Here is a 72089-nt window from a genome sequence, read left to right as displayed (position 1 = left end):
GAACCAAGCGAAACAGTCTATGTTAGCTATAAGAAATTGAATAAGCTTTCTCCTGAGCTCGGGATCTAACCCTGTGCCCAGGTATACCTTTCGTTCGGGCAGATATTCGATTAGTATGACTTGCTCCAGTTCTTCGATTGTTGATTGGGTGGCGTCGAAATCATCGGGAACCATGAAAGATCGAGGGATCTTATGTTCATCATCTTCATCAGTCTTCTGATTCTCTAATTGGGTAGAAGCTGACGTTTGTAATTGCTATTTGGTATTCCGTTCCTCCTTCGAATCCGATCATTTTGCTGATAATAATGATGATATTGGAATCACTTCATCGACAGCAAACATTTCTTTTATGGTCGGTTGCTCCCCGTAGACCATTTCGATTCCCTCCGATGTTGGGAACTTCAAAACCTGGTGGAGGGTCGAGGGTACAGCCCTCATATTGTGGATCCACGGCCTTCCAAACAAGGCGTTGTATCTCATATCGCTTTCGATCACATGGAACTTCGTTTCTTGGATGGTTCCGGCCATGTTAACTGGAAAGATTATTTTGCCCTTAGTAGTTTCACATACCATATTGAATCCATTTAGTACCAAGGTTGCGGGCACGACCTGGTCTTGTAGACCGAGTTGCTCTACGACCCTCGATCGAATGATGTTGGACGAACTACCTGGATCAATTAACACATGTTTAACTTGAGTTTTATTCATAAGTACATATATTACCAGTGCATCGTTATGTGGTTGCATGATTCCTTCCACGTCTTCGTTATTAAAGGACAAGGTTCCTTCAGGGGTATAATCCTGAGTCCGGGATCGCTTTTCTCTTACAACTGACATCTTAGTGCATTTAAGCACCGACCCCTGGGGGGAATCGATCCCACCAATGATCATGTGGATGATGTGTTATGGCTCTTCTTGTTCATTTTGTCTATTGAAATTCCTATTTTTGAAATGGTTTTTGGCCTTGTCACTTAAAAATTCTCGAATGTGCCCTTTGTTGAATAACCGAGCTACCTCCTCTCTTAGATGCCTACAATCTTCCATTCTGTGGCCATGAGTGCCATGATATCCACACATTTGAGTAGGATTCCTCTGGACAGGATCGGTCTGCACAAGTCGAGGCCATTTAGTATCTTTGATGCGTTTGATAGCCGATACGATAGCGGATGCATCGATGCTGAAGTTATACTCCGATAACCGAGGTGCTTCCTTAGGTCCGGTATGCCTGTCGAAACCATTCCTGTTTATCAACCCCCGAGACCCTTGGCCTCAATCATTTCTCTTTTTGCCTCGTACGGGGTTACGTGAAGGTTCGCTACCTCTACGATCTCCATTATACGGCCGGTATCGATCCTTGTTTGACCTTGGTTCTCGGTCGATATCCCTTTTAATATCGGACCCAGAACCTAACTGGTCGTCTTCGACTCTTATTTTGGATTGATACCGATTGTGCACATCGGCCCAAGTAATAGCTGGGTACTCGATCAGGTTATGCTTCAGCCGCATTGAAGCCATCGAGCTTCGTTCGTTTAGATCTTGAGTGAAAGCTTGAACAACCCAATCATCTGTGACTGGTGGTAGATCCATTCGTTCCATTTGGAAACGAGATACGAAATCTCTTAGCATCTTGTTATCCTTTTGTCTTACCTTGAATATGTCCGACTTCCTGGTCTCGACCTTTATGGCCCCAGCATATGCTTTTACGAAAGAATCTGCAAGCATAGAAAAAAGAATCAATATCATTGCTCCCTTTGACAGGGTTTCACCGAATTTTATGATACCATATCATTGCTCCATTTGACAGGGTTTTACCGAATTTTTTCAATAATACAGATTCGATCTCATCGTCCCCTAGATCGTTCTCTTTGATGGCATATGTGTAAGAGGTGACATGTTCGTTGGGGTCGATCGTTCCATTATATTTAGGAATCTCGGGCATGAGAAACGTCTTTGGGATCGGTTTAGGAGCCGCGCTCGGGGGGAAAGGCTTTTGTATGAATTTTTTGGAATTTAAGCCCTTCAATATTGGTGGTGCCCCCGGGATCTGATCAACCCTGGAGTTATATGTTTCTATTTTTTTGTCGTTTGCCTCAATCCTCCTTTCTCTTGACTCTATTCGTTTTGTCAATTCTTCAAGCATGTTAACAATTTCGGGATTAGTCCCCGATTCTTGCTCATTTGACCTTACTATTGCTGGCCCCATTTTGTGGGTGACTTCTTAGGGTGGACTGGGCTCGAGTCTGGTCGGTGCCTGGGTTTGGCTCTGCAACTGGGCTATTGCTACTTGTTGATCTTACAGCATCTCGAAGATCATACGCAAACTGATTCCGTTTTCCTCAGCGTTTTGGGTATTTTGAGCTGCAGACCGAGTTCCACAATGAATGCTATTTTCAGGGTTGGAACGTTGGTTCGCCTCCATGGCCACATGTGAATTGACGTCTATTGTCTCTTTGACCCAAGATCCAACGGGATCGACGAGTGGCCTTCCACCCCCGGGGGTTAAGTTGTTGTTCTCATCTTGAAGGCCACCTTCGCTATCAATAGGTAGGGCCATTAATTGAGAATTCGTCGTTTTCAACCTGAAATTAAATATACTTCCAAGAGCAAGTGTAAAATGGTGTGTTTTGTAGAGCTTCGTATCAAACAACCACTGTTATCCTTAGCCCCACAGTGGGCACCAACCTGTTTACCCGAAAAACGGATAGAGTTAAATTTATACATAGTTCTAAGGGTACGTAGTATAACTTAGCACAAATTGGAAAATAAGTAAAAATATGTTGAGTATTGACTGTATAAAGAATGAAATACAAACCAAACTGAGTGAAAAATATTTTATGAACAAGCAAGATGAATCAATGTACTAAGCCCAAAAAAGGATAATCTCCATCTCAATATCAGTATGTTTTCTCTGTGAATAATATGAGAGTGTAAGAACGCCTTCAATGTTTGATGCCTACAGAAAATAGTAGTTATCCCCTCTTATAGTGGAGAAATCCTACTTTAGATATAATTAAAAATACATAGTGGGGATCCCATGATAGATTAGATTTTCCCTAATTTCCGCCGAGATTCTCTCCCTTAGTGCAGCTGTAACGACTCTTGTCTCTTGGCTCGATCTTGATCGGATTTGGTATTGGTTGATTTCCAGATTTAGAGCTCGATATTAACTCGAGCTCGATATTGACTCGGGCTCGATATCGAATCGGGCTTGATATTGGTCAGTCTCTGGCTCTTGAGCTCGATGACACCATTTCACCTCATAGTTCGATTTGGACTCGAGCTCGGTAATGACTTCGAGCTCGGTACTTGATCGGTCCCAGAACTTCGAGCTTGGTAACCTGGATTCAGATCCTATCTCGGTATTATGAAGATGACCTTCGGTCCATTATGTTCCACTCTTGACTAATTATAAGAAGGTCGAAACCGATTTTGACCGTATACAATTATAATTAAGTTTAATTAGCGATAAAAATACATGTTAATTAACATGTGTATATGGTCATACGAAAAGTGCAAAACATCAACAACTTGGCAAGCCCTATGATCAAGAGGTTAGATATGAATGGTGACCTCAGTACTGTCTAGTATGCTGCCAACTTGGACATATCTGTCAGGCCGAGCAAGTAAAGAACCAACCTAAGCAAGCCAAGATTGAGACAAGGAAGACTAAGCAAGTTCGGAAAAGCAAGAATGTACCAATACCACCAATACCTGAGGTGCCATCAGAGGAGGTGGAGGGTGTTCCTGAAAATGGAAAAGATGGATGGACAAAAGTAAAAGGGAAAGCAGCTGCAAGGCCTCAGGTAGTCGATGAAAGTAGTCAATACCTGGTGGATGTTGAGAATGGTTTCACCCCTATGAGAGGAACCTCATTTCAGCAGGTGTTGCAAGTAGCTTTAGGAAAGGCGGACACAAGATGCAGCTCTAGCCAAAGAGGAAAGCCTCCTAACCCCCACAACAATCATCAATGATTATTGCTACTTGGAATGTTAGGGGTTTCAATAAGCTTTTTAAGCACAAGGAGATGAAGAAGATAGTAAATAAAGAGAAAATAGTAGTTTTAGCCATTACAGAGCATAGAGTCATTAAACAAAATGCCTCAAAGATTATAAAGAACGTCTTTCCTAACTGGAGTTGGCATGACAACTATGAGACTAATGGGCGATGAAGGATCTGACTAGTATGGGATCACAGGCAGGTTGATGTTACAGTGCTTTGTACAAGCTCTCAGTACATTCACTATGCTATCAGAAGTGCAGATTGTACTATTGAGTTTAAATTCACTAGAATATATGGCCTTCATACAATTATTGATAGGAAGCACCTATCGCAGGATCTGACAAGAATGGAGCCCAATATTCAGAGCTCGTGGCTCATTATGGGAGATTTCAACGCAGTACTCTAACCTGATGACATAATGGGAGGAAGTGCAATACAAGATATAGAGGTGAAAGATTTTGAGGAATTCTTGGGGTCAACTGGCCTAACGTGATGAAAATGGTAGGAACATTTTATACCGGGACTAATTCACACATTCACAACAGAATTGATAGAGCTCTAGTCAATCCTTCTTGATGTCTCTATGGCCCCAGCTTGCAGTTGAAGCTAAAGACCCTTATTTTCTGATCATTCCATGCTTTGCATTACATTCAGTAGGTACCCAACAAAGGTAGCAAGACCTTTTAGGTTCCTGAATCACTTGGCTGCTCATACAGAATTTCTTAATATTGTCTCTACTGTGTGGAATTGTATTGTGCAAGGGGAGTATATGGAACAAGTCTGGCATAAACTCAAACTAATGAAGGTAGGGATGAAAACTTTAAACAAACATGGGTTCTGTAAAGTCGAGCATACGATACAAATATCAGGCAAGATCTATATGATATTCAAGAGAAGTTATGAACCTTCTACAATGATCCAAATTTATATGATACAGAGAAAGAGCTTAAACGCAACTTAGAGAAATGGATCCTAGTATAGGAAAGTATCCTAAGGCAACAATCTAGAGTTCAATGGTTGAGGCTAGGAGACACCAACTCAGCTTTTTTCCATACTTGTCTCAAGAATAGGATTGCCCAGAATCACATTAATAGGCTGACCACTACTAGTGGAGATGTGGTACACACTGACAGGGCAATTGAAGAAGAGGTCATTTGATTTTACAAGGGACTACTAGGCACTTGTGCTACATAACTACCTGCACTTACACCTAGTGTGCTAGCTGTTGGCCCCATCCTGAATAGAGAACAACAATTGTCGCTTATAGCTCCAGTCACAAGAGAAGAAGTCTACTTAGCTTTGAAAGATATATCTGATCTAAAGTCCCCAGGATGTGATGGTTTTAATGCTTGCTTCTTCAAGAAAGCATGTCCTATTATTGGTGAAGATGTTTCAGATGTTGTGATCCAGTTCTTTCAAACCACATGGATGTATAAGGCTATCAACTTGTAACGACTCGATCGGTCATTTTGAGTATTACATCCCCATTCCCCCATTTACTGCTCAATTTATGCTTTATAGTTATTTTATGACTTACCGGGTTAGTTAGTTCGGGTCCGGAAAGAATTTGGAGTGAAATGAGACACTTAGTCTCATAATTAAAAATTTAAGTTAAAAAAGTTAACCGGATGTGGACTTATATGTAAACGACCTCGGATTTTAATTTTGATGATTCCAATAGCTTCGTATGGTGATTTTAGACTTAGGAGCATGTCCGGAAAATTATTTGGAGGTTTGTAGTGGAATTAGGCTTGAAATGGCGAAAGATGAATTTTTGGGAAGTTTGACTGGGGGTGACTTTTTGATATCGTGGTCGAATTCCGATTCTGAAATTTGGAATACCACTGTTATGTCATTTATAACTTATGTGCAAAATTTGAGGTCAATCAGACGTGATTTGATAGGTTTCGGCGTCAATTGTAGAATTTGGAAATTTCAAAGTTCATTAGGCTTGAATCTATGAGTGATTCATTTTTTTAGCGTTGTTTGATGTGATTAGAAGGCTCGACTAAGTTCGTATCTGGTTATAGGACTTATTGGTATGTTTGGTTGAGGTCCCAAGGGCCTCGGGGTGATTTCGGGTAGTTAACGGCTTGATTGGAGTTGAGAAATGCAGCTGAAGTGCTGCTGCTACTGGTGTAACCGCACCTGCAGAGTGGGCACCGCAGGTGCGAGCCTGCAGAAGTAAGGAAAAGGTCACAGATGCGACTAAGGAAGAGATGGGTAGAGGGCGCATGTGCGATGGCATTCCCGCACCTGCGATGGTCACGGAAGCGGACTTCAAGGCGCAGGTGCGAGTATGGACCGCAGGTGCGATGTGACTTTCCGCACCTGCGATGAGCGCAGATGCGGTCTCTTGATCGCAGAAGCGAAGGCAGTGCTTAAGTGATTTACTACAAAAGCGGAGCTTGGTCCGCAGATGCGAAAATTAAGCCGCAAGTGCGAAAATCCTGGACAGAATGTTAAAAATAAAGGAGTCCGAGATTTTGTCATTTTTGACATTTCCAAAAGCGGGTGAGGCAATTTTTGAGTGAGAAATCACGGAAAATCTTGAGTTAAGTCCCTTGTGATAATTTCTACTCCATTGAATTATTATCGAATAATCCGACTGGATTACATGTTTTTGATGTGTAAACCGAGAATTGGAACTTAGGGATTTGAAAATAAGATTTGAATATTTGGAGGTCGAGTTGAGGTTGGATTTTGGTAAAATTGGTATGGTTAGAATCGTGGTTGAATGGGCATTCGGATTTTATAACTTTTGTTAGGTTACGAGAAATGGGCTCCACGGGCGCCTTTTGAGCTAAATTTCGGATTTTTATGGAAAATTAGTATTTTCTTATGAAATTAATTCCAATAAATATCATTAACTAAATCGAATTATTTATGGCTAGATCTGAGGCATTTGGAGGCCAATTCATGAGGCAAAAACCTAGCAGAATAAATAATTACACGGTTTGAGGTAAGTAATAGTTATAAATCTAGTCCTGAGGGTATGAAACCCCGAATTTTTGTGTCATGTGATTATTTTGGAGGTGACACACATGCTAGGTGATGGGCGTGTAGGCGTGCACCGAGGGAATTCTGACTTGGTCCGTCCCGTAAAACTGTAAAGTTGAATAACTTGTTGTTAGCTATATGCTTTTTATGTGTTGAAGAAATTTAACTGTAAATCATATTAGATACCATGTTTAGGCTATGTGTTGGTACTGTTGGGTCCCACAGAGGTCGCGTTACATGTTGAATTGCCTGCTAAATGCTATTTGTACTCAGTCTCAGTTTTTACTAGTAAATTTTATCTCAGTCTCTGTTATTATTATTGACACATCATATCATTGTTGTTTGGGCTGATTTCATGATCACTGAGAGCCCGAGGGCCTGGAGAGATTTATGACTGAGTGAGACCGAGGGCCTGATTGTGAGATGTTGATATTATAGCACATGAGTTATCCGTGCATATCCAGATATTGATACTATAGCACGTGAGTTGTCCGTACGGATCCAGATGTTTATATTATAGCATGCGAGTTGTCCGTGCAGCACGTGAGTTGTCCGTGTAGATTATAGCGCTTGGGATGTAGGAGCCCCTCCGGAGTCTGTACACCCCCAGTGAGCGTAGGTACCTATTGAGTGTGAGTACTGAGGGCTGAGAGCTGAGTGATTGAGTTGTTGTGATGAGTTGAGTGACTGTTGCCCTGAGAGGATGTACTTGCTTTTCATTTGTTGTTGCACTTAGTTGCTATCTGTGATTGTTGTGAAATTTCTAAAAGATTTTATATCTGAATTACCTGAACTTAAACAGTATAAAACTGATTTGACTTAAAGTGCCGGATTTGAAAGCATGTCTATTCTTTGGTGGAATTACTAAAAATGATCTATAACTGTGTAGCTCGTCACTATATTCAGTTCTTTATTTATTATTGTTACTTGCTGAGTTGGTTGTACTCATACTACACCTTGCACTTCGTGTGCAGATCCAGGTATTCTCGGTCATAGCGGGTGTTGATTCTTTCGCACAGTTGATTTTTCGGAGATTCAGAGGTAGCTTCCGTGTTTCGCAGACCTTGCCTCTCCTTCCCTATCTCCTTATTTACTGTATTTGGTCTCAAACTATTATAGACCGTATTTTTCAGACTCGTATTCATATTAGATGCTCATATACTCAATGACATCGGGTTTTGGGAGTATTTATATTTGTACTTGTGAGATTTCTTCCGCTAAATTTAATCATTATATTTTCAAATTTTAAAGGTATGTGGTTTATTGTGATTGTCGGCTTGCCTAGTATTGAGATAGACGTCGTCACGTGGGTGAGATTTTGGGTCGTGACAAGTTGGTATCAGAGCTCTAGGTAACATAGGTCTCTCGAGTCATGAGCAGGTTTAGTAAAGTCTTGCGGATCGGTACGGAGACGTCTGTACTTATCTTCAAGAGGATGTCGAGCCTTTAGGAAAATTTCACTTTCTTATATTATATCGTGCAGAATTGATTTAGCTTGAAACATAACTCTTTGAATTCCTTCCACGCATTCGTGTGTGCATGTGAGCGCATTGTGCATCAACGGCTTGTGATTTCATGAACGAGATTCGTGATATGTATTTTGTATTTTGGCGATGGGCCAGTCTGGAGGACTTGAGGCTAGGGTTAGACCGCAGCTTAAGCTCGGTAGCTTCAGTTGTGTGAACTTGTATATACGGACTCATATGTCCGGTAGTGTCCCTATGAGTGGAATTTATGGCTCGATGAGCGATTGAATAGCTATATGATAAGTATGATGTGATTGTGGGATGTGTTCAGATGTGTTGAATGTGACGAATAAAGTTTACTTGTGACTCAAGAGTTTGCTATTGGGTACTTAATTTCTGTCTTGATTTGATGTATAGTCTTGAGTTGTGAGTGTATTGAAGGATCTTTCATGCTGTTAAATTGTGGGACAAATTAAATTCTCATGTCTTGTTAATGAGTTTGGACTTAGAAAGAGTAAGTGATTATGTAGTAATTGTGGTTGCGAAAGGGTATAACAAGATGCCAATTTGAGGCTAAGCAGATGGGTTATCTCCTGCAAAGTAATCTATATAGATGTGTCCCTTATAATGTTGAGTAGAGAGTTTATTTTTCTACCAGCTGGGCGTATGTGTTGAGATTTGAATTTGAATCAGATTGATAAAGTTGACTTAACTGTCACGAGAATGAATGCGAATTTAGCAGATGATTGAGGTATTTTATGGTGGGTGTTGCATAAGCTTGAGAAGAATTTTCGTTGAATTTACTGCAGTATTATGGCAGTAATAAAGTATGGGTATTGTGAGTTATTGAGTGTTTTGTTGTATGGCTTTGAGCCAAGTGGGGGAGCCTACTATTGACAATTCGATTTTATAGTTATATGTTAAATTTTAGTTTTGGTCTGAGGCGTACTTGTGGATTTGTTATGACTTGCAGAGGTTGAGATCGAGGATAACTCGAGTAAGGAAATTCCTGAATACAGGTTATACTGCGCTTTATGAGTATATGAAAATCACGGAATGATTAAGTTGTTATTTGAAGGATGTAGTGCGCACGAAGTATGAATTTGATTGGTAGTGTTAAGGCAGGGTTATTTCTTTGGGTGTTATTGTGCTAATGGGGCACACGTCTTTTGGCCCGTTTAGGCGGTGCATTTTGAATTTGAGCAAAGTGGGTGACTCTCGAGAGGGTTCTGATTGATTCGAAATGTATATGTGGCAATTGAAATTTTTCGAATTCGTATATCGCTAGAATCTGTTATTTCCATTGGATGGTGTCAGGACTTGCGGTAGTTATGTTTGACTATGGATTCTACATTTCAGTATAAAAAGGAAAGAGGAAAAGTTTTAAATTCGCATAAGGTATTTTCAGAGAGAGTGTTACGGTTGTGGTATTTATGGAGGTGCTTAATAATAATATAGTGGCTTATGGGCCTTAGGATGGTGTGGTTTTATGTTAGGATGTCTTGTAGTGAGTTTTGGGTTAGGATAGTAGTGTTCAGACAAGGAGAAATGTCAACTTGAGGGTAATTCAGAGGAAACTCAGAGAAAATAGGACAAATGGGTAATATGCTGGATAAATATGGTAATGGTATGCTCGGTTCTTTTGGTTCTTATGATGAAGTGGGGCTTTACGGGTGTTTTGTGGCAATACTCTCGGATTTGGCAACTTGTATGGCTTGGTCGAGTTAGAGGAATTCAGTTCTGATAGCTTGGTTATCTGCAAATGTTCAAAGTGTTCTTGATGGTTTCTACCATGGTTGAACCGGATATTTTCTACCGGTGTGGGGAACGTGTTGTGCATTGTGATTTCCTCCTGGAAAGAAGCAAGAGAATGGTTTCTAACTAACCGGGTATGTAATTTGCTGGTGACTCAAAGTTGATAATGAGATTCTTGTGCTTGTCACATTATGGCATAATAGATGTGATGTGTTGTGCGGGATTATGATTTACATGTACAAAGTGACAGTTCAGTCTTGAAGAGAAGGTCACGAATTTTGGACAGCATGGTCAGTTTCAGATATTTCGATGAATATTATAACTGCTCGGTAATTCCTGAGAAGGGTGCGCATTTAAAAAAGCGCATTGTGTTTTGACTTACGGATGATCATTGGTATTGCAGTGCCCACCTGGTTGATACACTGTTGATATTCAAATTATTGCTATGTGGCACGGAAGAATTTTGGAAGTATTCCTAGTAGTAGGATCGTGCATGAAAGATGTGTTAGTCATCGAGTGCTGGAGTTGGGATCAGTTACGATGATTCATATGTCTTATGAATTTGGAGACTGGAGTTCTCAAAAGCATATTGTTTCAGGGTTGCGACCTGTTTGAGGTGAGTATTTTATTTAAACTCAGTGGAGGCACTAGTTGCGTTAATTATTTGTGATAGCTACACGCTATGAGTGCACATATATGTGAGGTTTGAGCCCATGTGCGGGTATCTAGGCAAGTATTCCTACTCGAAAAAATGCTTAGGCTTTGATATGCCTAGAGTTGACTGATAAGATTAAAGTTATAATGTTTCTCGTATTCGTACCTTTGTTTAGAACTATTTGGACTATACTTGAGGTTACAAAGAGGCTAATTCCCTAAATAAATGTGATAGTTACTAATTATGCATTAAAATTGCCGATTTGAAGTGTGATAGCAGACTTTGCACATGCTTACAGTATGGCGTATTATTTATACCAGTCTAGGAGCATGAGAATCTTATTTCATTATCATATACAAGTGTACTTGTTTAATTACTCTTGTATGATATGCTGGGATTGGAGGGTTGTGACCATGCCAGGCGATTCATATTATTGGCACATAAGTTGTGTGTGCTGTGTGTGGGAATTCTATTTCTATGATAATTTATCTGATTCATTAATTTCCTACCTCTACAATTGTGCACATGTGCCTACGGTTATCCTCTTCACGAAATTTGGGAGTTGGTTGTAACATTGCAATTTGTGGTGGTGCTTGTTGAACTTGCAATACGGTTCTCTTCCTTGAGAAATCTCCCATATTTGGGTACACAGATTGCATAGTTGTGGCTTGAGTTATATTAATGTGGCGTGTCTGTGGGATAGTTATGTTTAATAATATAAGGTCATTGGACCTAGAATGGGTACTATCAGGCTTGATTATGGTATATTCGGGAGGATTATATTGGAAGTCGGCTTAGAAAGTGATTATGGTTCTGGTTGGGGCGAGAGAGCTCCATGACTTGTTGATCTGATAAGGGGTCATGAGATTTCTGTGTGTTTCTTTCATTATCAGCAGTGTACGAAGGTTTTGGGATGAGGTTTTGTTCGATATGCGGTTTAATACTAGTACTTGGTTGGTTTTGGAGTAGTTATTATGATCAGGAATGGTGCTACGAGCATGTGAATTGTGTAATATATTAGGTGATTATATCTGTGGTTATAGTTATGGCTCGATGCAGCTCGTTCAAACTTATACAGTGTGTAAATGTAAGATTCGTGTCTTGAAAAATAATTCTGAAGGTTAGAAATTGAATTCCAAGGTTTATGGGCTAAGGTTAAATTAATGATTTTCAGTTGTATTGTGTTGTCAAGACTATATAGAATAGGGTGACGTGGAATCACCCCTGGGTACGTGCGTGGTAAGATGGAATAGTGATTTGATGGCTTGAAAAATACTCTTGGCATGTTCGAGGACGAACGTATGTTTAAGTGGGGGAGAATGTAACGATCCGGCCAGTTGTTTTGAGTATTACAGCCACATTCCCCCATTTACTGCTCAATTTATGCTTTACAGTTATTTTATGACTTACCGGGTTAGTTGGTTCGGGTCCGGAAGGAATTTGGAGTGAAACGAGACACTTAGTCTCATAATTAAAATTTTAAGTTAGAAAAGTTGATTGAATGTGGACTTTTGTGTAAACGACCTCGGATTTGAATTTTGATGATTCCAATAGCTCCGTATGCTATTTTGGACTTAGGAGCGTGTCCGAAAAATTATTTGGAGGTCTGTAGTGGAATTAGTCTTGAAATGGCGAAAGATGGATTTTTGAGAAGTTTGACCGGGGGATTGACTTTTTGATATCGGGGTCAGAATTCGATTCAGAAAATTGGAATACCTCTATTATGTCATTTATGACATGTGTGCAAAATTTGAGGTCAATCGGACGTGATTTGATAGGTTTCGGCATCAGCTATAGAATTTGGAAATTTCATAGTTCATTAGGCTTGAATCTATGTGTGATTCATGTTTTTAGCGTTGTTTGATGTGATTTGAAGACAAGACTAAGTTTGTATCGGGCTATAGGACTTGTTGGTATGTTTAGTTGAGGTCCCGAGGGCCTAGGGGTGATTTCGGGTGGTTAACGGCTTGATTGGAGTTGAGGAATGCAGCTGAAGAGCTGTTGCTACTGGTGTAACCGCACCTGCGAAGTGGGCACCGCAGGTGCGAGCCCGCAAAAGGGAGGAAAAGGTTGCAGATGCGACCAAGGAAGAGTTGTGCAGAGGGCACAGGTGCGATGGCATTCTCGCACCTGCGATGATCGCAGAAGAGGACTTCAGGGCGCAGGTGCGAGTATGGACCGCAGGTGCATTGTGACTTTCCGCACCTGCGATGAGCGCAGATGCGATCTCTTGATCGCAAAAGCCGAGGCAGTGCTTAAGTGATTTTCGTCAAAAGCGAAGCTTGGTCCGCAGATGAGGCTCCGCATGTGCGAAAATACTAGACACAATGTTAAAAACAGAGGAGTCCGAGATTTTGTCATTTTTGTCATTTTTGTCATTTCCAAAAGCGGTTGAGGCGATTTTTGAGAGAGAAATCACGGGAAATCTTGAGGTAAGTCCCTTGTGATCATTTCTACTCCATAATATTGAAGTATCATCGAATAATCTGACTAGATTACATGTTTTTGAGGTGTAAATCGGGGATTTGAACTTAGGGATTTGAAAATAAGATTTGAAGATTTGGAGGTCAAGTTGAGATCGAATTTTGGTAAAATCGGTATGGTTAGAATCGTGGTTGAATGGGCCTTTGGATTTTATAACTTTTGTTGGGTTACGAGACATGGGCTCCACGGGCGATTTTTGAGCTAAATTTCGGGTTTTGATGAAAAATTAGTATTTTCTTATGAAATTAATTCCAATAAATGTCATTGACTGAATCAAATTATTTATGGCTAGATTCGAGGCGTTTGGAGGCCAAATCATGAGGCAAAGACCTAGCGGAATAAATAATTACACGGTTTGAGGTAAGTAATAGTTATAAATCTAGTCCTCAGGGTATGAACCCCCAGATTTTTGTGTCATGTGATTATTTTGGAGGTAACGCACATGCTAGGTGATGGGCGTGTAGGCGTGCATCGAGGGGATTGTGACTTGGTCCGTCCCGTGAAACTGTAAAGTTGAATAACTTGTTGTTAGCTATATGCTCTCTATGTGTTGAAGAAATTTGACTATAAATCATGTTAGAAACCATGTTTCGGCTATGTGTTGGTACTGTTGGGTCCCACAGAGGTCGTGTTACATGTTGAATTGCCTGCTAAATGCTATTTGTACTCAGTCTCAGTTTTTACTAGAAAATTTTATCTCAGTCTCTGTTATTATTATTGATACATCATATCATTGTTGTTTGGGCTGATTTCATGATCACTGAGAGCCTGGAGAGATTTATGACTGGGTGAGACTGAGGGCCTGATTGTGAAATGTTGATATTGTAGCACGTGAGTTGTCCGTGCAGCACGTGAGTTATCCGTGCATATCCAGATATTGATACTATAGCACGTGAGTTATCCGTGCAGCACGTGAGTTGTCCGTGCGGATCCAGATATTTACATTATAGCACCTGAGTTATCCGTGCAACACGTGAGTTGTCTGTGCAGATCCAGATGTTTACATTATAGCATGTGAGTTATCCGTGCAGCACATGAGTTGTCTGTGCAGATTATAGCACTTGCGTTGTAGGAGCCCCTCCGGAGTCTGTACACCCCCAGTGAGCGTAGGTACCTATTGAGTGTGAGTACTAAGGGATAAGAGCCGAGTGATTGAGCTGTTGTGATGAGTTGAGTGATTGTTGCCCTAAGAGGCTATACTTGCTTTTCATTTGTTGTTCCACTTAATTGCTATCTATCATTGTTGTGAAATTTTTGAAAGATTTTACATCCAGATTACCTGAACTTGAACTGTATAAAACTGATTTGACTTAAACTGGTGGGTTTGAAAGCATGTCTATTCTTTGCTGGAATTACTGAAAATGAACTATAACTGTGTAGGTCGTCACTATCTTCAGTTCCTTATTTATTATTGTTTCTTGCTGAGTTGGTTGTACTCATACTACACCTTTCACTTTGTGTGCAGATCCGGGTATTCCCGGTCATAGCGGGTGTTGATTTTTTCGCACAGTTGATTTTTTAGAGATTCAGAGGTAGTTGCCATGTTTCGCAGACCTTGCCTCTCCTTCCCTATCTCCTTGTTTACTGTATTTGGTCTCAGACTATTATAGACAGTATTTTTCAGACTTGTATTCATATTAGATGCTCATGTACTCAGTGACACCGGGTTTTGGGAGTATTTATATTTGTACTTGTGAGATTTCTTCCGCTGAATTTAATCATTATGTTTTCAAATTTAAAAGGTATGTGGTTTATTGAGATTGTCGGCTTGCCTAGTATTGAGATAGGCGCCATCACGACGAGTGAGATTTTGGGTCGTGACACAACTGCACCACTGTTATATTGATTCCTAAGGCACAATCCCCCTCTACTATTAAGGAGTTTAGGCCCATATCTTGTTTTTACTATATTGTACAAACTGATTTCCAAGGTTATTACAAAGAGAATACAGAATGTCATAGATTACCTAGTTGATAGTAGCCAGGCTACTTTTGTTCTTGGGAGGGTTATAACTAATAACATCTTATTGAGCCATGAACTGGTAAGGGGCTATGGGAGGAAGGGTATTCCTCCGAGATGTATGCTTAAGATTGACATGCAAAAAGCATATGATTATGTGGAGTGGACATTTATTGAGCAAGTGCTAATTGGTCTGAAATTCCCTTGTGTATTTGTGGGCTAGATAATGACATGCCTTAATACAATATCTTTCTCAATCATTATAAATGGGAATACTTCTAAACCCTTTGATGCCAAAAAAGGGTCTGAGGCAAGAAGACCATATATCCCCCTTCCTATTTGTGTTAGTGATGGAGTACTTGAGCAGAGTATTAAAACAATTGGGGAAAATCCTAATTTCAACTTCCACCCCAAGTGTGCCAAGCTGAGTATCATCCAATTGGGGTTTGCAGATGATTTACTTCTTTTCTGTAGAGGTGATGTTGCATCAGTAAGATACTTAATTGAGCACTTTTTGCACTTCTCAACTATTTCTGGAGTCATAGCTAACCCTGCCAAAAGCTCAGTCCACTTTGGAGGCATGAACACTTATGTACAACAAGAAATTTTGCAAATTCTCGGGTTCACAAAAGGAGAACTTCCCTTCAAATATCTTGGGGTTCCCCTTAGCTCTAAAAGAGTCTCATGTGTATAATGTAAACCTATGCTCGATAGGTTCTATAGAGAATTAAATCTTGGACTACCAAGTTTATGTCATATGCTGGTAGAGCACAGCTCATCAAATATGTCTTATTCTCTGTACAAGTCTTTTGGGATCAAATCTTTGTGCTCCTAAGAAAGTTGTGAAAATCATAGAAACTACAATTAGAAGTTTCTTGTGAACTGGTGGTGCTTAACTCCCAAAGAAAGCATTATTGGCCTGGGACAGAGTATGTCAACCAACAACTGTTGGGAGCCTAAACATCTTAGACATCACAGCTTGGAACAAAACGGCTATTAGCAAATTGCTTTGGAACTTATGCCAAAAGAAAGACAAACTATGGGTTAAATGGATACACTGTTATTATGGGGTGATAGGAACTTCCTGGAAGACATTCCAAAACAGACTTCATGGATTACCCAGAAGATTATGAAGGCATCAAAGTACTATATAGAAGCAGGGTATGAACTAACTGACATACACAACATGGATCAGTTCTCTTGAAAGAAATTTTACCAGAGGTTAAGAGGTGAGTTTCCAAAGGTGGCCTAGAGGAAAATGGTATGTAACAACCTTGGACTACCCAAAAGGATCTTTGTATTACGGCTAGCAGCTCATGGAAAGCTATATACAAGGGATAGACTAAGTAAATAGGGGATGATTAGCAATACAACATGCCCTTTGTGTGGCCAGGAAACTGAAATTCACTCCCACTTGTTCTTCATATGTGAAGTGGCTGCTCAAGTCTGGCAGAAACTTCTCAAATGGCAAGGTATTAACAGGAGGCCTAAGAACTGGGATGAGGAACTACAATGGGCAATCAGGTTTGCTAGTGGAAGGTGTGCTAGAGCAAAGGTGTAGAAAATGTGTTTTGCAGTTGTAGTACGAAAGTATAAGGGGGAGGGGGGGGTGAATTGTGGTCGATTAAAAATTAGTTGACTAGATATAGCTTTAGTCGACTAGATTCTGCACAGGGAATGATATGAAGGGAAATAAATGAAGCAAACTGAAATTTAGCAAGACACAGTAGTTTTTATACTGGTTCGGTACCGGTGAGGTACTTACGTCTAGTTTTCTTTAGGTCACAATGGTTCTCTTAGATCTTTGATAAAAGGATTACAATGGTGATGGTTTTAGTTCGTTTACCATCAAACGATATTCAGCGACAATAGCTTTTGACATAAATCTCTTTGTGTTCAATCTCTTCTTGTCTTTTATGACACTTGTAGACTCAGAAATACAGTATTTGTACTAAGAACTAGAAAGGTTTAGATGACAGATTGTGTAGTTGCGTACGTTCCAATGACCTTCTGCTTCTTCCTTTATAGCTTTGTGATTTTTCTGCTTCCATGACTTCTAGGATTGAGAGAGCAATTTAAGGAATCCTTTCCTTTGTGAGGCATGTACTTCTAAGAGAAATACCCAAGGGTGGCTAGATTCATTTCTTGTTCCTTATGGATTGCTTCCTTGATTAGAGATACTCCTGGCTGATCTTGGTTGAATGCTTTAATCAAGGAGAATTGTTGTTGTCTTTCTTGGCTTGAGCTTCTACTGAATCTTGAAGGTTGTTTGTTGTCCGAGATTTGCTCCAATATTTATTAGTGTTGATTGATTTCCTTCTTTTTAGGCCGACTGATTTATTTACCATGTAAGGCAATGGTTCAAGATGCATAGCCGTTGAGTGGATCTTCATTCCTTTTAGCGAATGTTGTTGCTCACCGAAATCTGCATATATCAATATAACATTAGTCAAGATTTCTTTAGGATTATTGATCATTATTAAAACTCTAAGCCTAAAAATCTCCTCCTTTTTGATAACGATAATAATCTAAAAAGAGTTTGACTAATTTATGGAAACTTTCCTTTTCTTTTCAAGTGTTGCTTCCCCTGACTAATGCTGCTCCCCCTGTCTAGTGTGCTCCCCCTGTCTTTAAGCAGGTTATTGTTGATTTAAAATAATACAATTGTAGCACTGATCCTGCACACTGCACTCTTTTTCTTTCTTCTCCCCCTTTGACATTAATCAAAAAGAGCAAAAGAAACTATTTGCAGAAATAGTACTAACTAAGTAGTTATAGTGAGCATAGTCGACTAATGCTCACCCAGACACATCCAAAAGAGATAGTTTTAAACTACCACACAAAACAAAAAGCAAAAACACTGTCTTAAGCATCTCCAAACATTCAATTCCTTCCAAGGAAATATTTCAGGGTGTTGATAACTTTAGTGCAGAAGCTTTCATAAGAGGCATCAATGTCCTTGGTGACTTTGGTCAGCTTCGGTGACATCTTGCATGGCCCTGATTCCTTGCCTCCTTGTGTCTTGAAGAGTGATCCTAAGCCTAGCCACGTCTGCTCCAGTTTCTTTGGTTACTTCTCTAATCTTGTCCACTTGCTCCTGCATAGAGGTTAGTAATTCCTTGATCCATGCAATGTTGTGCTGCATCAGCATCAACTAGTCTAGAGAAGAGGATTTGTTGGGTTTAGATTTGAGTCCCACATTACTCAGAGAAGGGATGACCTCTGGTGCTTTGTCCTTTTTAAGCCAAGTCCCCTCAATCAAGGTATACCCCATCATGGCAAAAGCAGTTTTGTCATAAGTTCTGGAGATAGTCTTTGGAGCATAGAGAGATAGATCCACTTTCATGACTTTCAGAATGTGAGAGATTAGTAAACCATATGGCAAGCTGCTCGCAGAGGAGGAAACATCCCTGATGCTTTCAAGCATGTATTGACGCACCCAGGCAAACCAGTTTATAGCTTTACCATTAACCAGACAATACAAAACAAAAACATCTCTGAGGGACAAAGTACTCAGAGAACCAGTACGGGGTAGCAGAATGGTTGCAATAATATGGGCTAGAACACGATGCTCAAATTTCAAGTTCTTAGGACCTATATCAGGGGGTTTCCAGACAAAACACTTTTGGTCTCATCAAAAGATACTTCAAAATTATCTGGCCAGGAATGTTACACAAAAACATTGTAATCAACAAACTTTGTAGCAAAGATTTTTTCAAACTGATAAGAGTCAAGGATAATACGAGTTCCTAAGACCATGTTTTCCATATCGTCTTTCTCATTCACAAAAAGGTTTGCATAAATCATGCGCACAGGTTCTTCATAGACAGTATCACCAACAGTTTCAAACAGAGAGACAAGTTTCTGAGTTTCAAAAATAGACAGAACATCATAGTGAAAGTTTTGCATAGACTTTAAACTTACAGTGCGACCAAAAGCAATTGATTTTCCTTTGAAAGCCACAAACCTAGCCTTCTTCTCAGGACCGTAGAAAATCATCGTGTCTTCAGGGCCAAACTCCACATTTTCAGTTTTTCCTTTTTTCTGAGAGAATTATTTGGGAATAGACTCCATTGGTCATTTTCCCGTCCTCTTTTGAGATATGAGGATGTCTTCTTGAGAGCGACTTGAATCTTCTTCAGTGAGTAAATGATTTGTGCTTTCAGAAGATTCGATATCAACAGGATCATCTTTGGTTTTCTTGAATCGGTGGCTTCTTCTGTGAATAGAGGATGAGGGAGAGGGTTTTGCTTTAGCCATGAGTGAAGGAAAACATATAGAAATAGGTTGGTTTATGATAGAATGGGAGATATAACCGAGGGAGAAGGGTTAAAAAACACTTTAGAAAGGACGCCTCGATTTCCGGAGAGACGTATGAAAGGCAACTGAAAAGTTACCTTCTGCAAAACCAAGCCATCAGTTCATAATTAATGAGCGAAGAGTTTAATCGAGTACTAAAATTTGTTTTTGGCAAAATGATCAACATATATGGAAATAAATAAAAGTAATTATAGAAAGCAATAAATACGATTATAAGGGAATTGTATAAATACCAATTTTGTTTCGAAGGAAACAAAATCTTTCCTCAAGCAAAGGTTTTGTAAAAATATCCGCTAACTGATTTTCAGTATTAACAAATTCTAATACAATATCTCCTTTAGCAACATGATCACATATGAAATGATGTTTGATATCCATATGCTTAGCCCTAGAATGATGCATAGAGTTTTTTGATAAACAAATTGCACTAGTATTGTCACACTTAATAGGAACAAAATTAAGACATAAATCATAGTCTAACAATTGATGCATGATCCATAGAACTTGTGTGCAGCAGTTGCCTACTACTAAATACTCTGCCTCTGTGGTGGATAGGACCACACAACTTTGTTTCTTGCTATTCCAGGATATAAGGGAATTTCCATGTAACTGGCACGTTCCACTTGTGCTTTTTCTATCAAGTTTATCTCCTGCAAAATCTGCATCTGAAAAAATTTTGAGATCAAAATTTTCCAAACTTTCATACCATAAACCATAGTCGACTGTCCCTATCAAATATCCGATGATGCGTTTAACAGCAGTCAAATGAGACTCTTTAGGAGCTGACTGATATCTAGCACATTTGTAAATGATGAACATAATATCTGGTCGACTAGCTGGAAGATAGAGTAATGACCCGATCATACCTCGATACATTGTTTCATCAATAATCTTACCATTTTTGTCTTCATCCAAAGTAGTTGATGGACTCATAGGAGTTCCTATGGCCTTTGCATTGGACATACCAAACTTTTTTATGAGTTCCTTCGTGTACTTTGTTTGACTGATGAAGATTCCTTTCTGAACTTGCTTGATTTGAATTCCAAGGAAGAAAGTTAATTCTCCCATCATACTCATTTCAAGTTCTCCTTTCACGATATTAGAGAAATCCTTGCACAAACAATGTTAGTACTGCCAAAAATAATGTCATCTACATAAATTTTCATAATTAAGTTACCTAGTGAAGATCGTTTGATGAAAAGAGTAGTATCAATATTACCTATATCGAACCTGTGTTCAACAAAAAATGAGCTTAGCCTTTCATATCAGGCTCTAGGAGCTTGTTTTAGGCCATACAATGCTTTGGACAGTTTGTAGACATGATTAGGAAATGATTCATTTACAAATCCTGGAGGTTGCTTAACAAAAACTTCCTCAGAGATGAATCCATTCAAGAAGGCACTTTTAACATCCATCTGAAACAGTCTGAAACACTTATGAGCAGCATAAGCTAATAGAATGCGAATAGATTCTAACTTGGCAACAGGGACGAAGGTTTCCTCATAATCAATTCCTTCTTGTTGTGAATAACCTTGTGCAACTAGTCTGGTTTTATTTCACACAACTTGTCCAAATTCGGTTAACTTATTTCTAAACACACGTTTTGTTTCAACAATGGATGCATTTGGTGGCTTAGGAATGAGTTCCCATACCTTGTTTTTCTCAAACTGATCAAGTTCCTCCTTCATTGCAGCTATCCAGCTTTTGTCTCCAAGTGCTTTGTCTACCTTTTTTAGTTCAAATTGGGATATGAGAGCAATATTTGATGTTTGCTTTAGAGATCTTCTAGTTTTCATTCTTTCTTGAGGATTTCCAATGATATACTTATGAGGATATCCACGTTCACTCTTCCATTCATTTGGAATATTTAACACTGGCTCCTTTTTAGCAGAGTTTGTTAGAGTAATTGAATTGGACTCCTATTTTTCTGAAAGATGCATAGTTGACTGATCTTGCTGATCAGTTATTTTTTCAGAAGTAATTTCACCTGTATCAATAGATTTTGGAACTATAGAAATTTCTTTATCTTCAAGAAGATGATCATTATTCAAATGAGGGTTAGTGTCCACAAAAACAACATGTATGGATTCTTCAATGGATAAAGTACGTTAATTAGAAACTCTATATGCTCTGCTGGAGGGAGAGTATCCAAGAAAAATACCTTTATCACTTTTTGGATCAAACTTACCAAGATTGTCCTTTCCATTATTGTGAATAAAGCACTTACAGACGAAAGGATGGAAGTAGCTAATGTTGGGTCTTTTTCCTCTCCATAGTTCGTAAGGAGTCTTCTTGAGTATTGGTCGAATAAGGAATCTGTTGATGATATGACATGTTGTACTTACGGCTACTGCCCAGAAGTGGTGTGGAAGAGAATTTCCCACAATCATGGTTCTTGCCATGTCTTGAAGAGTTCTGTTTTTACCCTTTGATGAAGAGAAATTGTGTGAAATCCCTTGATCATCGCAGAAGTTCTCAAATGTTTTACTTTCAAATTCTCCTCCATGATCACTTCTTATGGAAGAAATATAGTAGCCTTTTTCACGCTGCACTTTCTTGCAAAAGACTTCAAAGTTTCTTAATGCTTCATCCTTGTAACATAGAAAAATAACCCAGTTGAAACTAGAAAAATTATCTACTATAACAAAAGCATATTTTCTACCACCTATTCTAGAAGTTCTAGTAGGCCCAAAATGATCCATATGCAAAATTTGAAGAGGTTTTGAAGTAGAAACAATGTTTTTGACTTTAAAAGAAGATCTTGTTTGTTTTCCTAGTTGACATGCATCACAAATTTGATCTTTTGAAAAATCTAGTTTTGAAAGACCAATGACAAGATCATTTTTAGAAAGTTTATGAATAGTATGCATACTAGCATGACCAAGTTTTCTATGCTATACCCAGGGATCATCCATAATGGAAGCTAGGCATATTTGATTACCAACACTATCTAAGTTACTGATAGTATAAACATTTCTGTCCCTACTTCCAGAGAGAATAATTTTACCTGATTCATCTTCAATAAACCAACCATGTTTTTTGAAATGCACCTCGTATTCATTGTCACATAGTTGACTAATGCTGAGAAGATTGTAACCAAGTTCATCAACCAGATACACTTCATCTACATCACATATTGAGCTGAGAGGAACCTTTCTAACTCCAATTACATTTCCTTTTGATTTATCTCCAAAGGTAATTGTTCCTCCATCTAATTTGGTGACAATTTTGAATAATTGTTTGTCACCAGTCATATGTCTGGAACACGTGCTGTCAAGATACCATTTTCCTTTTTGATTCTTCTTGCGGTGTTCCTACAAAACAAAATTACTTGTTTTTAGGTACCCAAGCCTGCTTGGGTCCTGAATAGTTAGTTTTCTGAGTGTTAGCTTGACTAGAGGATTTAGGTTGCCAGACTCATCTCCTATTGTCCTTGAACCTGCAAAGGTTAGAACTGGGACCACGTTTTCCATAATAAAAACACGATGGATTATTTTGATTTTCAAAGCTCCTTTCTGCTCTGATTCTGTTCCTGCATTGGTTAGTGTTGTGACCATTTTTACCATAATAAGAACATGCATGAGAGTTTCTAGTTCTAATCGAAGGATTATGAGGAACAGTCTGATTTAATTTGACATAACTATGACTTGTGGATTTTCATAATCCATTCAGTTGAAGTTAAAGTTCATTAACTTCATCTTGAAGCATGTCACGCTCAATTTCACAAACTTCCAGCTTCAAGGCCCAATCTTTCTTTTCTCTTTGGATTTTTCTGAGTTCATTTAGAACTCTTTCAATATCTACAAGAGCAATATCAACAAATTCTTAAAGTTCATAACAGTTGGGACATGTAGGAAGACGTACCCCACTGGTTCCCTCATCTGCCATAAGACCAAGTTCACTTGAATCTTCTTCCTCATCTATTCCTTCGTCTGCCATGAGCCCAAGATTTCCTGGGTCCTCATTGCTATCTTATTTTATGGACATGAAACACATATTTGCAGTTTTTTCATGGTCATATTCTTCTTCATCACTCCAAGCTCCAAAGGACTTCTTCTTTTGAAGGTTCCTACTAAGCTTCTTCTTCAGTTCGGGACAATCAGCTTGAATGTGTCCATATTTTCCACATGCGTAGCATCTTCCATAATTTTTATCATTTGGGAGAGCATGGCTATGTTTTAATCTTGTTCTCCTCCTTCCTCTTCTTTTTCATTTTTTGGTTTAGCTACAGTTGCTTTAAAGGCTACTATGTTCTTCTTTTCTTGTTGAATTTGTCTGTCCAAGTGAGTTTTCTCAAAGGCAATTAAATCACCTCTAAGTTCATTATAAGACATTTTGTCAAGATCCTGACATTCCAGAGCAATAACCTTGGGCTGCCAAATTGTGGGAAGACTTTTAAGAATCTTTCTAACTTGCTCTCCGCTCCATATTGGTCTACCAAAAGATTTTAGATCTCCAAGGATTTTGCTGAACCTGGAGAACATTTCCTCCACTGATTCTCCATCCTTCATTTGAAATAGCTCATAGCCACGAACAAGAAGATTAATTCTTGTTTCCTTCACCTTGTTGGTTCCTTCAAACGTGACCTCCAATTTATCCCACATTTCTTTAGCAGTTTCACATCTTGAGATCTTTTCATACTCTTCTCTACTGATAGCATTGTACAGTAGGTTTTTTGCTTTAGCATTCACAGTTATGACATCAGCTTGTTCATCAGTATAATCATCTAAGTCAAGTGGAACAGTTAATACAATGACTTAACCATTCTCATCTTTCTTTGGCGGAATTGGAGGATTCCCTTTTTTGATCACACGCCAAACTTTGATGTCATATGACATAGTGTATGTTTCCATACGAACTTTCCAGTGAGAAAATTGTGATGACCCAAAATGTTATTTTTAAATTTAATAATTATTTTGGTGATCTAAAACCTTGAATAGCACTATTCATTGCACCTCGACTTGCGTGTGCAGTCCATAAATTTTTTCGGAGCATTTTTATGTGAAAAATTGATTAAATGTGAAATGGAGCTTTAAAACTCAATTGGCTTGATTTTGGTCAACATTTTGGGCAAACAAACCTGGATCAGTGTTTTGACAGTTCCGGCAGGTCCATATCATAATTTGGCACTTGGGCGTATGCCCAGAATCGAATTCGGAGGTCCCTAGCTCGAGTTATCACATGTTGTCAAAATTTTGAAGTTTAAAGGCTTAATGAATTTAAAGAATTGACCAAAGTTCGACTTTGTTGATACCAGGTCCGTATTTTGGTTCTGGAACTCAGTATAAGTCTGTTACTATATTTATGACTTGTATGTCAAATTTGGGGAGAAACGAAGTTGGTTTGACGTGATTCGGACGTCCGGTTGTAAAAATAGAAATTCTAAAGTTTTATTGAAAATTTCATTTGATTTGGAGTCTGATTTGTAGTTCTAGGCGTTATTTTGGTGTTTTGGTCGCGTGAGCAAGTTCGTATGATATTTTTGGACTTGTGTGCATATTTGGTATGGAGCCCCGAGGGCTCGGGTGAATTTCGGATAGGCTACGAGTGGTTTGGAACTTAGAAAATCTAGTTTTTACTTAGCTTCAATTGTCATCTGGTTTTCTCCTATGCGATTGCGTGACTGTATCCGCGATCGCAAAGGCTTAATGGTCACGGATGAAATTTGTACTATGTGATCGCATAGTATTGTCCGCGATCGCACAGTTGGGGAAGCTAAGGCATCATGAACGCGTGGGAAAAGTTGTGTTCGCATAGAAGGAATGAAGGCAGAAGATGGGCACACCATTTGTGCTATGCGATCGCACAAGGTTGTACGTGATCGCGTAAAGCTGAGAAAATGTTCTCCGCGATCGCATGACCATTTACGCGATCGCGTAGATTTAAAAATCTGGGCAACCAAAAATATGATTCACGATCGCAAAGAATTATCCGCAATCACGAAGAGTGAAATGGAACTCTGCAAAGACATGATACGCGATCGCGGAGGAATTTCCGCGATCACATAAGGTAAAATCTGGGTAAACAGAACTTAGGTTCTAGAAATGGGATTTCGTCCCCTTTTCTACCATTTTCGATTTTAAGCTCGAGTAAGACGATATTTAGGCGATTTTCACGGGAAAACATTGGGGCAAGTGTTCCTTATCCTATATTGATTATATTTCATGATTGCATACTCATTTACATCATAAATCCGTGAATTTATGGGAGAAAAAAATCAGATTTTTGTTAAATCTTCCAAAAATATAAAACTTAGATTTGAAGGTCAATCCGATGTCGGAATTCGAAAAATTTTATATGGTTGAACTCGTATCGGAACAGGTGTTCAATTTTCGTGAGTTTTTTTGAGATTCAAAACGTGGGTCCCATTGTTGACTTTTAAAATGAATTTCGAATTTTAATCCGAAAAATTTGTAAATTCATATGGAATTAATTCCTACGATTTGTATTGAGTAAAGTGAATTATTTATGACTAGATTTGAGGATTCAGACACGAATTCGTGAGGCAAAAGTTTATTGGAATCTTGAATTTGGTTGCAAAGCGACGTAAGTGTCATGGTTAACCTTGACTTGAGGGAGTAGGTTTTAATTGTCTATTTGCTACGTGATTTAATGTGCGGGTACAACGTATATGTGAGGTGACGAGTACTTATGCATTGTGGTTGAGTCAAAGCCTGTTGGAGGATTTTATTTAATTTTGAATAATTTCCTATTTAATTAAGATATTCCTGTTTAAATTTATTATTGATTATCTAATGATTATTCATGAAATTTTTATTGATTTAATTATTGTTGAACATGGTGAGAAAGAGTGTAAAAGCATGAAGAGTGATGTCATGCCATTTTTATTATTTATTCTATCATTATCATGGTGAGAAAAGAGTGTAAAAGCACGAAGGGTGATGCCGTGCCAAAAGAGAGTAAAAGCACGAAGGGTAATGCCGTGCCAATTATTATTATTTATTTATCAGTTTATGGGAGGAATGAGAGTAAAAGCACGAAGGGTGATGTCCTGCCATTTTCATATTATCATTTGCTCATTTCATTGTTGATTCCCCTTAATTGGCTGCTAAGTGATACTTCTCCTGCTGAAATTATTATATCATTCCCTTTCGCATGTTCCCTCCCAATTTATAAATTGTTATTTATTGTATCATTGTTACTTCGTATTTGTTTATACTTGTACATATTATTTACGTACGTGTTTTGTCATAGCCTCGTCACTACTTCGTCGAGGTTAGGATCGACACTTACGGAGTATATGGGGACGGTTGTACTCATACTACACTCTGCACTTCTTGTGCAGATTTTGGAGTTGGTCCCAGCGACGTACCATAGACGTGCTCGGATTCAGCTACTCAGAGGAGACTTGAGGTATAACTGCACAGCATTCGCAGTTCTGAAGTCCCCTTCGATCTTATCTTAGTTGTGTATTAACTTTCAAACAGCTTGAATTTTATTCAGACCTTTATTTGTATTATTCTAGTAGCTCGTGAACTTGTGACACCAGTTCTAGGATGGTATTTAGACATCGCTATTATTATAGATTATTTACTCTATTTCAAAATTTAATTCCGCAATTGTTTCTTTGTTAATTAGTTTAAAATTATTTTAAATGGCTAGTATTATTCTAACGTTGGCTTGTCTAGCAAGTGGAAATGTTGGGCGCCATCACGGTCCTGAAGGTGGGAATTTGGGGTCGTGACAAGTTAGTATCAATTGCATATTAGACCGCGTTCTCACCATCTATGAGAGAATAAGAGAAAGATATTTAGTACTACATCAATTGCACGATGGAAGATGAAGAAAGGTAGTTTCCTAATATCCTATAGCCTCTCGAAGATAAGTACAGACGTCTCCGTACTGATCCGCAAGATTCTATTAGGCCTGCTCATAACTTGTGAGACCTACGTGAACCTAGTGCTCTAATACCATGTTGTCACGGCCCAATTTTACCTAAAGGTCATGATGGCGCCCAACGTTACAGCTAGGCCAGCCAACTAGTGAATTAAACATACCTTAATCATTTTAATAATTTTCCAAGTAATTTTACTCTTTTTACTAGCAATATTGAAGAAAATAGAAAAGATTCTGATTAGTTTTAAACCAAGAAAAATAATCCAAACCCCCAATTCTACCAGTGTGTGTGCCAAGACCTGGTGTCACAAGTATATGAGCATCTAGTAGATTATACAAAATCTAAATATCGTCTAAAATAAATTAGACAGAATACAAATACAAGAAGAGGCACTAGTTGCTGCAGAACGGCTCAGAAAGGCAGCTCACCACTAAGCCTCTGGATAACGTGGATGCGCGCCGATAGGTCCTCTGATAGCACTTGTCTCAAGTCATGCACAAAAAAGTGCAGCAAGCATAGCATGAGTATGTAAACAACGTGTATCCAGTAAGTATCAAGTCTAATCTCGAAGAAGTAGTGACGAGAGGTCGACTTTGACACTCACTAAGGGTCGATAATATTACAATAGAAATATTTCAATAAACATGATTTATATGAACAAAAATAAATTTCTGAACAAGCAAAAATAATTATTTCCTTAAATTTCATAATTTTAATTTATCGATTAACTTTGCATGCTGCAATAAAATATCAAGGTATCGTGTAATTATTATTATTATTATTAGGCACGATTTCCGTTGAGGTCATAAGGTCTGATCCAGAGTGTTGTGTACACTGTCGAGGGACGTGCAGCACGATCCATAGATGCATCTATAATGCCGAGGTGTTCTGCCCGCTCCACAAGAAAGGAAGACATTTTCTTATGTACCTCCAGAATGAGAATATATATATATATATATATATATATATATATATATATATATATATATATATATATATATATATATGTATTAATATTTACACGCCAGGATGTATAGTTTATAGTAACAATTAAATATTTGAAGCAAAATTCAAGTATGTGTAATTTCGGTCTCTTACTATTTCATCTAACAATTTACAACATAATTTTAATATTTCAATTATCATAAGTGATTCATAATTTGAGTCCATAACTACCTGGACTTAGCAATATTAGTAGCTACGCACGGACTCTCGCCACCTCATGCGTACGTAGCCCCCACAATTAGCAAAAATTATTAATTTAAATCACCTTTGAGGTAAATTCTCTCTTACAAGGTTAGACAAGAGACTTACCTTGTCTCAAAGTCCACTTTCCGATCAAAATGTCGCGTAAAACCTCAATTCGATGCTGAAAAATCTGAAACTATCCAAAAGTTATATAAAATAATTAATACATGTTCAATAATCCGAAATTAGACTATTAAATAAATTACCCTATCCAAAATGGTAAAATTCTTAACATTCGTCTAGCGCCCACGTGCCCAGATTCCGAAATTTTTGGAGAAGATCGTTACCCAAAATCTCAAGAACTCAAATATACAATTTTCATCAACTTCCATAACCATTTTCATGGTTAAAATCACATTTTTATAAAAATCTAGGTTTCTTCTCTAATCCTTATTTCCAAGATTTACAGGTTATAATCTACCCATAATCTATGTATTTAACTCAAAGTGTGTAGAATTAACTTACCTTCAAGTTGCTAGTTGAAATCCTCTCTCAAAAAGCTCCAAAATCGCCCATAAAATGGAGGAAATATGGGCAAATATGGTTGAGCCTCGTACCTTTTTAAGGTTCTGCCCAGACAGTATTTTCGCACCAGCGGAGGTGTGACCGCACCTGCGGTTCTGCTTCTGCGGTGATGCCCTTCGCATATGCGCCCTTTCCGCTTTTGCGGTCACTATCTTCGCACCTGCGGGCTCGTGGGTGCACTTCCTGGATCGCTTTTGCGGTTCGTGCCAGCCTCCACTTTTCTGGTATCTGCGGCTTGGGGCTCACTTCTGCGAGCTCGCACCTGCGTCTGCCCAAGCATAGGTGCGGTTGCAGCAGAAGCTGGAAGCTTCAGCTGCGCTTTCGAAATTGATCCGAGCCTCGTCCGGTTAACCCCCGAAGCCCACGGGGCCCCGCCCGAACATACCAACAAGTTTGAAATCATAATACGGACTCACTCAAACCCTCGGAATGTGTAAAACAACATCAAAACTAAGAATCATACCTCGAACCAAATTGATTCAACTTAGAAATTTCAAATTCTTCAAACTTACTCCATACGCGCTGAAACATACTTAAACTACTCGGAATGACACCAAATTTTGTGTGCAAGTCTTAAATCACCATACAGAACTATTCTCATGCTCTTAATTCCAAACGTACCTCGATTACTTCAAAACCTACTCCAAACCAAATTTAAATAATCTTAAAACTTTCACATAGCTAGTTTTTCACTATTAATCACCAAAATGCTCCCGGGTTGTCCAAAACCCGATTCGAACATACGCCCAAGTCCAAAATCATCATACAAACCTATTGGAAGCGTCAAATCCCGATTTCGGAGTCGTTTTCTAAAAATGTTGACCGAGGTCAAACTTGACCTTTTAAAGTCAATTTAAAGAACTAAGTGTTCCGTTTTCAACCCGAACACTTCCAAATCCCGAACCAACCATCCCCGCAAGTCATAAATTAGTAAAAGCACATTCGGGGAGTCTTATTTAGGGAAACATGATTCTAAAAGTCAAAATGACCAGTTGGGACATTACATTCTCCACCTCTTAAACAAACGTTCCTCCTCGAACGGGTTTAGAATTATACCTGGAGTGCTGAATAAGTGGGGATATTTGCTCTGCATGTCCTCCTCGGGGTCGCATGCATTGACTTGGGAGAAGTTATCACGGCTATTTCTAGAGAAGTTCCTCCTTATCACATTGAGAGAGGATTACCACAGGCAATTTGAGTGTCTACAGCATGGCAGTATGACTGTTACTCAGTACGAGAATCGTTTTGTGGATCTAGCCTGTCATGCTCTCCTTTTACTACCTACTGAGGGAGAGAGAGTGAGGAGGTTTATTGAGGGTCTCACTCACCCTATCAGGCTACAGATGGACAAGGAGACCGGAAGTAAGATTTTCTTTCAGGCGGCTGCTAATGTTGCGAGGAGGATCGAGATGGTTCTTGCACAGGAGAGAGGGCATAGGTCTGATAAGATGTCTCATCAGTTCGGTGGTTTCAGTGGTGCCTCTTCTGGAGGCAGGGGTAATTTTGGTAGAGGCCATCCTCCCAGGCCATTTCATTCAGCGCTCCAGGCATCCCATAGTGCTTCAGGTGGTCCTGAGGCCCTCATGTGTCTCATTCCGACCAACTAGCTTACAGTGCGCCACCAACTCCTATTAGTGCACCTCCGATCCGGAGTCATCAAAGTGGTTATCCAGGTCGACATGGCTAGTTCCAAGGTCAGTAGTCACAACAGCCGAAGACCTGTTATACTTGTGGTGATCCGAGACACATTGCTAGATTTTGACCCTCGGGCATCGGGCATCGGGCAGTTCACAGCAGCAGGGTTCCCTTGCTATGATTCCAGGACCAGCTGTTCCTCCACCTGCCTAGCCAGCTAGGGGTAGGGCTAGAGGTGGAGGTCAAGCCGTTAGAGGTGAAGGCCAGCCAGTTAGATGCCGTCCTCGGGATGCAGTTTAGAGTGGTGGGGCCCAGCCCCGATTTTATGATTTTCCAACTAGGCCTGAGATTGAGTCATCGGATGTAGTGATCACAGGTATTATTCCAGTTTGCCATAAAGATGCTTCAGTTCTATTTGATATATGATCTACTTATTCTTATGTGTCCTCCTATTTTGCTTCATATTTAGTTGTGCCTCGTGATTCTCTGAGTGCTTCTATGTGTGTGTCCACACCAGTGAGAGATTCTGTTATGGTAGATCATGTCTATCATTCGTGTGTGATTACTATTGGGAGTCTTGAGACTAGCCTGGATCTTCTACTTCTTGATATGGTAGATTTTGATGTCATCTTGGGTATGGATTAGTTGTCACCTTATCATGCTATATTGGATCGTCACACCAAAACGGTGATCTTAGCCATGTCGGGGTTGCCTCACTTAGAGTGGGAAGGGACTCCTGGCCATTCTACCAGCAGGGTTATCTCTTATGTGAAAGCTCGGTGTATGGTTGAGAAGGGGTGTCTAGCTTATTTGGCTTATATTCGCGATCCCATCATAGAAGTTCCTTCTATGGATTCAGTTCCAGTTGTCCGTGAATTTCCAGATGTATTTCCTGTAGATCTGCCGGGAATGCCACCTGACAGAGTTATTGACTTCTGTATTGATTTAGCTCCGGGCACTCAGCCCATTTCTATCTCGCCATACCGTATGGCCCCGCCGGAGCTGAAAGAATTGAAGGAGCAGTTACAAGACTTGCTTGATCAGGGATTCATTAGACCTAGTGTCTCGTCCTAGGGTGCACCAGTACTATTTGTAAAGAAGAAAGATGACTCTATGCGGATGTGTATAGATTATCGGCAGTTGTACAAGGCCACTATCAAAAACAAATATTCGTTGTCAAGAATTGATGACTTATTTGATCATCTTCAGGGTGCCAAGGTATTTTCGAAGATCGATTTGAGGTCTGGTTATCATCAGTTGAATATTAGGGCATCCGATGTCCCTAAGACTGCATTTCGGACTCGGTATGGGCATTACAAATTTCTAATAATGTCCTTTGGGCTGACAAATGCCCCAGCAGTATTTATGGATTTGATGAACAAGTATTCAAACCCTATCTGTATTCTTTTGTGGTTGTGCAACATCTTCAGATTGTGCTTCAGACTTTGAAAAATAATCAATTATATGCAAAAAATTTAAAATGTGAATTTTGTTTAGACTCAGTTGCCTTTTTGGGGCATGTTGTACCAGCAGAAGGCATAAAAGTGGATCCTAAGAAGATTGAGGTTGTTCAGAATTGGCATAGACCTACTTCAACTACAGAGATCCAGAGTTTTCTGGGTTTGGCAGGCTATTATCGTCGGTTTGTGGAGGGATTTTCATCTATAGCATCTCCATTGACAAAATTGACCCAGAAGGGTGCCCTATTCAGATGGTCAGATGAGTGTGAGTTGAGCTTTCATAAACTCAAGACCTCTTTGACTACGGCACCAGTGTTGGTATTACCCACAGGTTCTGGATCTTATACAGTGTATTGTGATGCATCTCGCATTGGACTTGGTGCAGTATTGATGTAAGATGGCGGGGTGATTGCATATGCGTCACGGCAGTTTAAAGTTCACAAGAAGAATTATCATGTTCATGACTTAGAATTGGCATCCATTGTTCATGCGCTGAAGATTTGGAGGCATTACTTTTACGGAGTCTCGTGTGAGGTATTTACTGATCATCATAGCTTACAATATCTGTTCAAACAAAAGGATCTCAATTTGAGGCAGAGAAGATGGTTGGAGTTATTGAAGGACTATGATATCACTATTTTGTATCACCCCAGAAAGGCCAATGTGGTGGCCGATGCTTTGAGTAGAAAGGTTGTGAGTATGGGCAGTCTTGCGTATATTCCGGTTGGTGAGAGGCCATTAGCTGTAGATGTTCAGACTTTGGCTAATCAGTTCGTAAGGTTAGATGTTTTTGAGCCATTCGGGTTCTAGCTTGCACAGTCGCTCGATCTTCTTTATATGAGCGCATCAAAGAGCGGCAGTATGATGATCCTCATTTACTTGTCCTTAAGGGCATGGTGCGGCACGGTGATGCAAAACAAGTTGTTGTAGGGGAATATGGAGTTCTACGGATGCAGGGTAGTATTTGTGTGCCTAATGTGGATGGGCTTTGTGAATTAATTCTTGAAGGGTCACACAGTTCCAGGTATTCTATTTATCCAGGTGCCGCCAAAATGTATCAAGATTTACGGCAACTTTATTGGTGGAGAAGAATAAAAAAGGATATTGTTGCATATGTAGCTCGGTGTCTAAATTGTCAACAAGTCAAGTACGAGCATTAGAGACCTGGTGGTTTGCTTCAGAAGTTAGAAATTCCTTAGTGGAAGGGGGAGCGTATCACTATGGATTTTGTTGATGGACTCCCACTGACTCAGAGAAAATTTGACACAGTTTGGGCCATTATGGACAGGTTGACCAAGTCAGCACATTTCATTCTAGTGGCAGTTACCTATTCTTCAGAGCGGTTAGCTAAACTTTACATTCGTGAGATTGTCCGCCTTCACGGTGTGCCCGTGTCTATTATTTCAGATCTAGGTACGCAGTTTACCTCACCCTTCTAGAGGGTTGTACAGCATGAGCTAGGCACGCGGGTTGAGTTGAGTACAACATTTCATCCACAGACAGATGGGCAGTCAAAGCGCACTATTCAGATATTGGAAGATATGCTTCGCGCTTGTGTTATAGACTTTAGAGGTTCTTAGGATCAGTTCTTGCCACTTGCGGAGTTTGACTATAATAACAGCTACCAGTCGAGCATTCAGATGGCTCCATATAAAGCACTATACGGGAGACGATGCCATTCGTCAGTTGGATGGTTTGAACCAAGAGAGGCTCGGTTGTTGGGTACCGATTTGGTACAAGATGCCTTGGATAAGGTCAAAGTTATTTAGGATCGACTTCGCACAACTCAGCCTAGGCAAAAGAGTTATGCCGACCGTAAAGTTCATGATATTGCATTCATGGTTGGAATAGTATTGCTCCGGGTTTCACCTATGAAAGAGGTAATGAGGTTCGAAAAGAAGGGCAAGTTGAGCCTTAGGTATATAGGACCCTTCGAAATTCTTGAAAGGGTGAGCGAAGTAGCCTACAGGCTTGCATTACCACCTAGTTTATCACCAACTCATCCGGTGTTCTATGTGTCTATGCTCCGGAAATACCATGGTGATCCATCTCATGTATTAGATTTCAGCTCAGTCCAATTGGACAAGATTTGACTTATGAGGAGGAGCCGGTAGTTATTTTAGCCTGGTAGGTCCGACGGTTGAGGTCTAAGAGTTATCCTTTAATTCGGGTGCAATGGAGAGGTCAATCAATTGAGACACCTACCTGGGAGTCCGAGTCGGACATGCAGAGTAAATATCCATACCTTTTCACCAGCTCAGGTACTTTTCTAATTCAGTTCGAGGACGAACGTTTGTTTTAGAGGTGGAGAATGTGATGACCCAAAAGGTCATCTTTAAATTTAATAATTATTACTTTGATCTAAAACCTCAAATAGCATTATTCATCACACCTCAACTTACGTGCGCAGTTCATAAGTTTTAACAGCGAGTTTTTTATGTGAAACATTGATTAAAATATGAAATAGAGTTTTAAAACTCAATTGGTTTGACTTTGGTCAATATTTTGAGCAAACAGACCTGGAACAGTATTTTGACAGTTCCGTTAGGTCCGTATCGTAATTTGGGACTTGGGCATATGCCCAGAATCGAATTCGTAGGTCCCTAGCTCGAGTTATCGCATGCTGTCGAAATTTTGAAGTTTAAAGGCTTAATGAATTTAAAGAATTGATCAAAATTTGACTTTGTTGATACCAGGTCTATATTTTGGTTCCAGAACTCGGTATAGGTCTGTTACTATATTTATGACTTGTCTGTCAAATTTGGGGAGAAACGGAGTTGGTTTGACGTGATTCGGACGTCCGGTTGTTAAAATAGAAATTCTAAAGTTTTATTGAAAAATTCATTTGATTTGGAGTCTGATTCGTAGTTCTAGGCATTATTTTGGTGTTTTGGTCACGCGACCAAGTTCGTATGATATTTTTGGACTTGTGTGCATATTTGGTTTGGAGCCCCGAGGGCTCGATGAATTTCGGATATGCTACGGGTGGTTTGGAACTTAGAAAATTTGGTTTTTACTTAGCTTCAGCTGTCATCTGGTTTTCTCCTATGTGATCACGTGACTGTATCCGCAATTGCGAAGGTTTAATGGCCACAGATGAAATTTGTACTATGCGATTGCATAGTATTGTCCGCGATCGCACAGTTGGGGAAGCTAAGGCATCTCGAACGCGTGGGAAAAGTCGTGTTCGCGTAGAAGGAATGAAGGCAGAAGCTGGGCACACCATTTGTGCTACGCGATCACACAAGGCAGTACGTGATCGCGTAAGGCTGAGAAAATGTTCTCCGCGATCGCATGACCATTTATGCGATCGCGTAGAGTTAAAAATCTGGGCAGCCAAAAATATGCTTCGCGATCGCAAAGGAATTTTCGCGATCGCATAAGGTAAAATTTGGCCAAACAGAGCTTAAGTTCTGGAAATGGGATTTCGTCCCATTTTCTACCATTTTCGATTTTGAGCTCGGGTAAGACGATTTTTGCGCTATTTTTATGGGAAAACATTGGGGTAAGTGTTCCTTATACTACATTGATTATATTTCATGATTCTATACTCATTTACATCATGAATCCATGAATTTATGGGAGAAAAATCAGATTTTTATAAAATCATCCAAAAATATAAAATTTAGATTTGAAGGTCAATCCGATGTCGGAATTTGAAAAATTTTGTATGGTTGAACTCGTATCGGAACGGGTGTTCGATTTTCATGATTTTTTCGTAATTCGAGATGTGGATCTCACTGTTGATTTTTAAAATGAGTTTCGGATTTTAATCCGGAAAATTTGTAAATTTATATGGAATTAATTCCTACGATTTGTATTGAGTAAAGTGAATTATTTATTACTAGACTTGAGGATTTCGGACACGAATTAGCGAGGCAAAGGTTTATTGGAATCTTGAATTTGGTTGCAAAGCGAGGTAAGTATCGTGGTTAACCTTGACTTGAGGGAGTAGGATTTAATTATCTATTTGCTACGTAATCTAATATACGGGTACAACGTATATGTAAGGTGACTAGTATTTATGCATTGTGGTTGAGTCAAAGCATGCTGGAGGATGTTATTTAATTTTGAATAATTGCCTATATTATTAAGATATTCCTATTTAAATTTATTATAGATTATTTGATCATTAATCATGAAAGTTTTATTAATTTAATTATTGTTGAACATGGTGAGACAGAGTGTAAAAGCACGAAGAGTGATGTCGTGCCATTTTTATTATTTATTCTATCATTATCATGGTGAGAAAGAGTGTAAAAGTACGAAGGGTGATGCCGTATCATTTTCAGAGAGTGTAAAAGCACGAAGGGTGATGCCGTATCATTTTCAGAGAGTGTAAAAGCACGAAGGGTGATGCCGTATCATTTTCAGAGAGTGTAAAAGCACGAAGGGTGATGCCGTACCAAAAGAGAGTAAAAGCACGGAAGGTGATGTCGTGCCAATTATTATTATTTATTTATCAGTTTATGGGTTGAATGAGAATAAAAGAACGAAGGGTGGTGCCGTGCCATTTTCATATTATCATTTGCTCATTTCATTATTGATGAATTAATTAGATGCTAAGTGATACTTCTCATGCTGAAATTATTATATCATTCCCCTTCGCATGTTCCCTCCCAATTTATAAATTGTTATTTATTGTATCATTGTTACTTCGTATTTGTTTATACTTGTATAGGTTGTTTACGTACGTGTCTTGTCATAGACCCATCACTATTTCGTCGAGGTTAGGCTCAACACTTACGGAGTACATGAGATCGGTTGTACTTATACTACACTCTGCACTTCTTGTGCAGATTTTGGAGTTGGTCCCAGCGGCGTACCATAGACGTGCTCGGATTCAGCTACTAAGAGTAGACTTGAGGTATAACTGCACAACGTTCACAGTTCTGAAGTCCCCTTCTATCTTATCTTAGCCGTGTATTAACTTTCAAACAGCTTGAATTTTATTCAAACCTTTATTTGTATTATTCTAGTAGCTCGTTCACTTGTGACACCAGTTCTGGGATGGTATTTAGACAACGCTATTATTATGGATTATTTACTCTATTTCGGACTTTAATTTTGCAATTATTTCTTTGTTATTAATTAGTTTAAAATTGTTTTAAAATGACTAGTATTATTCTAACGTTGGCTTGCCTAGCAAGTGAAAATGTTAGGCGTCATCACGGTCCCGAAGGTGAAAATTTCGGGTCGTGACAAAAAGTGTTGTCCATTGAAATATGGAGGTCGTACCTGAGAGGTTCCTTCTTTAAATAATGCATCAACGACTGTGTTTGATCCCATGATCTTTTCCTCATTAGCTCTTAAGCAAAATTTGTGAGCCTAGCTCTGATACAAATTGAAAGTACAAGAGGGAGGGTGAATTGTGGTCGATTAAAAATTAGTTGACTAGATATAGCTTTAGTCGACTAGATTCTGCAGAGTGAATGATATGAAGGGAAATAAACGAAGCAAACTGAAATATAGCAAGATACAAGAGTTTTAATACTGGTTCGGTATCGGTGTGATACTTACGTCCAGTTTTTCTTGGGTCACAAAGGTTCTCTTATATCTTTGTTAAAAGGATTACAATGGTGATGGTTTTAGTTCGTTTAGTATCAAACGATAGTTAGAGACAGTAGCTTTTGACACAACTCTCTTTGTGTTCTATCCCTTCCTATCTTTTATGACTCTTGTAGACTCGGAAATACAGTGTTTGTACTAAGAACTAGAAAGGTTTAGAAGACAGATTGTGTAGTAATGACCTTCTGCCTCTTCCTTTATAGCTTTGTGATTTTTCTGCTTCCATGACTTCTGGGATTGAGCGAGCAATTTCAGGAATTCTTTCCTTTGTGAGGCATGTACTTCTAAGAGAAAGACCCAAGGGTTGTCTCATGAATATAGCTTGAGATGGTGGCTAGATTTATTTCTCGTTCCTTATGGATTGCTTCCTTGATTGGAGATACTCCTGGCTGATCTTGGTTGAATGCTTTAATCAAGGCGGATTGATGTTGTCTTTCTTGGCTTGAGCTTCTACTGAATCTTGAAGGTTGTTTGTTGTCCAAGATTTGCTCCAATCTTGATCAGTGTTGATTGATTTCTTCTTTTTAGGCCGACTGATTTATTTACCATGTAAGGCAATGGTTCAAGATACATAGCTGTTGAGTGGATCTTCATTCCTTTTAGCGAATGTTGTTGCTCACCGAAATCTGCATATACTAATATAACATTAGTCAATATTTTTTTAGGATTATTAATCATTATTAAAATTCTAAACCTAACATAATCTACTCTATAGTGAGAGAGAGAGGAATATGAGAGTATTTCAAAGTAACCAAGAGCCTGTGAATCTAATGACCAAACATATAATTCAAGAGGTGTATTTTAGAGGTAGTCAGAAACCCAAAGTAGCAAGTTGGTTAGCAAGTTTTGATTTTTACCCTACTTAAATAGTAAGTAGTTTGTCTTGGTAGTTTAGTTCATGCTGTAGTTGATTTTGATCATGAGCCTGACTTGAAGTGTTGGGACTAATGTCCAACTCTCGGTCACCAAATGCTTTGTAATTCAACACCCATTTTGGTAATAAAATCTTTTATTTACCAAAAAAAAAAAAAAAAAAAAATCAACGACTTGTTGAATGATTTAGGTGCCTGTACTAATATTTGCTCAGACATTTTGTGCAAAAAGAATATTCGAGTGGGGGATATGGCAATGACACAAACCCAATGGCCAAGTAGTAAATCTAACCACTTATGGGTGTATAAATATATACCAATAAAATAATTCCATTATCCAACCTTTAAATTTGGTTCTACTTTAACCCCACTTTGCTCTTTTCTCTGCAAAAAAATACCAGACGCCATTACAACAATCTTCTTAGACCGCCATCATCAATCAAACCCAGAAAAAGAAAATTGGAAAAAGCACAAAAAACTACACAAAAACACATCTCAAAGCTTCATAGAATTGAAAAACAATTGAACTTTTGAGTGAAAAAAAACAAGAAGAAGTTTCAGTTTTTCTGTTATGTAAATGCATCAGCAAAATCTTGAAGTTCAGATAGGTCAAGAACAAGACTGTGACCTTCAAATCCCAATCCCAAAACAATCAATCCCATCAGAAAATTTTTCCAAAATTAATCTCCAAATCAAGATCCCATCACCAGATTCTTCAACCAATCAGATTCACATTATAAATGAACCCTTTTGCCAGAATCAATCACCAAACAAAACCCTTTTGTCAACACCTCATAAAAGGCCAATAATGTCTCAAAATTCCAATCTTAATCACTCTCCAACACATCAAAGCCATTTTAAAGTTCCAATCTTGAAGTCAAACAATTCTTCAAAAAATCAGTCTTTTTTATGTCCTTGTTCTGTTCCTGTGTTGGTAGCCACAAAAAGAATCACTCTGAAGCTGATTCATCACTCTTGTCATGTTTCTTGGATTAGAGTTCATTTGAAGCTTTTTATTTTGCTTTCTTTACCTTCACTTTACTTGTTGACTTCAACTCATTCTTGGGGTTCTTTTCTTTACTTTCTTTTTATTATTACTGCTATAATAATTGCTTTTTTTGTTATTTCACTTTGTGTAGCTCTCCCTTGTGTTCCTTCTATCCGTACATTTCTTGCTAGAACTTTGTCTTTTAATCTTCATTCATCACCTACTGCTTCAAAGTCTAGACCTTCAGTTGTTTGGTCAATAGGGTCAAAGCCTAAACCAGAAAGGAAGCCGATTTCAGGTTGTTGGGTGCAGGTTTATAGCAATGGTGATGTGTATGAGGGTGAATTTCATAAAGGGAAATGCTCAGGAAGTGGGGTTTATTACTATCGTTTGAGTGGGAGGTATGAGGGTGATTGGATAGATGGAAAGTATGATGGATACGGAGTTGAAACGTGGACGAAAGGGAGCCGGTATAGGGGGCAATATAGGCAAGGATTGAGACATGGAGTTGGGATGTATAGGTCTTATACAGGGGATTTGTATGCTGGGGAGTGGTGTAATGGTCAGTGTCATGGTTCTGGAGTTCATACTTGTGAAGATGGAAGCAGTTATACCGGAGAGTTTAAGTGGGGTATCAAACATGGATTGGGTCGTTACCATTTCAGGTATAACCACTTGAGCGTTTGCAACTGTTTCTTTTCGAATATTTAGTTATTAACTTGATGTTTTTTCAAGTTCCATGTCGAGCTTTTGTGTTTCTGTGGATTTTCAATGGCTTAAGGCTTACCATTTTCGCTTGTTTATGTACCATGATTGGCTCAATTAGTACAATTTTTTGTTGGGATAGTTCCATATTTTTCGACATGTTTGCTTTCACAATTGGAAACGAGAATCGCCCTTCAATTATGTGCTTGTTTTAACTTCAGCATACTTGCTTATCAGTGTTATATGCCAGTGATGCTAAGAACGATGGAATTATCCCCAGAATCCTTAAAGGAACCAAGTTCCCGCATACATTATGGATTATGATGCATTCAATTATTGACATTAAATGTGAGAACAAGCAAAGTATAAAGCTTAAGATTTCTAGTTACGCTAAATGTTTGAGAGAACTCATTTCACCGATATTTTCCTTTATGTCCACTGAAAGACATTTTCTGTGAACCATATTCTTAGAAACGTGTTTCAACATTATTGTTAATTTTACTTTTCATCTTTCATGGATGAAATCGACTGTGGAAGTTTGAACGTATTCCCAAGGATTATCTCTCTGCGTTTTGAAATGGTGAATGCATCTTTCCTTGTTTCAAAGTAAGTAAACGAAGTATAAGACTTTATCTAGATGTCCTTGAATGTTGTCACTGTTACTGAAATCGTTCAACTCTGAGATTAGAGTAAGTTCTCCATTGGATTAGCTATACTTTAGAGGTGATTGGTGCTACCTATTTTGGATTATAGATATGATCTGCATATAGATCATATTTTAAGCTGAAAGGACCAGTCCAATCCCAACCTCTCTTACTTCATATCCAGTATTTTGTTCTGTTTTCTATTGAGCTGTGAGTTTACTTCTTTTTCTTTTTTGTAGTAAGCTGTCCTTAACTTCTTTGCTTCATCATCTCTGGCTTCTTTGCCTCATGGTTGACTCTCAGCTTGTACCATATTCATTTGCATATATTGAATCATGTCTCGATAGCTGAGCATAATGAATATGACAGAGATATAAGGATATCAAATTGTTGTTTTGTGCTCTTTTAGACTTTAGACCCAAAAATTCGCAAGGCAATGTCCAAAATCCGATGCAATATGATTTTTTTTAGTTTTGACATGCATTGCGCTCTACCCTCATATCCATTATGTCAAACATGGAGTAAAACAGTTATTGTTATCTTGATCATACTGCTTTTATATCAGCTATATGAGAGACTGCTGATGGTTTAACTTACATATGATACAGTTATGAGAAAGTTTGTTGTTTTCTTTTTTATCGTTAAAAGTTTGTTGTTTTCTTATGCTGAACCCCCATGAATGCAATTATTTCTATTTCCCTAAATGCATGTTCTGCTGCAGCGTGGTTTCTTTTTTCTTTCCGCAGTACCACGTCATGTATCAATGAGTGATAAACAAAAAACAATAAGCTATCAATTATTCGTGTACTCTGTCTGTCATATACTTGTATTTCTTTTCCCTATCTCTGTTCTCTTTCTTGGGGTTATATTTGTGCATGTGTATTTTTACTCACCAGTTTGTTGGTTTGCATGACTATGCAGAAACGGGGATGCATATGCTGGAGAGTATTTTGCGGATAAGATGCATGGTTTTGGAGTATACCATTTTGGAAATGGACATCGCTATGAAGGAGCGTGGCATGAGGGTAAGAGGCAAGGATTTGGCATTTATACTTTCAGAACTGGGGAAACTCAGTCTGGTCACTGGCAGAATGGGATTCTTAATGTTTCAACTAGTCTTGGTGCCCTCCCTGGATCTCCTTCTGCAGTCGACCATTCTAAAGTGCTTCATGCGGTCCAGGTAATAATTTTGTTTCCTGACATCCTGATTTGGTTGTGCACTCAGTATTAACATTTGGATGTGCTCTACCTCAATGTGCTCATAAATTTTGTTCCTTGTTCTTAGGAAGCAAGACAAGCTTCTGAGAAAGCTATTAATGTGACAAAGGTGGATGAAAGAGTAAAACGAGCTGTTACAGCTGCCAACAAGTCCGCCACTGCAGCAAGAGTAGCAGCTGTGAAAGCTGTCCAAAACCAAATACATCACAACAGAGACAGTTGTCATTCGCCACTAGCAGTTGTGTAAACCCCTCTGTTTGGTAGAAGCTATGGTTTTCCACTCACCCATCGGTCTTGTTTTTACATACAGAGACTGAAACTTCCGGGGACCTGCTTGGAACCACAACAGGCAACTAGCTGATTGAGGAGCAAGTTTATCGTCCCCTTCGTTAGGCCTTTAAGAATATGCATATATAGTGGCCCCTCGTATAGGAGCTAAGAGAGCAAAAACCTGCAGATGTAAGTAGGTGTTTTATCTTTTCTTATTTTGTTGCTCTCCAGTAAGTGTAGATAGTTTCCTGCTTTTTGTGTTTGCCATAATAGAATGGCCAAGTTACTGCATGTTTACTTACTAAGCATATATCCCAAAGGGATCACCTATGTAATGTTGTATAAAGTAATATCTAAACATATGCTGTATTGACGAATGACTTTATAAATGTCTCATCAAAAGCATATCCAGAATTTTTAAGTCAATAAGCGCGAAGTATCATTGCACCTACTCTTTCAGATAATCGCTTAAGAATATGAGGGATATAAGATACAGTTTTGTGAGTCAATGTTTATATGAATGTGATGATATGAATTGTCTATACGGGCCGGAGACTGAGTTTGTCATGTTAAGGGTTCTTATATCTGAAATGGAGAAGCCAAGGTAGTGTTCAGTAGCTGGGGGATATTATTTCTATGCAACACTTAGGAACAGTTTCTGATTTTTCAGTTCCTTTAATTTTAACTTGCGTACCAAACAAAACACTTAGGTGCACTACGAAAGATTTTATTTTATGCCTCACACCACTGACACTAGTTGTGTGAGGCTTCTTTTTTGTCAAACAATTTTGTGGATCCAGAATTTTGCAGACCCAAAAGTGTATAATATGGATCCATAAATTGTAAGATGAAAAGAGGTCTCACACAACTAAATGTCAGTTGTGTGAGGCACACCATAAAACTTTATCGTGCACTTCTCATTTTTGTACATCACACTTTACTGTCATATGGTTTGACCATTCTTGACACCTATAGATAGCATATGCTAAATGCTTTTTCAAGCACACCAAGAAAGGCTTATTCTCTTTAGGGGGGGGCGGGGGTTTCAATAGGCATGATAAGGCAACTGGCCATTTCCTGAGTCCTTATATTTAAATATTGGTGGGGGAAGGGAAAAATAGCTTCAGCCACTTGAGCGGACCCCGCAGGAAATACGAAGATTCAAGAGGCAAGAAACCAAAACAGCCCAATTACAGCACTGTGACATGAAAATTTGTTAAGTTAGATTTCCTTTTACCCCTATCCGTGGAGATTATAGGAAATAAGAAAAGCCCAACTGAATAGAAGCTACTCGTTTTGTATTCTATTATTGTTAGATTTCTATTACTACATGTTGTTTCTTTAACAACCTATCTACCTTCAAGGTAAAGATAGGATCTGCGTACATACTACTCTTCCCAGACCTGTTAGGATCGAAAACTCGAGTAGTGCGGAATTTAGCCAAACAACGGTATAATGACAATAACAAAGACAATGCAAGTTGATAATAATGGCAATTAAAAAAGATAAAGAAAATACAAATTTAACGTGGTTCGGTCAAGGTGACCTACGTCCACAAGCGAAGAGGAGCAATTTCACGATACCAACAAGAGTACAAAAGAGAGTACAAAATTAGAGTAAACACTCTAATTAATCACAAATACCCCAAGAGAATAATCTCATAAGATCACTCCAAAAAAAGAGTTCACACAAGTGCTTCCCAACACTAACTCTCATACAAAACACTCTTACTAAAGGAGGAAAGGAATAAACAAGAAATGAAGACTCAAGTCTTGTTGGTGTGTCTAAAATGAACTAATGACCTTCCCTTTAATAGGCAAAAAAAGTCTTGGCCTCTTAGGTGTAAAAGAAGAGATACAACTTGTGCAAATGATATCCACCAGACAATGCAATATTTTTGGGTCCCGGAGAATATTGCCAACAAAGTCTACACTTTGCAAAGATACTTATGCTTATGTGAGATGGACTCCATTAGCCAAAATATTGGCTATAATTACAAATCTCCACCTTGGCCTAATTTTGGCTGATATAGTAAGTTTGCTCCACCTTCTCCGCAAAAGCCTCAATGGGCATATGTCAAAATTTAATGCCATCAAAATCAGACAAGTTGTCTAATACCGAAACTGTAGTATGGCATATAACAGTGGAGCCCAATAAAGTATACAACGAACCAGATCTGTGTGCTTTCATGATCACAAGAGCTCCTTGAAAAATTTTTAGAACTCCACCTTCACCAGTGAATTTGCACCCAAGGGATTCTAAAGTGCCCAAAGAGATGAGATTTTTCTTCTAACTCAGGAACATATCTAACATCGGCGAGAGTTCTCACCACACCATCGTGCATTCTGATCTGAATTGTACTTTTTGTCAATAACGTTACAAGTAACATTGTTACCCAATTAGACAACTCCACCTGCAACTGAATCATATGTAGAAAACAAGTCCCTACTAGGACACATATGATATGAACAACCGGAATCTAAAATTCACTCATTGTCTAATCTGAAACTAGTTTCAGTTGCTAAAAATATAGTTCCCTCCATCTCATCAGTTGCTACACTAGCTTCGGCGGTGTCAGTATTTTTGTGCTCATTTTTTCTTTCTTTATGCTTTTCTTTATTTTTCAGTTTATAGCATTCAGAGATAATGTGATATTTCTTATGACAATAGCGACACTCTAAATTATTGTATCTAGAATTGGAATCGGATTGGCCCCTAACAAACAAGCCAACTTCCGCTTGAATTCCACTAGCTTCCCCAGTAATATCACTATCTATTTGTTCTTTTGATTTTAAGATAGATTTAATATCCTTATAAAAGATATTATCCTTTGCATAAAGCATAGTATCTCTTATATGCTTAAAAGATGGGGGTAGAGAACAAAGTAGTAACACGGCTTGATCCTCATCTTTAATTTCAGCATCTATATTACTCAAGTCCATAAGAATGGAATCAAAGGTGTCAAGATGAGAGAAAATAGAGGTACCTTCACCCATACGAATTGTATAAAGCTTCTGCTTCAGGTAAAGTCTATTTTCCATCGTCCTCTTCATATATAAGGTTTTCAATTTTTCCCATATACCTTTGGCTGTGATTTCTACAGAAACTTCACGTAAAACCGCATTTGAGAGATTTAAAATGATACCTGCTTTTGCCTTTTTGTCTATGACGGCAAACTCCTCATCCGTCATTTTATCCGGCTTATTCTCCTTTCCCTTTAACGCCAAATCTAAGCCATCCTGAATTAGGATAACTTCCATCTTTAATTGCCACATTCCGAAGTTTGCACTTCGATCAAATTTCTAAACAAGTCTTTGTTAAAGTCATATTGGCTACTGAAACAAACTCGGTTATATCTGGCTCAGATACCAATTTGTTAGGATCGGAAACCCGGGTAGTGCGAAATTTAGCCAAACAACGGTATAATGACAATAACAAAGACAATGCAAGTTGATAATAATGGCAATTAAAGAAGATAAAGAAGACACAAATTTAACGTGGTTCGGTCAAGGTGACACGTCCACAAGCGGAGAGGAGCAATTTCACGATACCAACAAGAGTACAAAAGAGAGTACAAAATTAGAGTAAACACTCTAATTAATCCCAAATACCCTAAGAGAATAATCTCACAAGATCACTCCAAAGAAAAGGTTCACACAAGTGCTTCCCAACACTAACTCTCAAACAAAACACTCTTACTAAAGGAGGAAAGGAAGAAACAAGAAATGAAGGCTCAAGTCTTGTTGGTGTGTCTAAAATGAACTAATGACCTTCCCTTTTATAGGCAAAAAAGTCTTGGCCTCTTAGGTGTAAAAGAAGAGATACAACTTGTGCAAATGATATTCACCACACAATGCAATATTTTTGGGTCTCAGATAATATTGCCAACAAAGTCTACACTTTGCAAAAAATTTTATGCTTATGTGAGATGGACTCCATTAGCCAAAATATTGTCTATAATTACAAGACCCTACTTGTGAAATTATAATGGGTTTGTTGTTGAATAGATGCGACTCAAACCACTAAAACCTGAACCCTACATGATAGGTCAACTGGTGACATCTAGACCACTAAACTGTCAACTTGGCGAAATTTGTGGGTATGGAATCTAGAAATGTGTATTCTCTTACTGATTATTCATTTCAAAACACGAGGGTACTACATCAAATCTCAACCAGCATCTACGCCTTTCACTTTAATCAAATTTCAAAATGATTAAAGTTGAACCAACAACCTAAGTATCATAATGGAAATTTCGAGTCCAAACTAAATCGAAGCCTTTAAGAAATAATAATGCCAACATAATGCGACAGTGAATATAATTGTCTTTTGAGTAAACTGAAATTCTCAAGTATACTAGTGGCTAATCGAGCTGGTTCAACATCATAAAGTACTCAAAATTGAAAATCAAATCTGATCTCAGAACACAAGTAGACACATCATAAGGTGGCTGCACCAAAAGCAGATGAATGCTCTAACTCTCAGTCTGCTCCCTCAGTCTTCGGATTGTACTCCTAACTGTAACCGCACTTGCAGTGCTATTAAAAATGAAAATCGGGATTAATTATTCAGACACAAAAAAAAGGAAAAAACAAGAAGTTGAGAGAGTAATTACTCACTTCAATGTGTAAGCACCACCAGCTTTCACTTTGCCGCAATCTTTGCAGCCCCAAATTCCCACTGCTTTCCTTTTTACTGCATACTGCTCAGCAAGTATATGATGAGAATCATGAACTTAACAACTATTTAAAGTAGATCAGGAATCCAAACGTGCAGCTAAGAAAACTATCATATTGTATGGAGCTTCCAGTTTATTAAGTGTAACAAACCATACCTTTCCACAGAACTCGCAGAAGTACTTGCTATGCTGGCTAACCTCCATCTTCTTAATCTGCTTACGCAGACTGGCACCATAACGGGTACCTATGCATAGAAGGAAAGAGAATCAGGAATATAAATTTGTCAGACAATAAGAAAACAGTAATTTTTCAATAGTATATGCAACTGCAACGGATAAAAAGGGAAATTTAAATCATCCAATACAAAAATCAGAGATATAATTGCCTTGGATGAAAACCATGATATATACTAATAAAAGAAACAGTAAAATGATATCCAAGGAGAGAATACTGCTATAGCAGAAGCAACTTTAGTAAAAGAACTGACTCCAGCTCATGAGCATAGTGTTGTGGACAAAATTTTAATTTTAAGAGGGTGTCAGGTCAACAAAAACCACCAAAACCTCAATTAACATCCAGCCTGACCCACATAACCATTCATTTCAGACATACAGACATCTACTAAGGCATAACGTCGAATGTGATTGATTCTAGTAACAAGTAGCACCAGCTTAGGGATATTAGCATCCATTGACTAAAACTACTATCTATCTTAGTGTTGATAACATAGCCTGATCCGAAACATCTCAGGGAGAATTCAATCAGGCACTGCATGGATCTTCTGGATTATGTCGGAGTATCAAACTTCACCCTTTTGAGCAGAGGTAGGAGATATAATCTAGTAAGTTAGGGCTTGATGTCCATATACAAATACAACACCCAATATTCCTCTATATATACTATTGCAAAATATAAAAACTGCAGAATCACCCAGATCTTTCCACTCAATTATCTCCTATTATATCGTTTTTTAATTAACCTTGAAAAGGCTCTTTTACAATATTCCACTTTTATTTTTTCTTTGATCTATACTTGTTACTTACATTGAAAAATAAAAAAATTACTTAAAAACAAGAACCCACAGTGTGCAGTAGAACTTCTAATAAGATAATGGAAGTATTGGACTGATGAAATCCAGGCTGACTCGCCAATGTAGCAAGAATCAAATATAAGGAAATATAGATTGAAGCAAAATCCTACTCAAGCAAGTGAAATTGGGAAAATCAAACCACATCATCAAATGTAGTTCTTAAAGTTACAAATAAGAGCCTTATGGTAATACAAAATCAAATAATATCCTTATTAATGCAAAATGTAAAATGTGTTAAAAAGGAGCTATAATACTTACCATACTTTCCAACTATTCCAGCCTTCTTGGTCCTCTTAGTCTGCGGCAAAAATAGCATATTACACATTAAAACTCAACACAACTTCTGCTAAAGTTCAGGTGCACATAGTGGTATCTACACCAATCTCATCTCATTAGCAACAGGTTTCCCTAGTTAAAGTAGACTAAACAAGTCTACCTTTTCACACTAAAAAAAGTACACTAAACAAATCCACCTCGACCCAAATATCAAAGGCGGATCCAGAATTTTAAGTTTATGGGTTCCTACATCGACTTTAAATTAATATATTATAATAACCGGACTGTGGGATAATACTGGGTATGTTGTTGTTGTTGTTGTAATAACCGGACTAAAGAACTGGGTTCCAAACTAAATATTCTTAGACATTGAATGATTTTCTTAATACAAATACAGGATCTAGCCAAGAGCTACTAGGTTTCCGGGAACCCATACTTGTACCATTAGATCCGCCCCTGACAAATATGGCAATTGAAACCTACCCAACCAGAAGATTAACTTCTCATAATCGATACTATTGTAAAACATATTGCTAAAATATGCAAGACGAAAATTCTACACTCTAAAATGAATCTTATCTCTTGTTCAAACTAGCGTTTTCAATTGCTATTATCACAATACATTTTTCCAGAGTGTTCAATGAAACAAGCCATTGAGCCATATAACAGCATTTGGTTTTTAAGGTTAAAATAATATTAGCACTTCCACAAAAATCATTGACAATAGCAATTTCACAAAAAGATGCAATCTTTAGCATTATCCAATAACATTAATAAACCTAATGAAGTGCTCATCTAATATTATCGACTCTTTTATCATCAATAAAAAAAAACGAAAAAAAAAACGGAAATAGCTTGAATGAGCTAAAATAATTACAGCTCTTTTGACACTTTAAATATATGATTATCTATACAAACGATTATGTATTTCAATTTAAACTTATATTTAACAAGTGAAGTATAACGCAGAGGAGGAAAAAAAGGGTACCATTTTGACTGTTGATGGAAGTTTTGCAGCGGCTGCTGATGAAGGGTGCTAGGGCAAGAACGATTGGCGCTTTTCTAGTCCTTGCGATTTTGTAGGGTCAAAAAAGTTGCCTTGGACAAGATTCGGTCCATTGTCTGTGATGTTCGGATTGACCCGAATACTATACCGGGTTGGGTCTATGGTCACTTTTTACTCTCAAAACTTGTATGGAAAACCCTAATTTTGACAATAGAAAACATTTTTGTAAATTGCATCACTTTTTGAAATTTTACATTTCCATGAAAGGGAATAAATGGAGTTAAGTCTTAGGCGAACCAGGTTTTTTATACCATAATAGAGTATTTACTATAGTTAAGTAATTAGTATCTATGTAAAAATGCATGTTAGATATTTATCAAGTACAAACACAGTAGGGATAAGGTTTGCGTACATACTATCCTCTCACACCATACTTGTCTGATTTCACTGAGTTTGTTGTTATAGTACAGTATATGGATAGGTTTTTCCATAACCTAACATGTCTATAAAAGTATTATAGCACATGACATACGACGGGAATCGGGGCAACTTTTTGAAACTTACCTATTAAGTGTTTTGGATTATTATTTGTATATATTTTTACTAGCGACTTAAATTGTTAAATACAAACTATGATTAGAGTCGGAGTAAATTTTTGAAACTTACCTATCAAGAATTTTGGATTATTACTTGTACATATTTTTACTAGCGACTTTAAATTGTTAAATCCAAAATCTTTTTAGAAAATAAAAAGGTTTTATATCACATCGTTTATCCTATAAATAATATATAATGCGATAATCTCTATGGTTATATGATTGTATAATTGTGTTCCACTTAGGTATTTCCTAATGGAAGAGACGGCAATTATGAATATATATACTTTTGTATTGATATTAGATCAATTGTTTATCCAATAAATAATATATGTTGAACTCACTTTTATTATATCATACGTATACGTGGCTTTATTTGCCTACCAATAAGTCTACCTGAAAGTCTCTCTCCCAAAAACTAATTTCAACAACCAGAAATCAATCTACCCAGTCACACAACACCTCTCAACCTCAATTGGCACGTACATGCCCGATCATCTACTCCAAACTTCAAGAATCACACTTCATAGCCCTCATGCACACCCACTTTCGAGTTTGAGGGCTTATGGCTTTCGATCACCATCCTATAAGCCCTATTATTATAAAATCATACTTAAACCTATTACAAAGCTTTCATGGAACCTTAGGGGCGAAGTCTTACCCGAATAGTTGATGACCTAGTGAATAACTCCCTTGAATTTTCAAGATTGAGCAAGAATTTAAAGAGTAGGAATGTTGGAGCTCACCCATCTCTCTCTAGATTGCTCTCCTCTCTCTAAAATAGCAGCTGAAGCTTTCTAAAATAACTCACGATGCTTTTTTGTTAAAATAGGGTCAGGTAAAAATTTTTCCAAATTTCAACCTCTAAGTCGGGTATGCGATCGCGGACAGGATCGTAGAATAGGTGTACGGTCCGTGAAAAGGATCGCGAATTAGTCCACCAAATATGGGTTGGGCTTGATCCTATCTGTGATGGATCTGTGGTTAACGAATCGATTCTACGGTCGCACATTGGACCACAGAATCTCCTTCCAAAATTTCTCATGATAATATGCGATCTGCGGCATGAATCTTCGGTCACATATTGGACTGTAAAATGGCCCTCAAAATTAAGCTTATTCTGGTTCAATCCGCGATGGTTCTGTGGTCAACGGAACATATCGACGGTCTCATAATGAACCACATAATTGCCATCTTCTGCAAATTCTTCAACCTTTTTCATGATATACTGCACAGTCCAAAAATCTGTACCGTGTATCTGCAATCTTGCAAAACACATTGGCCTACCTTGGCACTGTAAACCTCAAATCCCTGGTGAACTTTTATGGGGCTCACATCCTTTCCTACTTGGGAGCATTCACCCTCGAATGTAGAATAGAGCCCGCCTGAAACACTAGTATGACTTAACTCTTCATTCACACATGAAGAGTTCCAAATTAGTTGACTCCCCAAATTTCCAAAACTTTCGGCAGAGTTTCCCTTTTATTTGGGTCTATCCATCTGTTAGAGGGCCCAGAAACCAATACTAACAACATATTCATAACACAACAACTCATCATAGCATGAAAAAAACACAAACTATAACCTTATAAATATTGCATTAGCCAAAATGGGCATCTTTAGCATGAACTGTATAAGTTGAACATAACTCATAGAAAGTAAACATTTAACATTCTTTAAACAAAACTATTTGGTTACAAAAACAAATGAGTGTGTGTCCTTTTCATTTCTTCCTTGCCCTCCCATGTGACCTCTTCAACTTGTTGGTTTCGCCATAGTACTTTGACAGAGGATCATGAGCAGCACCTGAGGACCGTGCTCCGGGCCTTAAGAGAAAAGAAGTTTTATGCAAAATTTTCAAAGTATGAATTCTAGCTTGATTCAGTGGCATTTTTGGGCCATGTAGTATCGAGTGAGGAGATCAAGGTAGATCCGAAGAAGATTGAGACAATGTAAAGTTGGCCCAGACCATCTTCAGCTACAGAGATCCGAATTTTTCTTGGTGTGGTAGAATATTACCATCGATTCGTCGAGGTTTTCTCATTTATTATTGCACCTATGACCAGATTGACCTAGAAGGGTGCTCCATTCAGGTGGACCGAGGAGTGTGGGGAGAGATTTCAAAAGCTCAAGACTGCTTTGACTACAACTCCAGTGTTGGTGTTGCCTACAGGTTCGGGGTCTTATACTGTGTACTGTGATACGTCGCGTATTGGTTTGGTTGCGGTGTTGATGCAGGACGGTAGGGTGATTGCCTATGCATCTAGACATCTTAAGGTGCATAAGAAGAACTATTATATCCACGACCTTTAGTTAGCAACTATTGTTCATGTCTTGGAGATTTGGCGGCACTATTTGTACGGTGTCCCTTGTGAGGTTTATACCGACTACCGGAGTTTACAACATCTGTTCAAACATAAGGATCTTAACTTGCGTCAGCGGATATGATTAAAGTTGTATAAGGACTGTGATATCACCATTATGTATCATCCAGGGAAGACCAATATGGTGGCCGATGCCTTGAGTTGCAAGGCGGAGAGCTTGGGCAATTTAGCATATCAACTGGCGGCAGATAGGCGATTAGCCTTGGATGTTCAGGCCTTGGCCAACCAGTTTATTAGATTGGATGTTTCAGAGCCGAGTCGAGTTTTGGCTTGTATGGTTTCTAGGTTTTCTCTATATGATCGTATCAGAGAGCGTTAGTATGACGACCCCCATATACTTGTCCTTAAGGACACGGTTCAACACAGTGATGTTAAGGAGGTCACTATTAGAGATGACGGTGTATTACGGATGTAGGGCAAGCTATTTGTGCCTAATGTAGATGGTTTGCGTGAGTTGATTCTCCAGGAGGCTCACAGTTCGCGGTACTTCATTCATCCGGATGCCGCCAAGATGTATCAGGACTTGAGGCAGCACTATTGGTGGATGAGAATGAAGAAAGACATAGTGGAGTATGTAGCTCGGTGCCTAAATTGTCAGTAGGTGAGGTATGAACATCAATGGCTAGGTGGATTGCTTCAGAAGCTAGAGATTCCAAAGTGGAAATGGGAGCGGGTTACGATGGATTTCTTTGTTGGGCTCCCACGGACTTGGAGGAAGTTTGATGCAGTTTGGGTGATTGTGGATAGGTTGACCAAATCAGCTCATTTTATTCCAGTGGTGACTACTTATTCTTCTAAGCAGCTGGCTTGAGTTTATATTCGCGAGATTGTCAGGTTTCATGGCGTGCCGGTATCCATCATCTTTGACCAAGGTACGCAGTTTACATCGCAGTTCTGGAAGGCCGTACAACATGAGTTAGGCTCTCGGTTTGAGTTGAGTACAGCATTTCACCCCTCAGACGGGCGGACAGTCCGAGAGCACTATTTAGATATTGGAGGATATCTGAATAGTGTATGTGTGATGGAGTTTGGGGGTTCTTGGGATCAGTTCTTGCCGCTTGCGGAGTTTGCCTACAACAACAGCTACCAGTCGAGCATTCAGATGGCTCCGTATGAGGCTTTGTATGGTAGACAGTGTCGGTCCATGGTGGGTTGGTTTGATCTGGGTGAGGCTAGGCTACTGGGTATAGACTTGGTTCAGGGTGCTTTGGAAAAGGTTAAATTGATTCAAGATCAACTTCACACAACCCAATCTAGATAGAAGAGTTATACAGATCAGAGGGTTTGCGATGTTGCATTCATGGTTAGGGAGCGGGTCTTGCTCCACGTTTCGCACATGAAGGGTGTTATGAGGTTCGGGAAGAAAGGAAAGTTGAGCCTAGGTATATCAGACCTTTAGAGATACTTGAGAGGATTGCAGAGGTGGCCTACAGGCTTGCACTACCACCTAGTCTAGCTGCAGTTTATCCAGTATTTCATGTTCTGGTTGTATCACGATGATCCGTCTCATGTGTTGGATTTTAGCTCAGTCCAGTTGGACAAGGATCTGTCTTATGTTGAGGAGCCAGTGGCCATTTTGGACCGACATGTTCGAAAGTTGAGGTAGAAGAATATTACTTCAGTGAAGGTTAAGTGGAGGGGTCAACTAGTCGAGGAGGCAACTTGAGAGACCAAGCATGATATGCGTAGTCGTTATCCTCATCCTTTCACCACTTCAGGTATGTCTCTATACTCGTTCGAGGACGAACGTTTGTTTTAAGAGGGGGAAGATGTAACGACCCGGGCGGTCGTTTTGAGTATTTTAGCCATGATCTCCTAATTTATGGTTCCTCTATGTTATATTGTGGTTACGTGACTTGTCAGGGTATTTGGTTTTGGTTTCGGGTGAGTTTCGGAGTGAAATAGGACACATAGTCCCTAAGTTGAAAGTTTAAGTTATAAAAGTTGATTGTAGTTTGACTTGTGGGAAGATGACTCCAGAATGGAGTTTTGATAGTTACAATAGCTCCGTATGGTGATTTTGGTCTTAGGAGCGTGTCCAGATGTTGATTTGGAGGTTAGTAGGTCGTTTCGGTATGAATTGGCGAAAGTTGGAAAATGGAAGATTTTGAAAAGTTTAATCGGGACTTGACTTTATTGATTTTGGTCGGATCCTAATTCTGGAAGTTGGAATAGGTCAGTGATGTCATTTATGATTTGTGTTCAAAATTTGGAGTCAATCGGGGTTGTTTTGGGGTGAATCGGCATTGGTTTTGGAATTCGGAAGTTCATAGTTGCTTAGGCTTGAATTCAGGTTGTGAATCCTAGAATTTATGTTGTTTGATGTGATTTTTGGCCTCGATTAGGTCCGTTATGTGTTTTGGAACTAGTTGATATATTAAGACGGGGCCTTGGGGGCGGGTGTGATTTGGATCAAATCCGGAACAAAATTGGACTTGTTAGATTGCTGAAGATTTCTAGTTCTTGGTGTCATTGCACCTGCGGAGGGATTAGCCGCAGGTGAGCACTTGCAAAAGCAAGCTGGGGATCACAAATGCGGAGCTGGCCATGCCTAGCTGGGGTCGCAGAAGCGGGATGGCCTCCGCAGAAGCGAAGTCGTTTGCGAGGGAAGGAAGCGCAGGTGCGGGCTGGTTCGCAAGTGCGGCATATTTCGCCGCAGGTGCGCATGTGCAGATGCGTCCTTGTTCTCGCAGAAGCGTAGGGTGCTGAGTGAAGTCGTGTTTGCACCTGCGATGGAAATTCCGCAGGTGCGGAGCCGCAAATGTAGCAACTGAGTCGCAGGTGCGAGTTACCTGGGCAGAACAAGGGGAAATTTCGAGGATTTGATTCATAATTCATTTTTGGACTTAGGGAGATCGGTAGGAGGCAAATATTCGAGGGTTCTTCAAGGAAAATTTTGGGGTAAGGACTTCTAACTCAGTTTTGGTTAATTTACATAAATCTATTTTTAGTTTCATCATTAAATTAGTGTTTTGGAGTTGAAAATTTGGGGAAAATGTGTGAACAAAAATTGAGGATTTGAAAGGCGATTTGAGGTCCGATTCGAGTAATTCTTGTATGGATGGACTCATTATCGAATGTGTGTTTGGATTTTGTAATTTTGGTCCGGTTCCGAGACACGGGTCCGGGTTGACCTTTTGAGTTGACTTTTAAATTCTTTGCAAAGATCATAATTTCATTGTTTAAATTAGTTTCATATAGTTATATTTATAGTATGAAATTATTTTGGCTAGATTAGAGATGTTAGGAGTTGGATAATCGAGGGAAAGGCCTACTACCAGAACCTCCTCATTAGTCAATTCTTCAATAGCCTCCACCGGGACGCTGAGCTACGAATCTCTAACCACCTCCTTCAATATAGATACATGAAATATCGGGTGCACTAAGGACATCTCTGGAGGTAACTCGAGCCTATAAGCCACTTGACCAACCCTCTGTATGATTCTGTACTGTTATATATACCTTGGACTCAATTTTCTTTTCTTCCCAAATCGCATTATACCCTTCATGGGAGAAACTTTCAAGAATACCTAATCATCCTCTTGGAACTCCAATTCCCTGTGACGCACATCCGAATAGAACTTTGGCGACTCTGAGAAGCTTTCAACCGCTCATTAATGATCTTGACCTTCTCCATAGCCTGATGTACGAGGTCTAGCCATATCAATTTTGCTTCTTCAATTTCAATCAACTAATGGGAGATCTACTTCTCTTACCATATAGAGTTTTGAACGATTCCATCTGAATGCTGGCATGATAGCTGTTATTATAGGCAAACTCTATGAGCGGCAAATGATTATCCCAACAACCCTTGAAGTTAAGAACACAAGCACGAAACATATCCTCAAGTGTCTGTATAGTCTGCTCTACTTGCCAGTGAGTTTGTGGATAGAAAGTTGTATTAAGATTCACATGAGTACCCAAACTTTGATGAAATATTTGCCAAACATTAGCGATGAACTGTGCCCCTCGATCCGAGATGATAGAAACTGGAGTGCCATGCAAGTTAACGATCTCCTTAATATAAAACTAAGCATAATATTCTGCTGAGTCGGTAATCTTAATAGGAAAGAAGTGCGCTGATTTTGTGAGTCGGTTCACAATCACCCAAATTGAGTCAAACTTCCCATGTGTATGAGGAAACCTACCACAATGTCCATGTTGATTATCTCCCACTTCCACATTGGAATTTCTATATTTTGTGCCAAACCACTAGGCCTTTGGTGCTCTCTCTTCACTTCCTCAATCCCTATCTTTTTCCGGAAAATTTTATGTGAAAAACTAAAGAAAATGTAAAATTTTGCCTTTAAAACTCATTTGACTTGACTTCGGTCAATGTTTTGAGCAAATGGACCCGAATATGTGTTTTGGAGGTTCGGGTGGATCAATATCGGGATTTGAAATTTGGGTGTATGCCCGGGATCAAATTTGGAAGTCCTTAGCTTGAATTATCGCCATTTGACGGAAACTAGAAATTTAAAGGTTTAAAGAATTTCTAAATTTGGCCATAATTAGATTTTTGTTGATACCGGGCCCCGATTTGGATTTCGAGAGTTCGATCAGATTTGTCACAATATTTATGATTTGTGTACAAAATTTGAAGTTATTCCGAGGTACGTAGGCACATTTTTCGTTAGTTTGTGAAACAAATAATAATAAAGGCTTGATTTTATAAAGCTTGAATTTATAAGTTTGACCGATAGTTGACTTTAATGATATCAGGTTTGGATTATGGTTCCGAAAATTTCTGTAGCTTTGTCATGTCATTTGGGACTTGTACGCAAAATTTGAGTTCATTCGAATTAATTTGACATGTTTCGGCGTGAGTTATAGAATTGACAATTTCATAAATGTAACGACCTGGGCCGGTCGTTTTGAGAATTTAAGTCTCGTTCGACGACATAAGGTCCTAAGCAGCTTTGTATTATGTGTATTGACTTGCGTGCATGGTTGAATTCAGTTACCGGATGATTCAGAGTCAAAACGGAAGAAAGACGCAAGTTTTGAAAGCTTAAGCGGTAAGAGTTGACCGGAATTTGACTTTTATGTAAACAGCTCCGGAATGGGCTTTGGATGATTGCAACAGCTTCATATGGTGATTTTGGACTTAGGCGTGCGTCCGAATTTGGATTTGGAGGTCCGTAGGGTAATTTGGAGCATTTCGGCGAAAGTTAGAAAAGTTGAAGTTTTGAAGGTTGAGAGGTTTGACCAAGAGTTGACTTTGGCAATATCGGGGTCGGAATGCGATTCCGAGAGTTGGAACAACTCCGTTATGTTATTTGGGACTTGCTTGCGAAATTTGACGTCATTCCGGGTTGGTTTGATAAGTTTCGGCGAGAGTTTTAGAAATTTTAAAAGTTTATAAGTTCGATTCATGGTGCGATTCATATTTTCAACGTTGTTTGATGTGATTTGAGACCCCGAGCGAGTCCTGTTAGATTATGTAACTTGTTGGTATGCTTGGACGGGGTTTTAAAACATCAAATGAGTTTTAGATGTTTTTCATGGTTTTGAACATGTCTGGTTCTGGTGTTTTCGCACCTGCGACACATTGGAACGTAGGTGCGGCTCCGCTTCTGCGTGAGCCTGGTCGCTTCTGCGGTAATAGTGGCCTAGGGGATCGCTCGCTTCTGCGGAGGCCAGCACGCAGGTGCGAAGGCCGCTTTTGCGGTCGAGCGATCGCATCTGCGAAAAAGCTCGCTTCTGCGTTTCCTTTGGCGCTTCTGCGGGGTCGCTAGTGCGATTTTAATTCCGTAGATGCGGATCCATGCCTGGCTACCTGAGTTCACATATGCGAACGATTTCTCACAAATACGTGAGCGCAGATGCGCTTCTTTGTCCGCAAATGCGGAAGTCCTCGGCAGAGAGTTTATATTCGAGGGTTTTGCCATTTTCTCCATATTTTGATTTTAGACCTCGGGTTTGGGAGCTTCTTTGTGGATTTTTCTAGCAAATCGATTGAATAAGTATTCTTCACCTAGAATTTATTATATTCCATGATTTGATCTTTATTTTTATCATTTAATTGGTATTTTTAGTTGAGGAAAATGGAGGTTTTTGAAGAAAAATTTCAAAATGAAAAATGATGATTTGAGAGGCGAATTGGTATCGGGATTTGATAATTTTAGTATTGTTGAACTCGTATCGGAATGGGTGTTCGAATTTTTGTGAAATTTGTCGGGTTCCGAGGTTCGGCCTTGGGGGTCGATTTTTAGGTTTTGATAAAGATTGAGGCTTTATAATCCAGAATAATTTCTTATGAGTTTTATTTGTGCTTTGAAGTTATTTTGGTTAGATTTGCGCCGTCCGGAGGTCATTTCACCCCGAGAAGTTCATTTTAGAGTATCAGTCTGTCTTATTTGAGGTATGTATCTTGCCTAACTTCGTGTGGGGGAAGTACCCCTTAGGATTTGAGTTTTTTATGCTAATTGTAGTCCGTGTAAGCGAGGTGACGAGTACGTGCTTGGACGTATTTGTGTAAAATTGGCCTTTTAGGGTACTTAGGTCCTTGTATTTACTGAATATGCAGTTGCTCTCGTTATGATTACGTTTCTTAATTACTAGTTTCACCTCTACCTGCTTTAATTAGAATTAATTGATTCATGATCCACTCTTGTTGCTTATTTGATTCATCAGTGCCTTAACTGAAATTTTTATCTCTTCTATTGCCATGTTATCCTTTCCTAACTACTTATCTTTATTCGAAGTTATAATTATCTCTTTTGTAATTGTTCATCCTTAATTGAGGCTACGATTATCTTTCTGCTGCTTATCCTTATTGAATTTGTTGTATCTCTTTCCTAATTGCCCAACCTTAAAAGAAGTTAGATATCCTGCAATTTAGTTGACTGTCCTTATTTGGAATTATTCACTTGTGTTACCTCCCTCGTTGTTGAACTAAATATTGTGGGACTGTTATTACCTATTATTTCCTTCCCTGTTGAGTTGTTCTTATTATGACTTACATTCTCTATTGTGGCTACTCCTTGTGACATAGTTCCTAAATTTCTTTGAGTTCTGGAATCTCTGAGTTGACTTATTTGTCGTACCATGGTGTTATTGTCATTTTTGTTGTTGTACTTGTTGTTGTGATGCACGAGGTTTCTGCCGTGTAATTATTGTTATTGTGATGCATGAGGTTTCTACCGTGCGAGTGTTATTGGGCACGAGGTTTTTGCCGTGCTATTGTTAATATTGATGTTTGCACATGCGGCGTGACATGGCAATATATATATATATATATATATATATATATATATATATATATATATATGTATTATGCACGTGTGGTGAGACAAGGCGGGCATTTACTTTACTATTGCACACATAGAGAGACAAGGTGGGCTATATCAGGGATTGATTTGTGATGGCTTACGGACACTCTTGTTGTTGATGTTTGTGTAGTGGTACACTTACCTATGTGAGTTTTATCTTGTGGAAAGTTGTGAGAAAACATTCTACGTGTTGTCCATTTCTTTTCCTATACTTACTAGCTGGCATGAACCATGTTAGGACACTTGCACAAGTATACAGATAGTTGAGCACTCTTATCGGTTAAGAGGTTTTCTTGATATTGCTGAGTATAGATACACACCCTTGTTTACTTGCCTTCTATGTGAGAATGACTCTATTTGGCACTTGAGTCATCAGTGCGGTTATGAAGTGTAATGAGGGCACATGATGCCAAGTGTTAGGGTTTAGGTATTGGGACTCGTGAGTTGTGAATAGTATGAGGTTCGGTACCTCGTGGAGTTTATTGACTAAAACCTGGTGTGAAAGTGGTTGTTTTCATTTAGTTGCTACCTGCCCTTCTTTTAATTGTGTTCATCAGATTTAGGCTGTGTTTCCGTTCGTTCTTCTATGTCATTATTATGGTGTTTCACTGATAGTTGTTGTATCCATTTCTTACTGAAATTTACCGTATTAATTTCCACTTCGCGTAGCCTTTATGTAGATATCATACTCTGTTGTTCCTATACGTATACTTGCGAGTTTTAGATGTTTTTCATGGTTTTTGAACAAGTCTAGTTCTGGTGTTTTCGCACCTGCGACACTTTGGAGCACAGGTGCGGCTCCGCTTCTGTGTGAGCCTGGTCGCTTCTGCGATCATAGTTGCCTGAGGGCTCGCTCGCCTCTGGGAAGGCCGGCACGTAGGTGCGAAGGCCGCTTTTGCGGTCCAGTGATCGCATCTGCGAAGAAGCTCGCTTCTGCATTTCCTTTGGCACTTCTACGGGGCCGCTGGTGCGGCTTTAATTCCGCAGATGCGGATCCAGGCCTGGCTAACTGAGTTTGCAGATGCTAATGATTTCTCGCAAATGCGTGAGCGCATATGCGCTTCTTTGTCCGCAAATGTGGAAGTCCTCGGCAGAGAGTTTATATTCGAGGGTTTTGTCATTTTCTCCATATTTTGTGTTTTAGACCTCGGTTTTGGGAGCTTCTTTGTGGGGTTTTTCAAGAAAATCGATTGGGTAAGTGTTCTTTACCTAAAATTTATTATATTCCATGATTTTATCTTTATTTATATCATTTAATTTGTATTTTTAGTTGAGGAAAATGAAGGTTTTTGAAGAAATATTTCAAAATGAAAAATGATGATTTGAGGGGCGAATTGGTATCAGAATTTGATAATTTTAGTATGATTGAACTCGTATCGGAATGGGTGTTCGGATTTTTGTGAAATTTGTTGGGTTCCGAGGTGCAGGCTCGGGGGTCGACTTTTGGGTCGATTTTTAGATTTTGATAAAGATTGAGGCTTTATAATCCGGAATAATTTCTTATGAGTTTTATTTGTGCTTTGAAGTTATTTTGGTTAGATTTATGCCGTCCGGAGGTCATTTCACCTGAGAAGTTCATTTTAGAGTATAGGTCTGTCTTCTTTGAGATATGTATCTTGCCTAACTTCGTGTGGGGCAACTACCCCTTAGGATTTGAGTCTTCTATGCTAATTGTAGTCCGTGTAAGCAAGGTGACGAGTACGTGCTCAGACTTATTTGTGGAAAATTGGCCTTTTAGGGTTCTTAGGTCCTTGTATTCACCGAATATGTAGTTGCTCTCGTTATGATTATGTTTCTTAATTACTAGTTTCACCTCTACCTGCTTTAATTAGAATTAATTACTTCATGATCCACTCTTGTTGCTTATTTGATTCATCAGTGCCTTAACTGAAATTGTTATCTCTTCTATTGCCATGTTATCCTTTCCTAACTACTTATCTTTATTCAAAGTTATAATTATCTCTTTTGTAATTGTTCACCCTTAATTGCGGCTATGATTATCTTTTTGATGTTTATCCTTATTGAATTTGTTGTATCTCTTTCCTAATTGCCCAACCTTAAAAAAAAGTTAGATATCCTGTAATTTAGTTGACTGTCCTTATTTGGAATTATTCACTTGTGTTAGCTCCCTCGTTGTTGAACTGTACATTGTGGGACCGTTATTACCTATTATTTCCTTCCTCGTTGAGCTGTTCTTATTATGACTTACATTCTCTATTGTGGCTACTCCTTGTGACATAGTTCCTCAATTTCTTTGAGTTCTGGAATCTCTGAGTTGACTTATTTGTCGTACCATAGTGTTATTGTCATTTTTGTTGTTGTACTTGTTGTTTTGATGCACGAGGTTTCTGCCGTGCGGTTGTTGTTATTATGATGCACGAGGTTTCTGCCATGCAAGTATTATTGGGTTGCATGAGGTTTCTGTCGTGCTATTATTAATATTGATGTTTGCACATGCGGCGTGACAAGGCGGGATATGTATATATGGATTGCGCTTGTGGCGAGACAAGGTGGGAACATTATTATGCACGTGTGGTGAGACAAGGTGGGCATTTACTTTACTATTGCACACATAGAGAGACAAGGTGGGCTATATCAGGGATTGATTTGTGATGACTTGTGATGGCTTACGGACACTCTTGTTGTTGATGTTTGTGTAGTGGTACACTTACCTATGTGAGCTTTATCTTGTGGAAAGTTGTGAGAAAACATTCTACGTGTTGTCCATTTCTTTTCCTATACTTACTAGCTGGCATGAACCATGTTAGGACACTTGCACAAGTATACACGTAGTTGAGCTCTCTTATCGGTTAAGAGGTTTTCTTGATATTGCTGAGTATAGATGCACACCCTTGTTTACTTGCCTTCTATGCGAGAATGGCTCTATTTGGCACGTGAGTCGTCAGTGCGGTTATGAAGTGTAATAAGGGCACAAGATGCCAAGTGTTAGGGTTTAGGTATTGGGAGCCGTGGGTTGTGAATAGTATGAGGTTCGATACCTCATTGAGTTTATTGACTAAAACCAGGCGTGAAAGTGGTTGTTTTCATTTAGTTTGCTACTTGCCCTTCTTTTAATCGTGTTCATCGGATTTAGGCTGTGTTTCCGTTCGTTCTTCTATGTCATTATTATGGTGTTCCGATGATAGTTGTTGTATCCCTTTCTTATTGAAATTTACCGTATTAGTTGCCACTTTGCGTAGCCTTTATGTAGATATCATACTATGTTGTTCCTATACTTATACTTGTTCAGGTTAAAAAGTGCAGTAGGTGTCTTGACTGTTCCTCGTCACTACTCCACTAAGGTTATTCTTGATACTTGCTGGGTACCGCCGTGGTGTACTTATATTACACTTATGCACATTATTTCTTTGCAGATCCAGGTATTTCGAAGTCAGTTGATCATTGGCTAGGTGTGCGGATTGTTGCTGTGGAGACTCAAGGTAAACCTGTTGCTGCATTCGTAGGCTTCAGAGTCACCTTCTGATATGTATTCACACTGTTTACTTTATTTCAAACAGCTGTATTTAGAAAATTGTAGTAAACTCTGTAGAGCTTATGACTTGTACTACCGATTTTGGGAATTGTAAATTTTTTAGAGATTTCCATTTCAAAAATTATTAGATATTATTTAATTATTGTTGTTATTCAGTAAATGTTATGCTTACCTAGTCCTTAAGACTAGGTGCCATCACGATACCCAACCGGGGGAAAATTGGGTCGTGACAATAAACTCACAAGCCCGAATCGACGCGCAATTTGTAGTTTCGCCGTTGTTATGTGTGATTTGAGACCTCGAGTAGGTCCAGAATATATTTTGAGACTTGTTGGTATGTTCGGACGGGGTCACGAGGGGCTCAGGGTGAGTTTTGGAGTGGTTTCAGACCATTTTAGGCCATTTTTAACTGCTGGTTTTTGGCTACAACATTGTGCATCGAAGAAATTTCTGCTGCACATGGATGACTTTGAAAGCTTATATCTCGTAATTTGTAAGGAATTTGGAGATGATTCAAAAATAAAAATTGTAGCCCTTTGAGTATAGTTTCCAGAAATGTTATTCATTCATCATTTGGACATTTGTACAGAAAGTTGTGATCGATTAACTTAAGCATGGTACTGCAGTTATTTTGCCTGGCAGTGTGCATCACAGATATTTCTGCTGCACATGGCTGATGTTGGAAGCTTATATCTAGTAATTTGTAATAAATTTGGAGATGATCAAAACATGAAAGTTGTAGACCTTTGAATCTAGTTTTCAGAAAGATAAACCATTTATCATTTGGACATTTGTACAGAAAGTTATGATCGATAAACTGAAGGCTGGAATTGCAAACATTTGCCTGAATATAATGAGACAAGTCGCATTTCACACATGCGACTTGCCTGGACAGAATGTATAAGTCCGGAGTCCGACATTTTTTTTTTATTTTTAGAGTTTTAGACCTCAATTTTGGGCAATTTCAGAGGGGGTTTTCATAAGTTTGAACTAGGTAAGTGTTCTTTATCCTAAATCATTTATATTTCATGGTTCTGTACTTATTTATATCATGAATCCATGAATTTAATTGAAGAAAATGGGGTTTTGTAAAATCTTTCAAAAACGAAAAATGAAGATTTGAAAGGCGATCCGATGTCGGAAGTCAATAATTTTTGTATGGCTGAACTCGTATCGGAATGAGTGTTCAGATTCCGTGAATGTTTGTCGGGTTCCGAAAAGTGAGCCCTACATTAACTTTCGGTTGACTTTTAGAATAAAATTGGAAATCAACGTATTATTATCCGAAATTATTTTCTATGAATTGTAATTAATTTATAATTTTTTTTTGATTAGATTGGAGCCGTTTGAACGTCGTTTCACGCAAGAAGGCTATTTTGGGATATCGGCCTAAATCCGTTAAGGTAAGTGTCTTGTCTAACTTTGTGTGGGGGAAACCACCCCTTAGGATTTGAGATGATTGTGTCATTCATGTTATGTAAAGGTCATATACGCGAGCTGACGAGTGGGTACACGACCTATATGTGGTATTTGACCGGTTTAGACCGTTAGGCTCAATTTATACAATTGATTGTAAATATTGTTTCATGATTATATCTTTTGTTATTAGAATTGTTTGTATGTGCTTTACTTGAGATTGTTAGCACATGTTCCATACTTGTTGTCAAGTTCACCCTTATATGCTAATTTATTATTGTGAGGGATCGGATTGCACGCCACAATAGATATGATTTATTATTGTGAGGGATAAGGTTGCACGCCACAACATATATGATTCATTATTGTGAGGGATCGGGTTGCATGCCGCAACGTATATGATTTATTATTGTGAGGGATCGGGTTGCACGCCGCAACAGATATGATTATTATTGTGTGGGATAGGGTTGCACGCCACAATAGTTATGATTAATACTGTTTGGGATTGGGTTGCACGCCGCAACAAGTGTACAAATATGAAATTATTGTGATATTAAGGTTAATTTCGATTGTGATTCTAATAATGCATTTCATGCTAGGACGGTTACTGTGGTTTCTTAAATCACTTCATTGTATTTTGATCATAATTAATTAACCGTCAATATATTAAAAATAGAACAATATGGACTTCTTGTGTGAGTCATGCATATGTTAAGTTGCTGAGAATATAGCAGAGGTAAACGAAAGAATTTTCATGTTGTTCCCCTTGTGTGTCTTTCAAAAATAAAACTCATATCTTATTCGGAGATATACTAAATTAAATGGTGATTTTATTTTTACTCTAATTGATATCTCAACCTTCTCATTATCTTATTGTCGTGTAATTTGCGTGAAAAATTATTATTTTATTTTACTTTAATAAATCCCATATTTATCTCGTTAAAACTTGATTAAATATCTTATTTTGTATGAATACAATATTTTATCGGATCTCATATATTTCTAAACTAAACTCAATTTATACTCTCTTTGTACAACCTCTCCACTATTTTACTTTATTTAAATCCTAAATTGGATTAATGACTCATTTGATGCTTCATTGTATTTAATTTGGAAATTATATTTAATTGTGTTTAAATTATTCATTGGTTATCTTGGTTGATATTGATACAGAAATTATACACATGGTAGCATGAGGATTTTGCCGTGCAAAAGTAATTCAGAAGATGTGGGCATAAGATGACACATGTGTAAGAATTGAAAGTTGTGAATCATGAATTGAGATTTAGAGGAGTGATACCTCAGGTAATATATGTTGAAATACATGCATTATAAATAATTTAATTAATTAATTTGTCATGTGATTCCTTACTTGAACCTATTCATATGTCATTTGTACTCTGACTATGTTGTTGCTTAAATTACTTGATTGTTTTCTCATTGCCATCCGTGTTCTCATTGTTGATTTGAATTGGAAATTTTTTTGCTATTGGACTTACATTGATATTCTTTCCTTGTTAGCTTTATGTAACATTTTGTACAGGTTTATATGTCCGGTAGGTGTCTTGACCTAGCCTCGTCACTACTCTACCGAGGTTAGGCTTGATACTTACTAGGTACCGATATGGTGTACTCATGCTACTCTTTTGCACATTTTGGTGCATATCCAGGTACCTCAGAGTTGTTGAGATTCCTATTATCTGATTGTTCATCTCTGTGGAGACTCAAGGTACACCTGCTGTCGCGTTCGCAGGACTCAGCGTCACCTTCTGATATTTTCTTTGCACTGTTTGATTCTATTATGGAATAGTTGTACTTAGAGATTTTCTAGTAAACTCTGTAGAGCTTGTGCTTGTAGGAAATTTCTATTTCATATTTAATACTTGTTGGTTGAGTCACCACTAATTCAGTAAGTGTTAGGCTTACCTAGTCCCTAAAACTAGGTGCCATCACGACATTCTACAGAGCGAAATTTGGGTCGTGATAAGTTGTTATCAAAGCTCTAAGTTCATGGGTGCTACAAGTCATAAGCGGGTTAGTAGAGTCTTGCAGATCGGTATGGATACGTCTGTACTTATCTTCGATAGGCTACGAAAACTATTAGGAAATTCCACTTCTTTTATTCCTTATCGTACGATATTGATTCAGCTTGAAGCTTATATCTTATATTCATTCATATCCACTCATGTATGACATTGCACACTCAGTATCAGATGTGCACCGATGGTTCGTGATATGGCGGATAAACTACGAGAGAGCCAGGTATGCTCAAACATCATCTCAACGTGTGGTCCCGACTGAAGATGTAGATGTATTGAAGGATCACTCAGTGATTTATGTGGGGTTGCAGCAGATTCTGGCATCTGGTTGATGAGTACGAGCTATGAAGGTTAGTATTGTGGATCATCAGACATTGTGTCCTATGGCTTCACGCGAATTGGGGGAGTCTACTATAGACAAACATATTGCGGGGTCATGTGTTATATCAGTTCTGGCCTGATATGTACATATGTGGTACTGAAAGGTTCCCCAAAATTTGCACATGTTTAAGGCCTGAGATTTTGCAGGTTATAATGTTGGGACTTGCGGTATGACTGCGTCCTTAATAATCCTATATTTCAGTATCAAGGGAGTTAGAGAAACAACTTCAAATTTACAGAAGGTGTATTCAACATTGATGTCTCGGTTGTGGCAGTATGGGGTGCTTTAGAGGAAGTACGATGGTTGATGAGCTTATGGGCTACGTGGTTCGTGCCAAGATTTGTCTGTATGGAGCTTTATTTTTGTTATCGTCGTGTACAAATAGGGGGAATATTACCCCAAGGAAGAATCAAGGAATATGTGAAGAAATGGTTAGCTCGGCGGTGCTGGGTCAGCATAGCAAATGAAGAAATTGTCCTTTGGAGAGATAATTCTCCACCGGTGTTTGTGGCAAGTCCATGAAGAGGCAGACCAGCCAATGCAACACCACCTACTTGGGCTCAAGTTTTAGAGATATTTTTGAGGGAGTTTGTTCCCCAGACTCAATGGAATGCGTGGCGCACAGAGTTTGAACGGTTGCGTCAGGACACCATGACTGTGCTAGAATATGCCATCAGGTTCAAAGAGTTAGCCCGTCATACTCTTACTTTGGTTCCTATAGCCAGAGAGCGAGTCCACATATTTATTAAAGGACTCGGTTATGATCTTAGATTATGTATGACTCGGGGGCTACAAGCTGATACTTCATTTCAGCAAGTGGTGGAAATTGCCAAGATGTTAGGACGTGTTTGAGGTGAGGAAAAGGAAACTAGGGAGACCAAGAAGTCTCAAGGTTCTGGAGAATTCAGTGGATGCTACTCTGTAGCTATAAATCATTATGGCGGAGACTCGAGCAGTCGTTCAGCTCAGTCCACGATTCCAGTTATCCGGCACAGACTCAATATGAGCAGAAGAACCCGCAGAGGGGTTATTATGAGTTTGATGATACTAGGCACATCATGAGAGATTGCCCCATACTTGGGAGAAACATATTACATCAGAGCACTCAAGCCACAGGCTCCATTTCAGTTGCTACTCTACCAACATATTCAGTTAGGGGTGGAGGATAGGCGGGTAGAGGGCGTCCTAGAGATGGAGGCCCTGCCCGTTTATATAATTGCTATGAATTGACTGAGGCCGTTACACCAGATGGTGTCGTTACAGGTATGATTTAATTCATAATAGAGGAGCACTATTCTTATTTTGATTCAATTCCGATTATCGAGGTTAGATCTCCTTTCATGTTCCTTATATGGTGAGTTTGTCAATTTGTACTCTACTCCTGTGTTTATCCCTGTTGGGACATTTAATGGTGTTAGCCCGTGTCTATCATTTTGTTTTGTATACTATTGAGGGCTCTGAGTCCAAAACTGACTTTCTGTTACTCACTACAGTGGGTTATGATGTAACTTCTGGACAGTTAATTACAAATTGTGAATTATATGCCCTACAAGTATGGGGGTTCATTATGTGTTGTGACCTTGTTTAACAGAAATTATTTTACAAAAGAAAATGGAAAGATTTCGATTGGCACGATGTGCATATTACTTGTGATTCAGAGCTGATGATGAGATCCTCACATTTTAATATGATTTGATATGTTTAAACCGGGCTACAAGCCGTAGTGGAAGTTATATAAGGACGCGATTCTTGTGATGAAACTTTATATATTTAAATTCTCCCTTGTGAAATTAAACTTGTACTATAGTACTAATATGGAGTCATGCGTGTTTGGCTTATTTGATAATACTTGTATGTATATCCCTGTGCATATTTAACTATATTCGTGTTGTAATTATTGAGTTTTAACCTATGAGGTAGGTGCCCAGGTGGCGCTAAATATGACTCGGTAATTCATGTAAGTAATTATGAGGTCTTCATGCCTCGTGTCTCGTTGTTAGTAAGGTGAAGGCTTGAAATGAGTTTTTTTGTTAACATGAGGTTAATTGACGATGTTGTAATTGATTATGAACAACTATTAAGACCAGAGATGTGGTTATGGGCATACGCATGACGTATACGTAGGCACGAGTTGCTACCGCCGGTTGAGGCTAATACCGTGCGTTGATATAAAAATCGGACTTTTTGAAAATATTTAGAGTGTAAGAAATTTGGTTTTAAAGTTATAAATGTGGGTAAAAGAAATAATCTCAATTGAGATGGTTTTGTCAGATGTACATCGATTGCGGTGACGTAGAATCACCCCCGAGTATATGTGTAAGAGAAAAACCAGCAATTTGATAACCTCAAAATAATTCTAGCCACGTTCGAGGACGAACGTTTGTTTTAGAAGTGGAGAATGTGATGATCCGATAGGTCATTTTTAATTTTAACCTTCATTTCTGTATTTAGAGACCTCGAATAGCTCCATTCAGACTTTCTCGATTTGCGTGCACAATCCGTATCTTTTTCCGGAAAACTTTTATGTGAAAAAACCAAAGAAAATGTGAAAATTTGCCTTTAAAACTCATTTGAGTTGACTTCGGTTAATGTTTAAAGCAAACGAACCCGGATCAGTATTTTGACGGTTCCGGTGGATCCGTATCATGATTTGGGATTTGGGCGTATGCCCGGAATCAAATTTGGAAGTCCCTAGCTTGAATTATCGACATTTGATGGAAACTAGAAATTTAAAGGTTTAAAGAATTCCTAAATTTGGCCATAATTGGATTTTTGTTAATACCGGGTCCCGATTCCAAGAGTTCGATCAGCTTTGTAACAATATTTATGACTTGTGTACAAAATTTGAAATTATTCCGAGGTGCGTAGGCATGTTTTCCATTAGGTTTTGAAAAACATAAAATAAAAGGCTTGGTTTTATAAAGCATGAATTTATAAGTTTGACTGATAGTTAACTTTGATAATATCGGGTTTTTATTATGGTTCCAGAAATTTGAATAGCTTCGTTATGTCATTTGGGACTTGTACGCAAAATTTGAGTTCATTCCGAATTGATTTGACATGTTTAGGCGCGAGTTATAGAATTAAAAATTTCATAAACTCATAAGTTCGCATCGACGCGCGATTTGTAGTTTCGTCGTTGTTATGTATGATTTGAGACCTCAAGTAGGTGCGTAATATATTTTGAGACTTGTTGGTATGTTCGAAGGGGATCCCGTGGGGCTCGGGTGAGTTTTGGAGGGTTTCAGACTATTTGTAGGCCATTTTTAACTGCTAGTTTTTGGCTACAACAGTGTGCATCGCTGAAATTGCTGTTGCACATGGCTGATTTTGGAAGCTTATATCTCGTAATCTGTAAGGAATTTGGAGATGATCCAAAAATAAAAGTTGTATATATTTGAGTATAGTTTCCAGAAATATAAGACATTTATCATTTGGACATTTATACAGAAAGTTATGATCGATTAACTGAAGCCTAGTACTGTAGTTGTTTTGCCTGGCAGTGTGCATCGCAGAAATTTCTGCTGCATAGGGCTGACTTTGGAAGTTTATATCTCGTAATCTGTAAGGAATTTGGGAATGATCAAAACATAAAAATTGTAGCAATTTGAATCTAGTTTCCATAAAGGTAAATCATTCATCATTTGGATATTTGTACAGAAAGTTATGATCAATTTACTGAAGGTTGGTATTGCAAATATTTGCCTGGAAATAATGAAACAAGTCGCATTTCACACATGCGACTTGCCTTGGATAGAATGTATACATCTGGAGTCCGACATTTTTGTTCATTTTTAGAGTTTTAGACCTCGGTTTTGGGTGATTTCAGAGGGATTTTTCACAAGTTTGAACTGGGTAAGTGTTCTTTATCCTAAATCATTTATATTTCATGATTCCATACTTACTTATATCATGAATCTGTGAATTTAATTGAAGAAAAAGGGGGGGTTTTGTAAAATCTTTCAAAAACAAACAATGAAGATTTGAAAGGCGATCCGATGTCAGAATCTGATAATTTTTGTATGGTTGAACTCGTATCGGAACGGGTGTTCGTATTTCGTAATTTTTTGTCGAGTTCCGAAAAGTGGGCCCCTGTTGACTTTCAGTTGTCAAGGTGACATACTCGGTCAGATGAAACCCTTCTCTAGCAAGTATTTAAACTACTCTTTCAATTCTTTCAATTTTAGTGGAGCCATTCTGTAGGGTGGATTTGATATTAAATTGTTTTTTTAACTGTAATATATTAGGGGAATAAGATTGCCTTTTACAAGTTCTCAGTTCTTGAACTTCTTATCTGCATGATTTGTAAATTGATGATAATAGTTACTCTCTCCAAAAGAAGTTGTATACAAAATGTGATTTTCAACTTTGTTTCTTTGGGAGAACTGGAATACTGTGAACTTCCAAAATGAGTCGTGCTCCCTTTTTCCCTTTCTTTAACACCATTTGACTGGATATAGAGCTTATGTATTAGTTTGGTTCGTATAGTGTACATGTACTAACAGAAGCAAATGTTTCAAGTGATAATTGAAATTTTAGTCTCACAAGAGTTAACTAGTCAACTCAAGTTTTTTCCTGATTTTCTTTTCTTCTTTTTTTCCTCATCAAAACGAGAAAATCAGGCAAAAACTCGAGTTGTCTGGTAAAATAGATATGAATTTTAGAAACTTGTGAAAGTTGTATAAGATGATGGAGGAGTACTATTTAATAGTTGGCAGTTCTTAAAAGTTCAGTTTACTACTTGGCTTCATTTCATGTATTGTATTTCCTTTATTGTAAGTGTGAAGAAATGTGGAGTTGCACAAAGAGATGATTCAAACAACCT

At 38.5% G+C, this 72089-nt stretch overlaps 3 protein-coding genes across 3 annotated transcripts; 1 reads left to right on the top strand and 2 right to left on the bottom strand.

The window, feature by feature from the left end:
• Window positions 1-23816: 23816 nt before the first annotated feature.
• On the bottom strand, window positions 23817-24588 carry LOC138898033 (uncharacterized). The gene is made up of 2 exons (XM_070184064.1): window positions 24570-24588; window positions 23817-24364 (listed from the first exon to the last, which is right to left on the bottom strand). Exons 1-2 carry the CDS (start codon window positions 24586-24588, stop codon window positions 23817-23819), a joined length of 567 nt encoding a protein of 188 aa, XP_070040165.1.
• A 14551-nt stretch (window positions 24589-39139) lies between these two features.
• On the top strand, window positions 39140-43006 carry LOC104096313 (uncharacterized). The gene is made up of 3 exons (XM_009602672.4): window positions 39140-40457; window positions 42063-42321; window positions 42427-43006. Exons 1-3 carry the CDS (start codon window positions 39382-39384, stop codon window positions 42604-42606), a joined length of 1515 nt encoding a protein of 504 aa, XP_009600967.1. The 5' UTR covers window positions 39140-39381; the 3' UTR covers window positions 42607-43006.
• Window positions 43007-46882: 3876 nt separating this feature from the next.
• On the bottom strand, window positions 46883-49801 carry LOC104096314 (large ribosomal subunit protein eL43). The gene is made up of 5 exons (XM_009602673.4): window positions 49663-49801; window positions 48657-48696; window positions 47464-47552; window positions 47249-47331; window positions 46883-47167 (listed from the first exon to the last, which is right to left on the bottom strand). Exons 1-5 carry the CDS (start codon window positions 49663-49665, stop codon window positions 47104-47106), a joined length of 279 nt encoding a protein of 92 aa, XP_009600968.1. The 5' UTR covers window positions 49666-49801; the 3' UTR covers window positions 46883-47103.
• Window positions 49802-72089: the final 22288 nt, after the last annotated feature.

This window comes from Nicotiana tomentosiformis, chromosome 8, assembly GCF_000390325.3.
Source record: "Nicotiana tomentosiformis chromosome 8, ASM39032v3, whole genome shotgun sequence".
Lineage (NCBI taxonomy): Eukaryota > Viridiplantae > Streptophyta > Magnoliopsida > Solanales > Solanaceae > Nicotiana > Nicotiana tomentosiformis.
This window is presented reverse-complemented; position numbering and strand designations above follow the sequence as displayed.

Excerpts from the sequence above, each read along its gene's own strand:
- LOC104096313 (XM_009602672.4), top strand. The coding sequence starts at position 39,382 with ATGCATCAGCAAAATCTTGAAGTTCAGATAGGTCAAGAACAAGACTGT. Across the intron at positions 40,458-42,062 it reads TTGGGTCGTTACCATTTCAG|AAACGGGGATGCATATGCTG; the intron begins GTATAACCACTT and ends ATGACTATGCAG. Across the intron at positions 42,322-42,426 it reads AAGTGCTTCATGCGGTCCAG|GAAGCAAGACAAGCTTCTGA; the intron begins GTAATAATTTTG and ends CCTTGTTCTTAG.
- LOC104096314 (XM_009602673.4), bottom strand. Across the intron at positions 47,553-48,656 it reads TGGAATAGTTGGAAAGTATG|GTACCCGTTATGGTGCCAGT; the intron begins GTAAGTATTATA and ends TTCTATGCATAG. Across the intron at positions 47,168-47,248 it reads GGTGGTGCTTACACATTGAA|CACTGCAAGTGCGGTTACAG; the intron begins GTGAGTAATTAC and ends CATTTTTAATAG.